The sequence below is a fragment of the Juglans microcarpa x Juglans regia genome, chromosome 3S (assembly GCF_004785595.1).
Source record: "Juglans microcarpa x Juglans regia isolate MS1-56 chromosome 3S, Jm3101_v1.0, whole genome shotgun sequence".
NCBI classification, from domain to species: domain Eukaryota; kingdom Viridiplantae; phylum Streptophyta; class Magnoliopsida; order Fagales; family Juglandaceae; genus Juglans; species Juglans microcarpa x Juglans regia.
Genome location: NC_054599.1, coordinates 22009151 through 22080280, shown reverse-complemented (window position 1 = coordinate 22080280; position 71130 = coordinate 22009151). Strand labels below are relative to the sequence as shown.

The 71130-nt window shown below is 34.7% G+C and overlaps 7 protein-coding genes across 9 annotated transcripts in view; 3 read left to right on the top strand and 4 right to left on the bottom strand.

Annotated features, from left to right (window-relative positions):
- Positions 1 to 4275, top strand: part of LOC121257413 (ADP-ribosylation factor GTPase-activating protein AGD3-like) — a 13746-nt gene extending 9471 nt beyond the window's left edge. For 2 of the 3 annotated variants that reach the window (XM_041158405.1, XM_041158404.1), the window contains 6 exons: positions 4 to 90; positions 175 to 513; positions 1772 to 1917; positions 2026 to 2119; positions 3094 to 3521; positions 3721 to 4275. In XM_041158405.1, the coding sequence (XP_041014339.1) occupies positions 4 to 90; positions 175 to 513; positions 1772 to 1917; positions 2026 to 2119; positions 3094 to 3521; positions 3721 to 3835 (1209 nt within the window). In that variant the 3' untranslated portion in view covers positions 3836 to 4275. The remainder of the gene's footprint in view (positions 1 to 3; positions 91 to 174; positions 514 to 1771; positions 1918 to 2025; positions 2120 to 3093; positions 3522 to 3720) is intronic. The other variant, XM_041158406.1, reaches the window with a different exon arrangement.
- Positions 4276 to 5296: 1021 nt separating this feature from the next.
- Positions 5297 to 9008, top strand: LOC121257415 (inactive leucine-rich repeat receptor-like protein kinase CORYNE). The gene is given in 5 exon segments (XM_041158407.1): positions 5297 to 7334; positions 7810 to 7988; positions 7991 to 8125; positions 8745 to 8775; positions 8826 to 9008. Coding segments are annotated over 3 exon segments (1179 nt in total). The 5' UTR covers positions 5297 to 6462; the 3' UTR covers positions 8119 to 8125; positions 8745 to 8775; positions 8826 to 9008.
- Positions 9009 to 20489: 11481 nt separating this feature from the next.
- Positions 20490 to 25958, top strand: LOC121257411 (auxin response factor 2B-like). Its single transcript, XM_041158402.1, has 15 exons — positions 20490 to 20856; positions 20985 to 21100; positions 21249 to 21344; positions 21482 to 21538; positions 21634 to 21792; positions 21914 to 21998; positions 22176 to 22266; positions 22447 to 22611; positions 23322 to 23441; positions 23553 to 23628; positions 23701 to 23869; positions 23991 to 24850; positions 24934 to 25124; positions 25269 to 25443; positions 25690 to 25958. The coding sequence occupies exons 1-14, from the start codon at positions 20829 to 20831 to the stop codon at positions 25399 to 25401; spliced, it is 2346 nt and encodes a 781-aa protein (XP_041014336.1). The 5' UTR covers positions 20490 to 20828; the 3' UTR covers positions 25402 to 25443; positions 25690 to 25958.
- A 115-nt stretch (positions 25959 to 26073) lies between these two features.
- LOC121257412 (aspartokinase 2, chloroplastic-like) lies at positions 26074 to 30100 on the bottom strand. Its single transcript, XM_041158403.1, has 13 exons — positions 29561 to 30100; positions 29384 to 29466; positions 29222 to 29262; positions 28918 to 29072; positions 28674 to 28823; positions 28477 to 28572; positions 28189 to 28305; positions 27661 to 27780; positions 27482 to 27574; positions 27258 to 27380; positions 26999 to 27115; positions 26792 to 26854; positions 26074 to 26709 (listed from the first exon to the last, which is right to left on the bottom strand). Exons 1-13 carry the CDS (start codon positions 29951 to 29953, stop codon positions 26548 to 26550), a joined length of 1713 nt encoding a protein of 570 aa, XP_041014337.1. The 5' UTR covers positions 29954 to 30100; the 3' UTR covers positions 26074 to 26547.
- Positions 30101 to 32321: 2221 nt separating this feature from the next.
- On the bottom strand, positions 32322 to 35425 carry LOC121257410 (serine carboxypeptidase-like 45). The gene is made up of 10 exons (XM_041158401.1): positions 35145 to 35425; positions 34937 to 35038; positions 34745 to 34840; positions 34189 to 34281; positions 34005 to 34078; positions 33546 to 33827; positions 33302 to 33426; positions 33018 to 33110; positions 32757 to 32874; positions 32322 to 32658 (listed from the first exon to the last, which is right to left on the bottom strand). Exons 1-10 carry the CDS (start codon positions 35395 to 35397, stop codon positions 32509 to 32511), a joined length of 1386 nt encoding a protein of 461 aa, XP_041014335.1. The 5' UTR covers positions 35398 to 35425; the 3' UTR covers positions 32322 to 32508.
- Positions 35426 to 44165: 8740 nt separating this feature from the next.
- Positions 44166 to 51568, bottom strand: LOC121257409 (coiled-coil domain-containing protein SCD2-like). Its single transcript, XM_041158400.1, has 17 exons — positions 51037 to 51568; positions 50420 to 50589; positions 49725 to 49800; positions 49526 to 49567; positions 49368 to 49430; positions 48669 to 48718; positions 48561 to 48588; positions 48216 to 48290; positions 47974 to 48084; positions 47838 to 47898; positions 47266 to 47382; positions 47018 to 47136; positions 46752 to 46821; positions 45555 to 45596; positions 45153 to 45193; positions 44593 to 44719; positions 44166 to 44507 (listed from the first exon to the last, which is right to left on the bottom strand). The coding sequence occupies exons 1-17, from the start codon at positions 51397 to 51399 to the stop codon at positions 44389 to 44391; spliced, it is 1674 nt and encodes a 557-aa protein (XP_041014334.1). The 5' UTR covers positions 51400 to 51568; the 3' UTR covers positions 44166 to 44388.
- A 9008-nt stretch (positions 51569 to 60576) lies between these two features.
- LOC121257408 (RNA polymerase II C-terminal domain phosphatase-like 3) lies at positions 60577 to 68331 on the bottom strand. The gene is given in 13 exon segments (XM_041158399.1): positions 60577 to 62108; positions 62233 to 62279; positions 62530 to 62787; positions 62872 to 62983; positions 63090 to 63358; positions 63451 to 63597; positions 63696 to 63787; positions 63790 to 64288; positions 65172 to 66602; positions 66712 to 66772; positions 66868 to 66923; positions 67070 to 67202; positions 67338 to 68331. Coding segments are annotated over 13 exon segments (3849 nt in total). The 5' UTR covers positions 68018 to 68331; the 3' UTR covers positions 60577 to 62044.
- Positions 68332 to 71130: the final 2799 nt, after the last annotated feature.

Genomic DNA, 71130 nt, shown 5'->3' with positions numbered 1-71130 from the left:
CAGGCAGAGAGTGCCCTGGATCAAAAGGACTGGATTGAAAAGATCACAGGGGTCATTGCTTCATTACTTAGTTCTCAAGCTCCTGAGATGGTATTTTTTTTTTTTAGAAAAATCACAGTTGTGCCAATTATATTCGTCACTGTTTAGATGACTGAAGGTTCTGCCATATTGCAGTGTCCGTCTGCTGGTCCAATGGGAATTAGTCATCATCGGTCTGCAAGTGAGAGTAGTTCGTTCGAAAGTTCTGACTTTGATCACTGCACAGTTGAAGAATATACATCAGAGAGGAGCCTTGCTACTTCACATCATGAACGCCCAATAAGAAATATGCAACCACAACGATCCTGCATAAAAAGTGAGAAGCTAACTGATGTATTGCGAAGAGTTTGCGGAAATGATAAATGTGCTGATTGTGGTGCCCCTGAACCAGATTGGGCATCATTAAATCTTGGTGTTCTTGTTTGTATTGAATGTTCTGGTGTTCACCGTAATCTTGGGGTGCATATATCGAAGGTAAATTCTATTTGGCCTTGTTTCTGGGGCAAACAATGCGCTACTGACTGAAATTTCTATAGCTTTGCAGAATCTTTTATCTGGATGCTCAACGATGAACATACCCATAGAAGTTTCACATGAGTTTACATATTATCAGATACCGGTTAATCTTCAAAATAAGTTTCTATGCAAGAGTTCTAGTGGTCATCTTTAGACTTGTAGTAGTGTTCTGTGACTTGAGTGCTGGAATTGCATGTAAGTAGGACTGCTTCAAGATATTTATATGCTTGTCCCAAACTAAGGTCCAACTTCTATTATCATCTTACTAGAGAAGGTTATGGAGCTCATACAATTGAGACAACAGGGGCCGTAGATTTACTGTTGCGTCGCTGAAAACAAGTTTGCTCTTTTCTTATTTTTTGCATCCCAGCCCTTTTGCCTTCTATCCATGTACATCCCTCCAAACATATTGTTAGTGTTAGTGTTAGGTGCAGTTTGGATAGTGAGATGAGATGAGATGAGATGGTTTTAGATGAAAGTTAAAAGTTAAATAAAATATTATTAGAATATTATTTTTTAATATTATTATTATTTTGTGATTTGAAAAGGTTGAATTGTTTATTATATTTTGTGTGAAAATTTAAAAAAGTTGTAATGATGAGATGAGATACGATGAGGAAACACTTTCACTATCCAAACGGGGCCAGTGTTCTTGTTTTTTTTTTTTTCTGCATTGACAGTCTCAGATTCTTAGGAGGTAGATCTTTTGATTTGAAAATTTTAAACGATATCAGTATTATTAATTTTTATATGTATATCAAACTATTAACTCTTCAATTAGATGATTAATTATACTCCCAAATTTCTCTGTTAAAAGAATAATGTATAGGTCCCGCTTTTGTATATGTCCCATGTACTTAGGCTCTTGCTTATTCTTATTTTTGATAATTTTTTTAACTGATATAAAAAGAAAAAGAAGCTGGGAAACCTTCCCCCTGTGCAATTGATGGACTCTGTTTTAGACGTAATGATATGTGGGCATGTATTATCCCACGTCTGGTTAAATGGAGAATCAAAGAGAATATTGAGTAGCAAATTTAGCGGGAGTTTTTTTTTTTTTTTTTTTTTTTACCTTCTAAGATTGGGCTGCACTCATATTTATTTGAATTGTTGTGATGAGTATCGTTACAGTTGGATAAGCTTCTGTTTGGTGGATGTTTTTTGATGGTGTGCTCATTTGTGCACCTGTTGCTCTTTGTGTGGACTGCTATTGCAGGTAAGATCTCTTACACTAGATGTCAAAGTGTGGGATACTTCGGTTATAAGTTTGTTTCAGTCTCTGGGCAATACATTTGCGAACTCTGTCTGGGAGGAACTATTGCAATCAAGAAGTGGCTTCCAGCTTGATCTCGTCCCCGTGGGGTGAGGAATCTACTTTATGCATTGAAATAGGATTGTTTAAGCTCCACAGAAATATATTATTTTTCTTAGGTATACTAACATTGACGTTTTTTTGTTCTGTTGTTGAAGCTTATACAAGTCCGATAAATCACAGTTGATTTTTCTCTGTAAACCTAGTCACACTGATTCTATATCAGTGAAAGAAAAGTTCATCCATGCAAAGGTGCGACAATCAGGTCTTCTATTTTGTATTTTCATTTGAGTCGCTCTCTTTTAACCAAAGATAATTGCCCGTGGCTTGTGTAAATGAAATATTTGCAGTGATGTTAATGCCTTTCCCATGAACGTCATAATTACATCTTAATCATGTTGTAGGTGACAATTTTCCACTATAAATAAAAACAAGTACATGACCGGATTTATATATTTTGATCTATTTTAACATTCTCTTTTGTCGTTAGCATTGCTTATTTTAAGTGTATGTGATATTTTTTATTAGGCTTTTTATGTTTTTCTTTAGAGGTTTTGCTAGACAACTCATTAGTTTTAAGAAATCAGCTCAGCCAACTGTTGATATCTTAGAACTGGAAAGATAAGGAAATAGTTAGGATATGTTTGATTCACTTGTAACTTGTTTTTAAGGCTCTTAGAATGTATTTAGGCGTTCTTCTATATACTTCCTGTGTACACGGGCTATGCTTATTTCATTCATATCAATAATATTTATCTCTTACTTATATATAAAAAAAAAAAAAAAAAAAAAAACTCTTGTTTTTAAGAGTAGCATAATGCTATGGAACCCACTTCAGCTTGTTTTTGGTTTCTAAATGACCATTTTTTTGAGATGAAAATGATCTATATGAAGTAATAGCTTTAGATAGTACTGAATTGCATAAGTAAATCAGTTGGTTTTCATCTTAGTTTGTTATTAGTTCAGTAAATTGAGGGCCATGGATGTTATTTTTTTCTTGTGACTTTCAAGGTGAGAGAGAGAGAGAGTGGTCAGACTGCATATTGCATGCTGTTTCTCTCTGGAAATCTCTTAGTTGTCTTGGAGATGCAATAATGATATTTGAAAATTCTCAAATGTCTGTTTTTTGTGTGCATTATTAATCTTATGCACCCTATGCTACTTGCAAAGTTTTTTAGACTGCTGTATAAATGTTTTAAGTGGCGGATGTTTTCTTTTGATCACAGTATGCAGAAAAGCTTTTTGTTCGCAAGTCAAAAGACAAGCAATATCCTCATTTAGTTGCACAACAAATCTGGGAGGGTGTGCGTGCTAATGACAAGAAAGCTGTATACCGTCACATTGTTAATTCTGAAGCTGATGTGAATTTTGCATACAAGCAAACATCTTGTGAGTCCTCTTTAGCAGGGGATTCAATGGAGAGGTCCTTCACTAGCTCTACAAATTTGGCAGGTACAAGTGAAGCCCTAAGCCTGGAGGATCTAGATGGATGCACCCTGCTTCACCTAGCTTGTGAAACTGCAGACATAGGCATGATAGAACTCCTCCTACAGTATGGTGCAAACATAAATGCAACTGATTGCAGAGGCCAAACGCCACTCCACCACTGCATTCACAGAGGCAGGACCACATATGTGAAGTTGCTTCTTACAAGGTGAGTTTATCATTATTGCTTCTGTGAATTTGTATGCATTCATAGAAGTCGTTCTTCTACCTCCTATGGGTCTGGCCTTTTTTTTTTTCTTTTTTTTTTTGGTGTTTCATTTTGTTTTATTTTATTTCAATCCATTTAATTTTTTTTTACTCCACACTACTTATAGAATACCACTAAAGGGTTTCCAATGTATTTGCAGGGGAGCTGATCCCCGAGCTGTAAATTGCAAAGGTATAAACCCTTTTGAGCTAGCAGTAGAGTCGAACTTCAGTGATAGTGAAGTACTTGCTTTATTAGCTTACTCAAATGGATAAGATTCTTTTGAACAAGAAATTACTGAAGGCCAATTACATTAAATATGGGTAATCTAAGAGAGAAAGATACGATTGTATTGAATTTTGTGTAATTATATGACATAGTATTTACATTGAGGATATTCCACTATTGTTTTTTGAGGATTTAGAGTGGTAGGTCGGCATGTCTACTCCCACTGAATTCACTGCAAATCAGTCCCCGGATATGTAATTTAAGACAGGTGCCTTTGGCCGGAGTATAGCACTGGCAGACTTTCAGCCTAGGGCTTTGTAAGGTCATGTGATTTTTGTTCATTCAGTTTGTTTGCTCCCTCTTTGGTGAAAGCTGTGATGATTTACTTTTTTATTTTTATTATTATAAAAAGTAGTTATGATGAAATGGTTCAAGGAATCGTGTATTTGTACATTGGTTTGTTTTAGTGAGGCTTAAGCTTTGTTGTGGCCGCAAGTCTTTCTTTGGATGCACAAATGTCTCTTTGTACGTGGTTTGGTATGTCGTGCTGAAATAGGTATGTTCTTTTGTTCGTTCTTTATGGGTAAAATTTTTTAGAAGATCCCGTCTCAGGAGTCCCTCGTTTTATTATCTTTATATAAGTAACAATTAATAAATAGGGACAATCGAACTCCAGTCTCCAATGACCAGTATATGTCATTTATAATTTTATAGCATTTGTCTATCTAACTTTTTATTTAAAATAATTAATCGAAAGTCATTTTATTTATTTTAGCAATGCCATTTACAATGCCATTCTAGAAACATACAAGCAATATTTCAACCATTTGGAAGAAAATTTGCAAAATAGTTGGAGTCTATTGAAAATTTGTTTAGGAATAAATTATTTTGGATATTTTTTTAAAGTTCTGTGAGAGTTATTTTAATTTTTTTCTTTGATGTGGGGAACCATCCCATGGCAGAACCCTTTGGGCTCATCCATGGAACCTAAACCCCGGGTAAGATTAGCACAACACCGTCATGACCTCCTACATAAGTTGTAATTTTATTTCAAAGAAATCAAACCTGTGATATGGAGGGACCATCCACAGATGGATAAAAAGAAAAAAGTTATTTTAATCTTAATTTATATTAGAAATCGATGAAGATGTTTTGATAATTAAAATATATTGAAATAGGCAATATTCTCATATTGTTATTACATAATTTATAATTGAGTAATGTTAAAAATTGTTATAGGATATGTAAGTTTTGCTCACAATCTTTGAAAAAAAAAAAAAAATTGAAGTTCATCACAAAAAAGTTGATTTTTTCTTAATGAAAATATGAGAAATTTGTATATTCTAAAAATATATACAGTTAATAGGGTGTGCAGAAGAACATTACGAAGGTTTTACTATTAAAAAAAAAATAATATTATATATATTTATAGGATGTGGAAGGTTACACAATCACTTTTAGGGTACATATTAAAGAATTAGGTTTTATTTTTGTTAGATATTGTATAAAATAGAGAATGCAAAAGCAATTATTCGATGAAAGTTAAAGAAAAAGAGAAACTTTATTTAATCTAATCTCCGCGACAAGACAGTGGCATTTGTATAAGCATAAGCACAAATTCCAGTGGCTTCCCTATCAACGATCCTGATCATATCTTAACTAAGCCAACGGTCAAGATCCTCGAACCTACCCTCGTTTCTTCCTGTACACAGCTCGATGTCTCTTCTCCTCCCTATGGACGCCAGCAATGCTTCATCCGACGTGGAACTGGAATCCTACACGTCGTACAGTATCTCTCCGAAAGGCGGGACGACGGGAACCAAGTTTTGTCCGCATAGAAATAGCCAGGCATATACACTATAACAGAGAGAGGGAGAGACCGAGGCGAGGCAAGGCGAGGCAAGGCGAGGCAAGGCAAATTTTTCATTCGGGGTTTTGTTTGTATTTCGAGTTTTCTAGGACGATTATGGTCGTCGTAGTTGTTGGCGGAGGTGGCGAATCGCGAGTCCTCATGCTTTTGCTAGTTTAAAGTTAAAAAAAAAAAAAAAAGAAACAAAAAAAGAAGGTTCCTGGGTGCCCTGTTGCTAATCAATCTTTATCTTTAACGGAGAAAAGAAAGTATTTTTGGGGGCCTTCAACTCGGAGCTAATCAAGCAACCACACCTCCTTGATGGTGAATCTTTATGGTATTTTGTAAAGAGTGCAATTTTAGAGGTGTAGATTTGCAGATTCACCTTCGAGGTCAGATTGGTATAAAAGGCCGTTTCTTCATGTGAGAGAGAAGTAAAGATGGGGGGACTCCATGAAGAAATGATTCTTTGCGATTTTCCTGTGAAGATTTTTGGGTCAAAGTCCATTTTTTTTGCCTTTTGATCTGATATACGTTCCAGTCTTGAGCACTATGAGCTTCTTTTATGGGATTGAACATTTGAAGCGCTTCGAGGACTCGGTTGAAGGTGCCATTTTTTATCAGATTTCCCTGCAAACTTAATTAGAGGAGAGGCCCGAAAAGGGAATTTTGTAAGCGTGTTGTGATTCCCATTTTGATATTCAGGCACCTGGAATGCTCAAAAGTAAAAATAAAAAAACAAATGAAATAACACCGGGACATATTCTAGCTTAAAAGAACTCTCTCTCTCTCGGTTCTGAGCTTTTTGGCTTGGCACGAAAGAAAATGGAGAAAAGAGGAAAATACACCCCCTCCTTTAACAACGACAGGTTCTTTCCTCTTCTTTTGTTGTTGGTCTCGTTCTGCTTTCACCACGCCGCTGCGTACTGCCGAGAGAAAACGACTAAGCACATCTCCTCTCAGCCTCCACCACCCAAATTCCAAAATGGGCTTCAAAGTATTCTTCTCAGCATTGCATTAGGAGCACTAACCGGTTTCCTTGGTGCGCTTCTGTTCGCTCTGATAGTCCGCAGCGTCATCCGGTACCTCAACCGGACCCCACTTCTCAAAGGCCCCATCATATTCTCCCCCAAAATCACTCCCATGACGCTCCAAGCTGCTCTCGCCAATGAAAACCATTTGTTGGGATCAAGCTCTAATGGGAAATACTACCGGACTGTGCTCGACAACGGGCTTGTCATCGCGGTGAAGAGGCTCGAACAGTTTCCGACCGGTTCCCCGGAGAAGTGCGTGAAGAGAATGATACAGCAGGAGCTGGAAATGCTTGCCAGTTTGAGACACCAAAATTTGATGAGCCTAAGGGCTTATGTTCGCGAATCCGGTGGTGGGCTTTCTTTGCTTTATGACTATTTCCCGACTGGGAGTCTCGAGGATGCAATGCATAGAGTTAGAGATAATCAGTTGCGGCTTGGGTGGGAGCTGCGCCTGAGGATTGCGGTTGGGGTTGTTAAAGGGCTTCAGTATCTTCATTTCGATTGTGACTCTCATTTTCTGCACTATAACTTGAAGCCTACAAATGTGATGTTAGACGCAGATTTTGAACCCAGGTTGGCGGATTGTGGGTTGGCTAAGCTCATGCCCAGTTTGGATAGAGTAACTTCGGGCTACAGTGCTCCGGAGTGTTTCCAAAATTGCAGGTGATAATATATAGACTTTCAGAGTTGAGAGATTTTAAAGCATATCCCTATATACAAGATTTTTACGTGAAGCGTATTCATTTCCTTGCTATTGGTTTTCTTGTTTCTTTAAACACTTATACCTCAGTGGGTTATGTACTGTCTCTTACGCTATTGAAATTACCAATTTAGATTCTGATAACTACATTGAAATTAAACTTGGCAGAAAAATTTTAACTCGTCCTGCACTTCCAATTAACTAGTGGTATTTTAGAGGCATGCTTGGTTTGTATAGTCAATTGATGCTGTCAGGGTTTTGGGATTGTACTTGGAGAATTTACATTCTCCCCTCTATGTTGTCTTACAATTGGGGTTGAGGACCTGTTGTTATCCATGGTCCCCTTTTTCTGGTTGCAACTGAGCATGAGATTTTAGGTTGTTTTGTTTTATCAAACATGTACCAATGCATGATGGTGGATATTTTGATTTGAAACAGGTACACTGATAAGAGTGACGTTTTCAGTTTTGGGATGATATTGGGTGTTTTGTTAACTGGTAGAGACCCTACTGACAAATTCTTTGGAGAGCCGGCTAGTGGGGGGAGTTTGGGACAGTGGCTTAGGCATTTGCAGCAAGCAGGGGAGGCACGAGAAGTGCTAGATACGAGTATTCTAGGGAAGAAGTGGAGGAAGATGAGATGCTGATGGCAATGAGAATAGCTGTCAAATGCCTATCAGACATTCCTGCAGACAGGCCTTCCAGTGATGAGCTTGTTCACATGCTAACCCAACTACACAGTTTTTGAAGGAATTGTAAGTAAACTACTGATCACCAGTTTTCTGTAGATTTTTGGAAATTGGAACATTGGGATTTTATGCTTGAAGGGATCATGCCTACAAGCCATGTGTAGCAATCTCTTTTACAAACTGCAAAATGATCCCGGTGTTGTGGCTGTGATTGCTGCATTTTGTATTGTTTAGCTTCTTGCCTCTTTTCAAATCTGTATGATTATTCTTATCTTAGCATCTAGAGGTCTGTACATAACTGATATTTGATAGTGAGGAAATTGGTATGCGAGAAAATGTTTTAACCAAGAGGATGAGTCTTTGCTCAGTTAATTATGCCGAGACATTTGCATTATTATGTTTTACATTCTTGGTGATGGTGGGGTTTGGTTGGGTGTCTTTATTGGACAATACTTTTTTGGAATCACGGATCCTTTTTTAACTTGACATTAGGCAATCCTCTTTATATCTTCCTTTTGCTTTAACGCATTGACTTTAGGACAAACTCAACAAGGAATCTCCTTGTGCCTTCTTGCTATGTAGCATTCAAACCATGAAAACGACAAATGAAACTCCTCTCAACTTCGTTGTATTAAACAGATAACAGCATTTAGAAGTTCTCGCCTTTGTGTCCTTCGCATTTCAAGCTTAACAACCCAGTCATGGAAACTGTGGAAAGCTGTGAACGTGATCGTTCACCTCACCTGAACTCAGTCATGGAAACTGTGGAAGGGAGCGTTGAACTGACTCGTGGGGGGTAGAGATAATGGAGTCCTTTTTCTTGTTCTTCGAAACAGAACAGACTCCGTTCAGTTTAAGGAGTTAAACTTCAATGGGGAGTTTTATAATTATAACTTCTTTCAGGTCCAAAACTCCAAATGCATGCACACGAGTTTGCTGAGTGTTAAAGCCAGTAAGAAACCGAGTGTAGCAGAGGTGTTTGAAAGAATGCATCAAAGAGATTTTGTATTGAACAATTACATTTATGGTATGTTGAATATATCCCTCAATACAGTAGCACTCATATTTATAGAAGAAATGAATAGTTACAAGAGAATCATTCTAGAAGAGTCTACAATATTCCATATTGAACAGGGTTGGTTTTGGCATTCTATTGAGAATAAGCAACGGATGCAATGGAGGTGGCATTCTGTTGAGAACATGCAGCAGATACAGTGGACGTGGCTTGTGAGGTGTTATCCTCTAAGGTAGGTACACATGCTCTAATATCCCCCTGCGATTCAAGTGGCATCGATAGGATGGTGAGGCTTGAACGTAGGAGAGCAAATCGTGCCGAGGAGAGCGGCTTAGTAAAAATATCTGCAATTTGTTCTTTACTTGAAACAAATGAGACAGTGAGAGTTTCGTTAGCAACATGATCACGTACAAAATGATAATCAAGATTCACATGTTTAGTCCGTGAGTGTAAAATAGGATTAGCCGAAAGATAAGTGACACCAATATTATCACATAACAAGTGTGGTGCTTTAGAAATAAAAACTTCCAATTCTTTTAACAATGCTTGTATCTTCAGAGGTTCACAAGCAGTATTTGCAATTGATTTTTATTATGCTTCAGTTGAGGATTTAGCTAGTGTCAGTTGTTTCTTGGAACTCCAAGACACTAAGTGAGACCCAAAATAGACACAAAAACCACCTGTCGATTTCCAATCATCCGAGTAATTAGCCCAATCAACATCTGAAAATACTATCAGTTTAAAGGGAGAGACAGAAGAGAAAAATAAACCAAGGGAGGTGGTGAGTTTGAGATAACGCAGTATGCGTTTCATAGCTTGTCAATGAGAGTTACGGGGACAATGCATATACTGGCAGACTTTACTGATTGCAAACGAGATATCTGGACGAGTGAAGGAAAGGTACTGGAGACTACCAACGACACTTCGGTAAATATGAGGATCCTCAAAGGAAGACCCATCAAAGGCTAAAAGTTTATTAGATGTAGATATAGGTGTTTACACGGTTTTTGACTCATGCATATTAGTCTTCTTCAATAGGTCAGAGATGTAACAAGACTGAGATAAAAATAAGCCTTTAGCCGTGCGATAGACATGAATTCCCAAGAAGAAATAAAGTGAACCTAGTTCTTTGACTGGGAAAGATATGGATAGAGAGGATATAAAATTAGTAAAGAGAGAAGAATCTGAGGCAATAACTACTATGTCATCGACGTAAATTAGAACATACATAGAAGCAGTAGCAAATGTAATATAAAAATGGATGAATTAGAAATGGAAGTATGAAAATCGAGTGCTAATAATTTCGAACTAAGCTTTGCAAACCAAGCCCTAGGGCCTTGTTTCAAACTATAGATAGATTTTTTTTAATTTAGAAACAAAATGAGGAAAATCGGAATGAACAAACCCAGTTGATTACTACATAAAGACATCTTCTTCCAAGTCCCTGTGCAAGAATGCGTTTTGTATATTCAACTGATGAAGATGCCACTTTTGAGACATTGCAATGGAGATCAAGAGGCGTATGGTAACTGGCTTAAACGCTGGGCTAAAGGTCTCTGAGTAGTCAAGCCCGACTTGTTGATGGAACCCTTTAGCAACAAGGCGAGCCTTGCGCCGCTCAATGGTCCCATCGGCAAGCCGTTTGGTCTTAAGGACCCACTTCGAAGCAAGAAGATTTGGACAAGGATGAGGAGGAACGAGAGTCTATGTCTCGTTTCGAAGGAGAGCTTCAAACTCACTGGCCATGGCAGCACGCCATGCAGGAAATTTGGAAGCCTCCGTGTAGGAGGTAGGCTCGTCGAGGATGGAAGAATACACGGTGAGAGAGGCATTGTGTTTCGGTAGTGGCCATGGAATGGTGTCATCTTGTCGATGAAAGGGACGGGTGATGAGGGCTTTGGACCAGTAGTCATGGGATGAATGTTTGTGCAAGAAGAGATGGAGGAAGGAGCAACAGGATGTAGATGAGAGTTAGGGTTTGAAGGAGACGGCGCAATATAAGTGCTTTTGAGAGGATGAGGAGATTATGAAGGTTTGATAAGGTTTGTGATGATGGGCTCATGGGTTGGATTATTAGAAATGAGAGTGAGTGAGGGAGCCATGGAGGGAGACAGAGAGATTGGTTCGGCTGGGTTGGGTTGGGAGGAAGTTTGATTGTTGGGAAAGAATGCCTGAATTTGTAGGGAAGGAAGAAAAGAATTAGTTGAAGTCGGCGTTGGTGCAATAGGGGCTGAAGAGGGGGCCTGTGTAGATAAATTTTGAGAAGGTGCAAATGGGAATAGAGTTTCACAAAACATACGTCACGTGAAATATAAATCCTTCCAGATGGAATATGCAAGCAATTATACCCTTTGTGATCAAGGATATATCCTAAAAGGACACAAAGCTGAGATCGTATGTCTAATTTGTGATGATTAAAAGGACGAAGGTTGGGCCAACAGGCTAAGCCAAAAACACGTAAAAAATTATAATCAGTTGGAGAATTAAAAAGTGTCTGAAAGGGAGAAATATGATGAAGGATGGTGTGGGCATTCTATTTATAAGAAAAACGGTTGTTTGGAAAGTATCAACCCAATATTTGGTAGGGGCTGAAGATTGGGCTAAAAGAGAGAGCTCAATTTCAACAATATGGCAATGATGCCGTTCAATGCTGCCATTTTGTACATGAGAATATGGACAAGTGATTCTATGGGAAATGCCAACATTTTGCAAAATAGCATGAAAGGGGCAGAACTCACCGCCCCAATCAGATTGAATAACGATAATATTTTTAGAAAAAAGTATTACGTACATATTTAATGAAGGTTAGAAAAAGTGGAGAAACATCAGATTTTGCACGTAAAGGAAAAAACCAAACATACTTTGTAAAGTCTTTAACAATAGAAAATTAAAATCTAAAACCACTGGAAGATAGCATAGGCGTAGGTCCCCAAACATCTAAAAATAACAACAGAAAAGGAAAATTAGATCGAGAATGTAAGAATGGGTGAGGGAGAGTGTGTGATTTGGCTTGAAGACATGCTGGGCAGGGAGACGAAGTGGATGTGGAAGTGATTGGAAGATTGTGATGTCGTATGGTAAAGAAAGTGATCCGAGGATAGGGGTGACCAAGATGAGCATGCCATGTGTTTGGTGAGGTACAACCATTCTTAACGTAGCCCTGAAGAAGTACCTCCTGTTAATGTAAATCCTTCACAAAAAAATCAAATGAATTAAATTCAAAGAAAACTGAATTATCCAAACAAAATTTTCTAACAGATAATAAATTTTGAGAAATTAAAGGAACATGAAGTAATTGACAGAGAAGAAAATTGCCAAAAGGTGTCAGAAGTAAGCAAGAGCCAGAATTTTGAATAGCAAGGGATGATTCATCTCCAATAGTTACTTGGCCTGGCCCCTGATAGGGAGTGGACTCCAGATTAAGTTTAGAAAAATTAGAAGTGAAGTGGGTAGAAGCAGTGGTATCTAGAAACCAATTAGTAGATGCAATGGACATATTCGGAAAATTAGTGAAATTAGCTGAAAGAGATGGGGGAGGAGGATACTGATATGCATGATCAAACCGATGATAACAAGACATGACCGTGTGACCAATGTGATTACAGAGCTGGCAGGTGGGTCGATTAGCCTGAGAAGAAGAAAAGAAATTAGAAGGAGACGAAGCAAAATTACGACCACCCTGTCCATGCCGAAAGCCACGACCACGGCCTCGGTTAGGAGGAGTAAATGAACCTTGTGTAGTGGTGGAGTTAGCAGTGAAGGAATTGCTTGAGAGGAGAGATAGGGTTTGATGTGCAAGACGTGATTTGTGATTTACAAGAAAACTATAGACCTGAGAAATGGAGAGAGGATCAGGACAAGTAGTGATGGAAGACACTATGGACTCGAAATCAAATCTTAAACCAGTCAAAAAATAGATGATGAACTCAGAATCAGGGATAGGATGGCCTGCGGCATTGAGATATGCAAACAAGGCCTTGGCTTTGTGAAAATTGGTAGAGATTGAATTAGACCCTTTTTTAAGAGTTGCAAGTTGAAATTTCGTAAGCATGAGATGGGTTATGGTCTGAGTAGAGTAAAGATTGTGAAGTGTTTTCCAGATTTGCTAGGAAGTGGAGCAATCAAGAACATGGGAGAGAACAATATTGGTGAGGGAGGAATAGATTGCAGATATTATGAGTTGATCTCAAAGAAGCCAAGAGGTATAGTTTGGGTTGGGTGCATCGTTGATGGTGGTGGGAGGCATGAGAATGGATCCGTCGACATATCCAAAGAGTTGGTTGCCACGGAGGAACGTGGTAATTGGGGCGTGCTAGAGTAGATAATTATATGTAGAAAGTTTGATGGTGATGAGATGTGCGATTGAATTGGTGATGAAGGGATTCAAAGAAGTGGGTTTGGGTGTTGTCATGATGATCGGAGAAGGAAAGAGTGGGCGTTGGCCCTATCGGGCTCTCGATACCGTGTTGAAGCCAGTAAGAAATTGAGTGCAACAAAGGTGTTTGAAAGAATGCATTAAAGAGATTTTGTATTGAACAAATACATTTCTGGTATGTTGAATATATCCCTCAATACAGTAGCACTCATATTTATAGAAGAAATGAATAGTTACAAGAGAATCATTCTAGAAGAGTCTACAATATTCCATATTGAGCATAGTTGGTTTTGGCATTTTGTTGAGAATAAGCAGCGGATGCAATGGAGGTGGCATTTTGTTGAGAACATGCAGCGGATGCAGTGGAGCTTGTGAGGTGTTATCCTTTAAGGCAGGTACACATGCTCTAATACTGAGATTTCCAGATCACCTCCTTGTATTTATTTTCTTTTCTGTTTTTCTTTCTTTTGTTTTATCCCTTCCAAAGCAGGTCTCAAAAAAAGGTTTGGGGTCGACAAGCTAGAGCTAGGGATGGATAGTTTTCAAAATAGGGTAGTGCTAGTGTGCCGCCGAGTTTTGACCGCTGGGCGTGCCCACCAGTACAAATTTCACTTTTTATTTTTTATTTTATTTTTATATATATTTTTAACATATTTAAATACTTTTAAATATATATATATATATACCAATATATTAATAATTACTTCTTTAATCAGTAAGTCAGAAAAAAATTAAAACAAAATTAAATATTATAAATGATCAAAATGAATGAATAAAATGAGGCAGTATAATGAGCTTATTCTTCAAAATAATGGGTAGCTCCAAAAACCTTTGAGACTCATCTCTTCAAGTCAATGTCAAAGCAGAAGGGAATCAAGTTCATCCAATGCATCCAATGAAAAAATCTTTTCTCATTTATAAAAGAATGGTCAAAGTAGTAATTACATTTTATATAAATTGATGTGGTAAGCGTCTACGTAAACAATGTACTAATAAACATATTTGCAAATAGATTTATTTAGCCTAACAAAAAATAATAAAAAAGAATAAACAGCAACTCAGGAATTTTAATTTGCGTTTGTAGAGAAAAATGAATAGAAATTTAGGCAATGATGTAGTATCTTATATTGAAGGTTGGCACAAAGTCTATATGATATTTCAAGAGTTATATGCGTCTCAAGATGTCATTTAATTTTTTAGTAGTTTAAGATTTTAAAATAAAAAAGTAATTTTCTTTATTTTATCTTTTGAATTACTAATGATGATGCCCTTAACTATGAAATTAGTCCTGATTTGTATTCATAAAACATCTCATCTCATCATTATAATTTTTTTAAATTTTCATATAAAATATAATAAATAATTCAATTTTTTTAAATTTTAAAATAAAAATAATATTTTATTTTTTTATTTAATTTTTAACAAAATATTTTATTTCATCTCATATCAACAATAATTAAATGAGTGAACTTTGTTTCCACAGTATTATAAAATCATGAAGTTTGGGCTTACGATGCAATTTCAAGGAATTAGATACGTGCACGTTAAAATTTGAATGAGACGTGTGCAACGGCCCAAGTTCTTCCATACGATTACGAACACCCAATCAATCCCTTTGCTAATAAGATAAAATGGAATAAGATGTTTTGTTAAAAATTTAATAAAATATTATTATAATATAATTTTTATTTTAAAATTTAAAAAAATTAAATTATTTATTATATTTTGTGTAAAAGTTTAAAAAAGTTATAATGAATTATTAATGATTATATGAGATGAGATGATATAATTTGATTTTATATAACCAAATCAACCTTGAATTTAGAATTACTGTTCACCATCTTCGATGATCCATTATAAAAAAAAAATAATGATATACATCATATTTTTATTTTATTTTTATCTTACTATATAAAATGTGACACTTTTATCACTTTTAGATAATTTCTTATTTTTCCAAAAAATAAATTTAAAAATTGATGGACAATGATACTTTGTTATAATGTAACGAAAGTGTAATGTAAGGCTGTGTTTGGATATTGAGCGGAGCTCAACTAAGTTAAGTTTTTTATGAATAGTAATGAGTTGAGTAGTGAATAAAGTTATGTGAGACTCATCTAAACTGAGTTTAAAATATATTTAGATGTTAAGATGAGTTTAGTACTTTTTATAGAAAATTAAAAAAAGTTATGGGTCTCATGTATAAAGATGTTTTAAGTTAAAAAAAGTTATAGGTCTCACGTGTAAGAAGGTTTTGAATTGGAATAAATTTAATAATTTGAGAATTTAATATTTAAATATTAGATTCAATTTAAAATTAGACTGAAGTCACTTAAGCTTAACTAAGTTCAATAACCAGACGGAGCGTGTGATGATTAGATACCGCAGGGGAGCTGGAAAAATGCATGATCTGTCTAGCTCGCTCGGAAGAATCCCCCCACCATATACGACAGCAGTCCGCTAGAAATACGCAATTAGAAATGATTAAGAGACAATTAGTAAACAACTTTTGCACAATTAATGAATAAAGTATTAATTTTTTTTATAAAAAGTTTCATATGTTTGAATTTAAAAATTATTATTTTATTATATAATTTAAAATAATTATGAAACGGTTGTATTGTGTCATTTACTCACTAGCAATATATAGCAACCATGCATACGGATGTTTGATTTGCCCATATATATATACATATAATTAAATCACGACTTGGTAAAGCTTTAAATTAATAAAAATATACAGATTTTATTATTTATTTTATATTTTAACAATTTTTCTTACGTGTGGGTCAGAGACCTCTATTTTGATACCGTATTAAATCGTTACTTAAATCATAAGTTTAAACTAATAAGAATAAGTATATTTTATTACTTATTTTATATATCAAGATATATGTGTAGGTGTAAGTATTTTCAATAAGTAAATTCTAGGCCTATATAGTTCCTCGGAGCCCATGCAAGTTTAATAAAAGAAAATATTTGTAAGTTTGCTTATAATTGATATACTTACGAAAAGCTTTTCATATTAATATATATATATATATATATATATATATACATATTAGTTAGCTAAAAAAATATTGGTGTTTTATTATTATTATTTTATAATTGAGTCCTACAAATAATTAGTATTTTTAAACACAAATTTGTAAGTAACATAATTTTTTGTAATTTTGTAAGGGGATGGGGTGTTGGACTTGATTTTTGAACATTAAGTTGTGGTTGGGATAATGAATTGAGATGAGATGAAAGTTAAAAATTGAATAAAATATTATTAGAATATTATTTTTTAATATTATTATTGTTTTGAGATTTGAAAAAGTTGAATTGTTTATTATATTTTGTGTGAGAATTTAAAAAAGTTATAATGATAAGATGAAATACTTCTTATATACAAACATGACCTAATTCTTTAAGAGAGGAAAGAAAATGCCATCGGGCTACAAGTTTTTTTTTTTTTTTTTGGCTGATCATCTAACATTTTCACCACCTTAATAACTTTACGATCTCTCTGTAAATTAAGTTTACCATTGGAGGAGATAAAGTATTCAAGGCAGATTCAATGACTCGGTGTTCATTACATTAGCCTGTCTCCTAATTCCTTGTCAAACAAGTTGTTGAACTATATATTATGATAACATTATAAACAATGATAAAGAAGGTCGACAGGGAGACATGAAAAACTAATCACGACAATCTTTTAAAGTTCCCTATCTATATTATATATTTGAGATTATCTTTCTACGTGGAAGAAGCTAGCCAATGTCTAGATGCACAAGACATTATATTAAGGTCTAATTTGGGTAATGAGGATATGAGAATACATCATTATTATTTATTATTTTATTATTACTTTTTACTACTATTCAATATTATATCGTTATTTTTTTATTATTATTCACATAATACTTTAAAATACCTTACTATTCAAATGCAACCTAAATCTACTCAAAAGTCTTATTGAGTTATATCTGATTCATCTTCCAAGCTTCTCGAATCTTAACCAATCAAGTAGTACTGTTGTGTAGAATCCAATTCATCCCTCGGCGCAAACTAGAGATAGACATATGACATGGGTAATGTAGTATATATTCAGTACTATTTAATATTGTCTGAAAAATTTCCTCAATTAGTTATAATCCGCGTGTATAATCCACACAAGATATTTATGTTTTTTTCACTCTACTTCTTAAGATTTAAGTATAAAATCTAGATATATTGACTACGTGTCATATATTCTCCTCTCAATTTACCAAAAATATTCTACTTGAGTCGAAATTCATGTCGTGCACGAGTCATGAACTCACTTTAGTCCTCTCCTTTATATTAGAACGTATGAGAATGAACATTAATGCATGGTTCAATCCAAATTAAAATATATACAAGAAGATAAGAATCGTCCCATGCATTGAGGGAGGGAAAAACCAACATATAGTATGCCAAGTGGGAATTAAAAATATAATATTATAAAAAACACTCTCCCAGTTGATTGTATATTCCATTCCATGCTTAGTCCACCCACCGGCTTGCTTACGAGTCATGGTCATTTAAGATTGGTTTGGTTACACAAAATCAAACTTTCTCGTCTCATCTTATTTTATATAATCATTATAATTTTTTTAAACTCATACATAAAACATAATAAATAATTAACTTTTTTAAATTTTAAAACAAAAATTATATTAAAAAATTATATTATAACAATATTGTATTCAACTTTTAACAAAATATCTCACCTCATCTAAATTACTTAACCAAACGAGGCTTTAATATTTACATCCTTATCCATTTTTTTTGTTTTTTTTGCCTATGTATTTGCTTTGTCGATGCATGTGGCTAATTTAGAGAAATATTATATATATAAAGAGATTATATAAAAGTAAACTTATTAACTGACGTGACTTCATATGATATGTTAGATTTATTTTATGATAAAATGAACTTTACAATATAACGTACCATATTAAACCACGTCACTATGTGAATTTATTTTTATGTAATACCTTTATAACTAAAGATTATATTAAATATGCCTGTATTTTTTTCTTTTCTCTTTGTATCATTCAATTATTTTTTAAAAAATAAAACACATATAATTAAGAAATTAATTACACCAAACCCGACCCTACGAGTACTGACTTCATAATGTTTTGAATAATTCTTATCCATACCCATGATCCCAAAAGAGAAATGTCAAAAAATGGGAGTGCCCGTAGTGTGGATTTCATGTCTTAGAATAGGCAGGCAGAGATCAAAATTATTTGAAAAAACTAGTGGCCTGAAAACATATGATCCTCCTCACATGTAACCCTAAATATGCATGAACCAAGAATAAAAAGTGAAGCAAGTGATGAAAAGATATGTGACTGAAACAGATACTCTTTGCAGTGCTTTACACAAACTAAGGCGCGCAAATGGTGGATAGAATCATGGTATGTTTTAGAAATCTAAGATTCCTCAATCCTCTGCCTTGATCATGATCGGACCCCCCCATCTAACAATAATAAATCAACCATCCATATATATGTATATATCCTAAGTGTTGTCTGAATAATGCATGCATGGTTCTGTAACGCCACGCTTATCCTCCTACTCAGCACCCAAGTTTGTTCGTATTAGCGTGAGAAAGAGACCGATCCTCCTCCAATCTTAAAGTGTGGTTAAAGTAAACAAGAAAATGTAATTTAATTATTTATATTTTATTTTAATATTTTATTTGAGCTAAACTCGAATCATCTTATGATATAATGTAATTATTTATATTAAAAAAATGTATTAATTTTAAAGAGATTTTATAAAAATAAACTTATAATTTAACATATTTTAATTTGATAGGTTAGATTATAAAAATATTTTTATTATAAAATATAACATATCCTATAAAATTTTACTGTACCATTGTATTATTACAATGGCAACAAGTTCAACTAGTAAAATCATTTTTTTATTATTATTTGTTGAAATAAGTTCTTAACGCAATCTAATCTTGATATTTTTTTAGGGGTTTAATATTCTTTGAGCGGTCCAGGTCCTACTCTGGCGGCCGCCCATTTATACCGCTTGTTATTTTTTGTGTGTTTTTTTTATAAATTTTTTTAATATATTTAAATATTTTTAAAAAATAAAAATATATATTATTACACTTAAAATTAATTTTTTAATCACCAAATAAAAAAAAAAAAAATCAAAACGGTGTACTATAGCGGTCAACTGTGGCGGCAGACAAAAAAAAAAAAAAAAAAAAAAAAAAAAAAAAGATGAATAGAGCCAAAAAAAAAAATTACAAAAAGTTACGAAAAGTATCTATCGGTGAAAGTGAGCGGTCTTCGACTCTTTCTCATATTCTTTTACGAAGAGATTACACACCTTTATCTTCTCCTCTGTGGCTCTGTTACTCTGCAGTCGAGAGCAAGGAAAAAAAAACAGAGAAATCGCTGGAGAAGAATGCAAAAAGCGTAATTTCCGGATACGTGTCTTTCTCCCAATGGTCACTTTCACAAAGCCGTGTTATCAGCTGGGTCGTAGGCTTTAAGTCAACATACATGAAGTCCCTGATCTGATCACCTTGGAAAGGACAGAAAATCGAAGCGACAGGCAATCTTCACACTTATTTTCCACGCAAGAACCGAGAATTTTATTGGCGGGTGATCTACCAACCAGGTGACCTTATAAAATACTCTCTCTTCTTTATTAAAATCCCCAACCCATTCTCTTCCGTCTCCCTCTAATCCTGCCTGTTAATAACAGGACAAACCCTCTTCCCGAAATCCGCATTTACTCAAAGACAGACGCCCAATTGAAGCTCGAAACGTGCCCCGTAAAGCTAACGACGTTACGGTGAGCACTGAATGGTCATGTTTACCATCCCCGTTTGCCTGTTGATTAGAGGACAAAGAGATCAGTATAGTACAGTAACCGGTTGCCCAAGGTAGGACAATAATTCGGTTCCGTTTCTAAAAGTAGTTGGAAAATTAATTTTTTTATATAAAAAATAAAAAATATTAAAGGAAAAATATAAGGGAGAGAGTCAGTCACAAACTCGCTAAGAGAAAACTAAAAGAGCGTGAATAAAGGTGTGGTGCTCTCTGCAGACGTACGAATAGTAATGGCAGCGGCAGTGATGCAGCAGTCTGCAGAAACGGTCTCAGAGAAAAAGGACATAGTCGGCGACAGGCCAAAGAGATGGCAGAAAGTGGCTCTTGAATCGAGGAGATGATGCGGTTTCTCTTGTTCTTAAGTATCTAAATATAGAATTACAGTTACTTTTTTAATTGTTGCCGCTGTTGTTGTGTTCCGAGGTTATTTTGATTGTTCGGACGGTGATGATCGTCAATCGGCTGCGGATTGGTAGAGGTCTGTGTTGAGAATTTATCTGAGAGATGGCGTCTTCGAGTGTCCCGGTGGCTGGTAAAGTTTAATCAATTCCAGGGGCTTTGAATTGCGTTTTTTTGTTGATGATTACCCTGTTTGTTATATGTAGCAATCGGGAGTTTTAGAATCGCTGCTCTTTGTTTTTCTGGTGGTGGATGGTGTAGATTCGGAGGAGGATGCGCTATACAAGGAGCTGTGGCATGCATGTGCGGGACCTCTGGTCACGGTGCCTCTCCAGGGGGAGCTAGTTTTCTATTTTCCTCAGGGTCACATCGAGCAGGTACTATATAAATCTCTTCGGATTTTGTTCAATTTCTTCTGCACTTTTCCGATTCTTGATATGGAGGTGCAAATCTGCAATGCGTTTCGTTGAACTAATTTTGTTTCTATGTCTATATGTTTATGTAAATGTACGGATGCATGTATAGGTGGAGGCTTCGATGAATCAAGTGGCTGAGCAGCAGATGCCAGCTTATGATCTTCCAGAGAAAATTCTCTGTCGCGTTCTCAATGTTCAATTGAAGGTAAGAGCTTGCCGTCACTTAAAAATTTTGGAGGCGCACTTTTTTGTTTACTGCGGTGCTCCCATTCACGCTCTCAATTGAGTTTTTTCCCCCCCTTTTCTTGGTACTGAACTGAAATTTAAACTTGATCGAGGAAGGCTGAACCAGACACCGATGAAGTGTATGCTCAAGTGACTTTGGTTCCTGAACTCCAAGTACGTGATTCTGAAAGTGATCGTTTATGGAATTCCGGACGTGAATTTAAAATATGGAAATAATAAAGTATGAATCTTATGTTTGTTCTGAACAGCAAGGCGAGAACTCGGTGGAGGAGAAGGGTACTTCGGCTTCTTCCCATCCTCGGCCTCGTGTATATTCCTTTTGTAAGACGCTTACGGCCTCCGATACAAGCACTCATGGTGGTTTCTCGGTGTTGAGACGCCATGCCGATGAATGCCTACCTCCACTGGTTGGTTTGGCTATTCATCTTGTGTCTTTTTAGTGGCTCGCTTCTTTTATTCTGTAATTACATCATACCTTGGTCTTCATTTGAGTTCTGAGAAGCATTGAAATTGCTCCTTTTTTTGCAGGACATGTCCAAGCAACCTCCGACTCAGGAGTTGGTTACCACGGATTTGCATGGAAATGAATGGCGTTTTCGTCATATTTTTCGAGGTAATATCAAGTACCTTCAGTGACTTTTGTTTAAATCTTGACCTAGCAATTATTTGATTCCTTGGTCCAATATACGTTTGCAAAGTATCCGTTGTAAAATTTGATTGAAGCATGAAACTTGTCCATACATTGTATTCATTAAAATGAGAAATCGTGAATTGTAAATGTGAATGTCAGGTCAACCAAGGAGGCATCTTCTTCAGAGTGGATGGAGTCTTTTCGTCAGCTCCAAAAAGCTTGCTGCTGGGGATGCTTTTATCTTCTTGAGGTTTGTCTCTTTATTTTCAAACCAGTTTCTATGATTGTGATCCCAGTTTCAGCTTTTCATTGGTTCACTAATGACTACAGATTGTACCATGTTGCAACCATATGAAATGTGGCATGTAAAATAGTTATGTGGTGGTAGAACATTTTTGTCTGATCAGTTTCTAGATCCTTTTGCTCTCAGAGGTGAAACTGGGGAACTTCGTGTGGGGGTAAGAAGAGCAATGAGGCACGGAAGTAATATTCCGTCTTCTGTCATATCTAGTCACAGTATGCATATTGGTGTCCTTGCAACAGCGTGGCACGCTGTTAATACGAGTACCATGTTCACTGTCTACTACAAGCCAAGGTGTGTAATTTTTTCGTTACCTTCCTATCATCGAGTGACAATTTCTTATATACCACATAGAAAAAATCTACACAACCTCCTACTTTTCACACAATCTCTGCACACCACACTTTTTTTTAATTTTTATTATTTTTTTCTTTTATCAAAGATTTAATATATGAATAATGAATAAAAGAATTGAATTAGTTTAAAAAAAATAAACTCAAAAAATAAAAAATTAAATTAAATTTTAAATTTTAAAATTATATGGTGTGTGTAGGTTTGGGAGGTTGTGTAATATTGCTAGAAAGAAAAAGAAAAAAAATCACTTTCAACCTTGTTAATAGGAGGTCGTGTCTAGAGAGAGTTGCTGCCAATTTCAGAGTGCCTAAAAACAAAAAAAAAAAAACAATTTCAGAGTGTCTAAAGTAGAGAATGAGAATATTGTTGATTACAGGAATATTGTCTAAACAATACATTTCAACTGAAGTAATTGTCAGTCTGTGTCATGTTACAGTGCATGGTTTTTTTCGTGTGCTCTGATCTCCTGATATTGTCTAAAGTATATTCATTCATGGAATAAATTATGCCTAGTATTGAGCTTTATACATATTTTTTAATGCAGTAATGTCATGCAAACTGAGTGTGTATGGTGTAATCCTGTTTATTTTTTTAATCCTTGGCATACTGCTTTTCCAATCTATGAATTTCTTATACATGATATGTTATAGGACTAGCCCAGCTGCATTTATTGTACCCTTTGATAAATATATGGACTCTGTCAAGAACAACTGTGCTATAGGGATGAAGTTCAAGATGAGGTTTGAGGGTGAAGACGCTCCAGAACAGAGGTATGATCTTTTATTGAACCCTGCTTATCATTTTTCAAACTTTATGAAAAGAGGAGGAAAAATGAAAAGAGAATTTGGTTGATTTGTGGAACTTTTGCCTCCATGGACTAGATTCTCTGGCACGGTGATTGGAACCGAGGATGCCGATTCTGTAAGGTGGCCGGGATCAAAATGGAGATGCCTGAAGGTACTAACTTACAGTGCATAAGTCCTTGAATTTCATAATCCTTTACATGCTAAACCTTGTGTTCTTTTGCAGGTTCGATGGGATGAAACTTCTCCCATCCATCGTCCAGAAAGAGTTTCCCCTTGGAATATAGAACTTGCTTTGACTCCTACTCTGGATGCCCATCCAGTGTGCCGATCAAAGAGGCCTCGTGGGAACATGGTATCGTCATCTACTGATTCCTTTGTTCCTACAAGGGAAGGTATAGAACAACTGGTGGACACATGCTTCATAACTGTTTATTGTTTCACCTCTGTCACTGTTATGCTGCGATTGCAGTTTATTTAGACACTGTTGTTAAGCTCCATCATTTACATGATCAGGTTTGCCTAAATTTAGTGTTGACCTTTCACCAGAGAAAGGGTTATTAAAGACCCTGCAAGATCAGGCAATATCAACCATGGGATTGGGAGGTGGTGTCTGTGCTGAGAATAATGAGTCAGACACTACACAAAACCCCCCTTTATGGACTCAGACACAGGGTAAGAATCAAACTGAATCGAGTTTTGGTGAAAGAGTGGGGCCAGATGACAGTGCCCCTAAAATGATGCATGAGATGAACTATAGAAGTCCAGTATCACGCTCTCTGACTCCTTACGGGTTCCATTGGCCCTTTATTGATCAAAATTCTGATAATGCGGATCGATTGAAGAAGCGTGTTTTAGATCAGAATCAAAAATCAAATTTATTTACATTTTCCCAGTCCATGTTGCATCCCTCATTTAATATGACGGAATGTGGCATACAACATCCTGCACCAGCAGTTGAGCAGCATCCGGTTAATAGGTTGTTACCTCTGCTGCCACCTACAAGTATCGAGGATTCTCCCTGTACATCACTGATGAAACAACAGCCTCTGTTTTTGCAAAAAGAAGAAATGAAATCCAAGGGAGATGGCAGTTGCAAACTCTTTGGTATATCACTCATTAGTAGTCATTTGGCCACAGAACCAGCCACACCACATGAAAATTTCATGCATAGGACAGAAGGGCAAATTGCTTCTCCATCAGATCAGCTGCAAGATTTGGTGTCGGACCCAGGGTCGCAGAAAGCTGTGTGCCGAATTTCTTCAGAGATATCAATTAAAGATGATGAACGAATGAGGTCTTTTCAAGCCTCTGAGCGGCTTTCTAGAAATGTCCAGGACAGGCTTCAGAGCAGTTCAACCGGATCTTTTATCAAGGTTTTCTCCTCTTAGACAACTGAATATAAAGTCTAACCTGTGTTTCCATCTAGAATTCATCGTCTTATATCTGTTGAAAACAGGTTCACAAGCTGGGGGTTCCTGTTGGGCAGTCTGTGGACCTCACCAAGTTTGATGACTACAATGGATTGATGGCTGAGTTGGATCATATGTTTGAGTTGAACGGTGAATTAATTGCTCCCAATAAGAGGTGGATGGTGGTTTTTACTGATAATGAGGGTGATATGATGCTTGTTGGAGATGATCCCTGGCAGTAAGTACTCAAGTTCTGCCTTTCTCTGTTCTTTATTCCTCTCCTTTCTTTCTATCCTTCAACCAAGACCGTGTTTCTCTACTTAATTTCTTATATGTTCACATCATCATGTTTTAATTCCAATCACGTTTCCATATAATGCAGAGAGTTCTGTAGCATGGTCCGTGAGATCTTTATCTATACTCGAGAGGAGGTTCAGAAGATGCGACCACAACCCTTGAATCCCAAAGTCAATCAGATCTCACCAGTTGCACGCCGAAAGATGGGTTCAAAATAATGAATGATTTGACACTACTTCAGGTGTGAGTCCCAAAAACAGGTTTGGTATCTACGACTTTACATGGTTGTTAATAAGTTTGGAATGCATTAACTCTGATTTTATGGGTAAACCTTAAAGATTGTTGTACTTCCTAGTAACCGATTGGACATTAGTTTAATGTAACTCAGAATATTTCTGCCTTAATTGGGAGACGAAAGAAGGGAGATTTTGCTGTGCATTCTTAACTCAGATGGCTGATTAACTAGGAATTTAGAAGTCATTTTTATTCTCATCGTGTTTGTTCAGGTTGTGGAGCTGGCAAGTCTACGTTTTAGGGTGTGCGGGGTAACTGGCCTTTGAAGGGAAGCCCTTATCTTTTGCGGTCGATGCTTAACAGTATAAACTGTCTACTACATGCAGTTTTGGTTCAATTGCAAATCACTGTAGTATATAGTGTTTTGTTTTTTCTATTTTTGGTGGGTTGGATAAGAAAAATTGCTGTATCAAATGTACAGATAATTTGCTTATAATGTTCGAGTAATAGTATATGCCAAGAGCTAGAAAGTATTTAAGACCCTTGTAAATTGTCATGATCTTTTACTTTACGATTAATGCTAAATACAATCGTGGAGTGTGCAACTGTTGTGCAATCATTTTGAAAAAGAGTGAGAGATCCACTATTAAAAAAAAATAGATCCTGTATTTATTCACTTTTTTTAAAGGGATTGTGCGATGTTAGCACACTCACGATTACAAATATTATCTCTCTCTCTTAATTCTGTTATGTTGTTTATTTGAGACTTGGCTTTCTTAGTGACTTCTTGAAAATTGTTAATTTTAATTTCTGTTTATAAGCTAATTATGTTTTCTTTTCCAATGTGGAATTATTTGATTACTAACTCTAATAAATTAGATAAAAAAAAAATACAAACATTTCCTCACTTTTGAATTTGAATTTCAATTGTCTAACTCATTGTAAAGGGTACTAAAGGACCCAACATTTCTTATTCCCCATCAATCATTAGGTTAATTATTAATGACAAATTTAATGATACTAAGATAGGTAGATAAGAGTACAATTGAGAATGTAATATGCAGTATTTTTTTTTTCTATCCATTAAAATAGACCGTTGCGTATGAAGAAAACAGAAAAAGAATGATGGGTCAATGCTTTTCTACCCGCAATGGTAGAGCCGAGCCATTCCTGTGTTCACCATCCAATAATCGGTTCAGATGCACAGCACCATCGCTCTCGAAAAAGTAGCGGTGAAGGGCCTTCACACATTGTTCAGCTTCACTATCATTTACTATCAATGAAATATTCACCTGATTGATACCAACGATATGTATTTAGTTTTTTTTTTTTGAAAAAATGCCACAGTATTTACAGGAATTATGATGGAAATACCTTTGACGCCCCTTGTGATATCATCTGAACATTAACTCCATTGCTTTGTAGAACACGAAATACCTGCCAAAAAGGAAGAGGTTTTATCCTATGAAAAAGATGGAAAGAGAATCTGTTGTGCTAATGACACAAAACTAGGATTCAATTAAATATTGAAATGAATATAGCTCAAGATAATCTCCACAAAGTTTTATGAGGGAATAACACCTTCTCAAGCATCAACGAGGAACGCTGAGCATTGCCAACGAGAGAGATGATTGATCTATATTGCAGGAGATTCACCTCTGCAACTTTCTCAAGCTCTTCCACTACACGTTCAAGTTCCTGATCAGATGAAAAATGGGAGCAAATGGATTTAATACACCAATTGAGAGAGGTTTTAGCATTAAATATCCACACAGCCACAAATTCACGAGCGGGAGTCCTTGCAAGCAAATTGGAGTAAGAAAATAAATAATGTTCATAGACTTGCCTGCTGGATCAGTTCTCTGCTCCAAAGTTTAGAAGGATCTAATGTCAAAGATACACTAACTTCACTAGTAGCCACAGCGTCCACAGATATGCCCAAACCTTCGAATATTGAGAACACCTACTGGGAGAAATATATAGAGCAAATAACATTACCACTAGCATAAGCCATGAAGGCAACTGGTGGAAGAACAAATTCAAGTTAAAGAAACATTTTCTAACCTTTGCAAGGAACCCGACTTGACCGAGCATGCGGGTACTGACGATATCCACCATGGTAACATTCTGCTTTAAAACTATGCTGGTCAGCTCAGCCTGTAATTGCATTTACGTGAAGAAAAATGTCAGTACTGTTGAATTCCTCCACACATTAGGATGAAAAATTTTCACCTGCAACGAACCTTGCTCATATCTCTTGTTTTAGTAATGAGGGTGCCGGGAGCTTGAGGGTTGTATGAATTCTTGACCCTAACAGGGATATCACCCTCTCTGGCTGGTCTCATGGATTGTGGGTGTAGTACCTGCATACAGGGCATAATATGAAAATTAAATTTCCCTTGTGCCCTTGTCTTCACCAAAAATCAAAGTGCAACAGCCCAACCTTATCTCTCAGATATTAACATGCTAGCCGAATCCCAATAATTTATTTTATCACAATTACAGATATGTGCAACAGTGCAAATAAAAGTACAACATGGATATTACTAACAGCTATGAACAAACTCCAAAAACACGCTTTGGTTACTTGGTACTTAAGCTCCTCTGTCTCTCTAAATCCCAACTTCTGTCTGGTATACATAGTACTGGGCATTCTCTAATCTCTAAAAGCTGTGACACCCTCTCCCTCTCTTTTTAGATCCCAACTTCTGCCCGATATGAATACTGGGCATTCTCCAAACTGCAAGAAGCAAGATAATGATAAAACTAACCTGAGCACCAAAGCATGCAAGCTCCTCTGCCTCGTCAAATGTCAAATAAGGTACAGGTTCAGCACGTGGATAAATGGTAGGGTCACAGGTCAAGACGCCATCAACATCTTTCCACACCTGTTAAAATTCTGTTAATATCTATCAAAAGAGGATTCACATAAATTTCTCCACTAAAATTTCTATACTAGAACTAGTTCCAGATAGAAAGTGTTTATGAATACATGCATGAGACTGCCCATTTGCACATTTGAGTTCCTCCAGTAAGTGAATTCAGGTTCTGATTCTGACCTGAATTTCCTGCAAGCCTAAAGCTTTGCCAATGGTTGTAGCTGTCAAATCACTACCGCCCCTACCCAAGGTGGTAACCGCACAAGATTTCCAGCCCTACAGTAAGAGAAAGCACATTGCAAAATCTTGCTAATATACTAAAAGATTAAGAGTAACTCCTCAGCAGTGAAATGGATGCAACTGCAGTTCAGTAAGACCTTCCCAAGGAAGCCGGTAACAACGGGAATTGCAGGATCCTTAACCCAATCACCATGTAATCTCTTGGCAACAGCTGGGTAAGTTGCTTCCAAGATGTCTGCATTCGTGAAATCGTCTGTGGTTATAAAACCAACATCAAATGCGTCGTACTGCAAAATTCACATAGCAACAAACTGTAAGTTGCTGCTGAAATCAATGGTTGGAAAACAAAAGAGTACACGAATGATGAAGAATAATACATACTTGGCGTGCTTTAATACCGATTTTATTCAGATGAGCAGCAAAGATTCTCGTGGACATGCACTCGCCAAATGAAACCAAGTAGTCTTTCGTGCGAGGTGTTAACTCCTTCATCATAGCTATTCCTTTCAGAAGTTGCTCTAGTTCTTCCAAGAGAGCTGTAAAATATCACGCGTGCGAGCACAAAAAATAAACCCTTATTACCCACCTCAAGATCAGACAATTCTGTAGCACATTCAGAATAAGTAACTGATTTCCACAAACGAAAAGAAAGACTCTTTCAGCGCTTAAATTAAAGAATCCTAACCAGAGACCACAGAGCGATCAACACCAAGTTCTTCTACCGTCCTGAAAATGATAAAAAAACACCATACTTTCTCATCATGGAAAAATGGCTATAGAGCGCTATTTCTCTAGCAGTAATTAAAACACTTCAAAATAGAAAGAAATTATTATATAACCGTCAAACCTAAGATGCAGCTCCTTTACAGATCCCAATTCCTCGATTTCCGAAGCATTAGAGACTCCACAACTGACAGCCTTCTCTCCGGCCTTCATTACAAGCATTCAACTTCATAATTATCGCTCTCAATACGACATGATAAAAATTCTAAATTTCTTTGTCTTTTGTTCGTGTGTAAATTACCACAAGCAGTTTGTTAGTAGTTTTTCCTATAGCAGAGAGAACAACGACGGGCCGTTCCTCTGGAAAACTGAGAATAAGAGTGGCGATCTCTTTCATCCTCTCCGCCGACGCCACGGACGATCCACCGAACTTCATCACACACGTGAAACCCTCCGCATTTCCACCAAAAAATTGATTCCCTATCACGTTTTCTTTAAGCACAGCCTGCACTCCTCCTCCATTCTTGGCACCGACTTTTACTAGCTTCATCGTGGCCGCTCTCCTCCTAGAAGAATCACCAATTTTCTCACAGAACAATCTAGAACGCGAAGCAACGGAATTCGAGAATCCGAGCCGGTTCATGAATCTGTGACTCGAAAATTTGAGACCGTGTGCGTGCAACGAAGCCGCCATTGTTGCAGAGAGTGGATATACTCAGATGTTGTATCGGCGAATTACGTGGTCTTGGATTTCCTCAATTCGGAGAGCACATGAAAGTCGAAAGCAAAAATGCAGGAGAGGTTTTTTATGCGTCCGTTATGATTGTTAAGACTTTGGATATCGGAGCTGAGGGAGGGTGGTGAGGAGGGAAAGTCGTAATGAAAAATAGATATCGTGCGCTGCAGCGGGAAGCCGTTTCTTTCGCTGTAAGTTTAGTTGACTCACTCGCTGTTATTCGTCTATATTAATTTATAGAAAAAATTATTTACCTACAATATTTATTATATTTTCAATGAGATTTTTTTTTATAAAATAAAATTTTAAAAATAACATCAATTTATAAAAATACTTTCATATTAAAACACTGTTATGAAATATATTGTAAAATATGATGTGTGTAACATTAATATTCCAAAATTCAAATTCAAAACTACTTCTTTTCAGTATGAAATCATCGGTTATCCCAAAAAATTAAATTTATAAAATAAATATATTTTATTATTTATGTTCACATCTTATCAATAAGCATATATAGTATATACCCCTGTTACAAAGTTAAAACTACATATTTACATTTTAAATAATAATAATTAATAATAATAAGGAAATATTCCACAATTCATATTTTTAATATTTTTTTGTTATTTTCTTATGGGTAAATGGTAAGAAGTACTTTCATTTGTTATTTCATACCATTCATTTATATTATTAGTTGGCTAAATTTCAGTAAGAACATTTTGAGATAATTCATTTAAAAAATATATGGTTCAGTTGTTGGTTTTGATAGTTTGAGATCTAATTTGGAAATTGAGTTGTATTTTGGGGTACTAAATAAAATTTTGCTTAATTTTTATCCTGATGTATTGAAGTGACATGCATCACCATGGCCATTGTAAATGGAAACATCAAATCTCTCTAGTCTCTACCATAATGTTTATGTAATAAGAGACATTGATCCCTCGGCATTGTTTGCTGAGATGTTGAAGGAAGGCATTCAAATGGATGAGTTTTTGTTCTCCATATATAATTCTCCATCAGCGATTATGGTGCAAAAGGTGGATTGGATTATGAGGCTTTCAGTAGTAAATAGGATATGTTTGGGTGTCAAACTCATCTCAACTTATTTCAAATCAATCATTGATAGAATCCACTACTTTTTCAACTTTTTATAAAAAGTTAAACATATATCAACCTACGTCAAACATTCAAATACATTTCAATAGGATTTACAAAACACTATTATTCAAAGATCAACTCAAATTATCTGATATCACTTTAGTACCCAAATGCAGCCTTACTGTTGATTTTTATTTACCTCAAGTGTGAGAGTTTCAACTTTCATGTTAAATAATGGTACACGTACACCCATTTTACAACCATGTTTCAAATTGAAGGTATTTCTATAAAATGATATTACTTTTATATATTATTTTACAAAAATATCATTAATTTAAAATAAGCTTGTATGAAAGGTTGTGAAAATGATTGTCCTTTCATATTTTCTAGCCAAACATCAAAGATCAGGATGAGTGGGCTTGTAGAGAGATATATTCAGAGGACTATTCCGACATGAACCTCAAGAGGAACTCTTGTGTGGGCTTCTAGTTGCTCCCTCGTGCTAGCAAGGTTTAGTAGGTGGGCAGAAGTTAAACGATCATTATGTTTGGAATTGTTGACAGCTAAAAACTTCTGTGGTGTGAAATTGCAGTGGCCGTATCCCAAGTTCCCAACCTACTCAAAGTACTCTCGCCAGATCAAGTGCAGGTTTTTTTATTTTCTCTCTTTCCTTGGGCCTCCAAATTACTTACTTTTTCTTCTGCCCAAGCATCACCAAGGACTCTACATATAGGGTGTGAGCAGTGCAGACAGCAGTAGCATCAGGGTCTATTCCCATACTCTGATAGAGAGTGTTATTCAGAACAAATTAGAAGCAATTCCTTCGACTCTACAGCTAAGGACCACAGAGGATGGATAAAATCTCAGCATGTCTGTGTTGTTGTCAAAACCCATATTGGCTTTGAAGTTCAGTTGTTTGAAAATGCAGGTAGAAGCTCCCACTGTAGTTTCCCCTTGCCCTATGAATTCTTGGGAGCATTACTTACTGCAGAAATTCTTTTCTCATGCTGTAGTGCTGTGAACGAATCTTTTATTGCATCCAGGTATTATTTTCAAATGCTCTTTGCATACTAGGAATTTGACAATGGCTGAAGTAATATTGATAAGAATCACCTTCATAACAGAGAAGTTCTCAGCATTTAAGCTAAATCTCACATTCTCTTGAAACGGCCATTAAGTTTTGAATTATTAATTTATTTAAATCTGTAATAAGAACAAATAGCACTAAAAAGAACCAAAGAAACACTTATTTTCCCTTTCACTTGAGATCTTTACAAAATTCTTTTACATTCACAGAATGGACAAATCCAAGGAGCCAACAAACAAACAAATGCAGTTTGATTAATCTTTTTGCAATCAAACTTTACATACAAACTTGATCGAGTATCTGGTACAATATCCGATCAGTAAGATCAGAATGCTTCTGGAAGTGGCCGGCCTACTAAGAAGGACTTGAACAGCATAAGTGATCGCTCCGGCTGCGAGAATGGAGCTTCATGGGATGCCCCTCTAATGGTGGCAAATGAAAGAATGTTACCATAAACTTGAGTCCAGCCACCAACCTGAAGGTAAGGCATTGAAAATCTATTTAGAACAACAAACTTCTCAGTAATAACACCTAGTAATTATTAAGACCTGAGTATTTTTCAACTAGATTCACCTGTTGCCCTTCAAACCAGACTCTGTACGGCACAGTAGTTTTCAGTCCTAATTCCTCTGCTAGTCTACGAACTAATGTTCTTGTTCCAGTCAAAGGGATGACAGAATCTTGGTCTCCACTGTAATTTGGAAATCAATATGTAGTCAATAACAATGATCTTCAGGATACAAGTTTTTTTTATTTTTTTATTTTTTGCATTCATTTATTCAACTAATATTGGTAACCTTAAAACATGAAAGAGTAAAGGCCATATGCATTTACCTGTAAACCAAGACTGGGATTCCTGCCTTGATGAGTTTTCCAACGATTGAGATTGTTGGAATCTCCAAGTCAAGTAGCTCATAGTTGAGGATACTGCAATAAACATGGCAGAGAATAAGTTTTTTAAGAACTTAATGAAACAAAATCACCCCCAAACGACCAAAGATTTAAAAGAAGAGGAATGTGCAAAACTTCATTTTTCTTTCAAGCGTAAAGCCTTGCAAACTTGTATATTTCATGTCTTTCAAGACGTATTAATCTGATTTATGTTAGAAGAGAAGTACTTGCTACAAACAGCCCATCGACGTACTCCTACAAGACGTGCATGAAGAGCCATCTGCACATCTCTCCTGTTTAGATAATTTACTATTTCATCTTCCACGCAGACATCTATTGTCTCACCAACTTGCTGTTGGACAAAGAAAACCAGAATTACTGAGTTGTTTATATTTGATTCATAAAGGCAATTTAAATATGGAATCCAGTTTGGAGTGGATGGAAATGCCAGCAAATGATGTAAGTACTCACCTTAGGACTCAGGACTTTGGATTGTGAGAACACAGACGATATACAGACATCAAGGGTAACATCATACTTGTCCACAAATCTACTGGTTTCTCTATTCACTTGGCTCATCACCTTTAAACAAATCAGAGAAACACTATCTCTGTAATATTCACTCACATATCGTGAATAGTTACAAACAGAAGTGAACAATTTGTATGTAGAATCCGATATCAATCCATGCGCCCAGAAGAACTCAGCCCTTGAATTGAAGTCCGTGGAAAACTCTAAGACAGGATTACCCAACTGCAACCGGAGGAGAAACGCATCTTAGAACAAGAATTTACGGGCAAATTGAAAGTCTCAGAAATATTGGGTTTGAATTAGTTATCTGTTCATCGAATTATATTGCAAATAAGTTAACATCCAGTGTATATGAGCGGTTTTTAAGTGAGTAGATGGAAATTTTGGGAAAATACTAACAGCAATGCCTTTCAAGTTGAACAACTCCTTCTTCATTTGAAGCATGAGTTCTGCTAGTTGGGGAACATAATGACCTGGATATGAGCAGTAAAAAGAAAAGAAAAGCTACTCAGTCTCTATTCCTGTTTATCTTATTTGACTGAAGGAAGGCATACGATCGTGTTGAAACAACAAAAGAATATACCAGCATAGCTCTCCCCCGTAATGAACAAACTTCTGTTCCTATATAGTGGGAATCTCTCAAACCATCTTTGCAAGAACACCAGATTGTCCCTGGCTATAAACGACAAATATAAAGGTTAAAAGTGTCAGAAACCAAAGGTAGCCTTCTGCAAAGGTCAGGTCCTTATAACTGTAAAGTGAAAGATTAATAGTGCTACACCAAATGACATATTGAGCTTTTGTAGAAAAGAATTTTTGGCCAACTCCTCTTTGTGTAGAAAGAAATCAAAAGCTTTCCTATGGAGAACAAAGGATCACCTCAAAAATATAAATATAAATAATAATAAAAAAGGAAGAAAAAGAAAAAGAAAAAGGAAAAAGAAGTTGACTCGGATTTTCGGTGTAGAAATTTTGTTTCTTCTTCAGTCATGAATTTATTCCTGAACAAAAATAGGCTTATCTTTCTTTGCTTACAAGACTTGTACAAGGAAATTTGGGAAGGAAAATCAAGAAATTTTAGAAAAGAAAAGAAGTTTGGTGGAGAGTAAGTATTGAACAATGAAATTGGTGAAGCATGCCTGTGATCTTGTCATTTACAGCCTCATCAGAGGAGAAATCAGTTGCATAAGAAAACCCAACTCCAACTGGTGACTCCAAGTACAACATATTTGCTTCTGCAAATTTGAGAGCATACAAGTAAAGATCAGAATCGCCCTTTACCCATGAAACCAAACAACAAACTCAGAAACAAATGGATAAACTTTTCATACCTCTATTCCAGCTATATTGGTTCCTGACAAGTACCTCCCCACTTGGCCTAAATGGCCCATTTTCAGAAAATGCCCCAACTCCTAATGAAGAACAACCAGGACCTGCAAGAAAATTTCCAGACATTCAAAATTTAAATAAGCCCATTGGCTCTCTTTTTAATTAAAGGGGAAAACAAAAAAAAGTCAAATCGTAAACGAGTAATTGGACCTCCATTTAGCCAGAGAACAAGAGGCTTTGAAGCTGGATCCACCTCAGCTTCAGCAAAGTAGTAAAACAAAGCTCTCTGTTTTTTAGCATCAACGGTCACATAACCTGAATACTGCCCGAACCCGACTTGGGGTTGACCCGGCAACCTGTCAATTCTATCAACCTGAGAAGGAGAAGATACTGCTGCTGTAAAAAAATGTAGCAGAAGCAAAGCTACAGCCATTGCCTTGGTTTTCAATGGTAGAGAAAGCATGATCCAACCCCAAAAGAAAAGCACCTGGAGAGAGTTTTAAGGAGAGAATGAGGAGCAGCTCAGATGTTGCCCAGTGGGGGGCATTATAAATAGGGCTGGAGTTCTTCTATTTTGTAATTAGCATTATTTGAACTTTTGTCCCTTTTGAAGGACTAGGAGCTGAATCCTGAAAGTGATGTAAGAGACTCAGATCACAGATGACAGTGTGAGCTTGGTCTCCCCCCCCCCCCCTTCCTTTATATCTCTCTGTCTGCTGACTCAGCTGAGGGTGTGGATTCTGGAATGCTTCTTAAAATGGACAGAATGTGCTTTAAAGTCCTGAAGTTTTTGTTTCTTTTTTGAGCAACTTTAAAGTCCTGAAATTATTAACGGAAGTTGGAGGATTCACTGTTTTGGTTTTTGTTTTTGTGTTGGACCAAATTGTCAGCAGGAAATTTCTCACTGTCTTCTGCTTTGAAACTGTAAAAGTTTATTTTTTTTTAAGAAAATAGAAGACTGTAACAGGTTATGGAGTACTCTGCTTTTTCTCATCAAATGGGTGAACGTGACAATGAGTGCATCTCTAAGGAAATTAGTCAGAAAAGTGATTATATTTAAGGAAAAGTATGCCAGAAGATTATGAACTTATGAGGCTAATGTCAGTGAAAAGAAGCAAAGCCTCAAAATAACAAGTACAAATACAAAAACTCAGGGACAAAAGAAATACAAATCCGAAATTCTGAATCCAAATCTTTTTCTTTCTCAGTACTTTTAACTTTCTTTCTTGAATCCCCTCCTGCGCACACAGTGAATGATTATACGTACATATGTATAATGCTACATATGTAAAAGCATGAGAATCCAACAAAAACAAATTTGAAAAAAAAAAAAATAAATAATACTACATACAATTATAGATTATGTAAGTAATATATACTCTTTTAAAAAAATATATAATTTATTATTAAAAAATTAGTTTTTTTATGTAGATCTTATCTTTATTTACTTTTTTTTTTTAAATATATTATAATTATAAACATCATTTCTATTAAAGAGAAGAGTGGTAAAGAAAAAAGAATATTTTGCAAATATGCCACTAATTTTATGGTACCATATTGGTTAGAATTTTGGTGGGGGAAAGCAAAATGATGTTGTACCCTGTGAAAAATTCAAGAATATCTTAATTACTATTTACTGTCCTCGGACCTCGACCTGTCGATATAGGCTTTTTTATCCCCTCTCCCACTTCTGAAGATTTCAATATCTATCTCTGTGTCTGCGCACTGTGAGATTGTGAATGGGGGGTCCTCTCGGTCACGGAACCTGAGAAATAATGACGAGGGAAGTGGACAGGCAGCAGAAGCATTTTTAGGGAAAAGCTTGCTTCTTTATTTTCCTCTCACTTTTATTAGAGCATCTTCGTTAGCTTAATTAAATATACCTTTAAAATTTAGTTAATATTATATTTTTTTACATTTATTTATTCTATTTAAATTTAATTTCTACGTTAAATTAGTTATTCACTCTTTATATAATAATAAAAGATTATTAAATTAATAATTTTTTATTTAATTTATTTGTATCACATTTTATAATTCTACCAATTTAATATTAATAATAATTATATTTTAATTAAATTAAGATTAAAAAAATCATATTTTTAAAAGTCATTTAATGCTAATAACAAAAAATATTTTATTAAACTCATCTAAATTTCTATCTAAATTTCTTAATTACAAACTAAATAATATTTTTACTTGGAGTGAAAAATTAATATTTTAATATTTGATAAATCAATTGTAGTTCTTCATCTTTAACCAACCACTGTAACAGAAATATAGTTTATTTTAAATTTGATCAATCCAATGTAGAGTGTTTTTTATATTAATTATGTAAATTTTAATTAATCTTCTATTTAGTCAAACCAATGTGAGTGCTCTTATCTGATGTGAATATTCACACACAAAGAAGAGTGTTAGGTCTATAAATAAATTCTTTAAAAATAAAAAAACAATTTTATTGCCTGAAGTCATATAAATTGACAATTATAACAAGATGTGTTACGTTAAATCACTTTAATTTATAAGATAAAATTTTTATAATTTGATTTTGTAAATTGAGAGAGAAAATAACTGTAAAGTTGGATAAGTAATATTAAGGTCTTGTTTGGATGTTAAATTTATCTGAATCTAACTCAGTTCAATCTAATTTTAAATTAAGTCTAATATCGAAACACTTAACTCTTAAATAACAAAACTTTTCTAAATTCAAAACATCTTTACATGTGGAACTCACAACCTTTTTCAATTCAATACTTTTTTACACTTGGGACTTATAACTTTTTCAACTTCTCATAAATATATCTAAACTCATCTTAATATTCAAACATATTTAAATATTAAGCCCTAAGAAATCTATAGATCCTTGTTTGATTCTACTCCTCATATCATGATCAAATCCAATCCCTTTACATTCTTTTACATTTTTTTTCTTTTCTGCAAAATTGCACTTTTTGGACGGCTGGTTGCTTGAGTTGATTAAAAAAAGTCAATTTTATAAATTAAGGAGCATTTCCCTCCAATCACTATTACATTTATTAATGCGTGGGCCTCATCTCAGCTGCCAGATTGTCCCAAAGGCTTCCCCCCACTCATAATTTTTTCTGCTACATACGACAAGTTATAATGATCTGTTATTGCATGTTTTGTTTTCTTACGCAACAAGGTAAGGTCTTGATACTATTTCAATAGTAAAATATTATTCAAATATTTTAAAATTTGAATCTAATTTTTATTACAAATTATATTAGTTAGATGTGAAATACGTGTTTCATAATAGAATAAAATGAATGCATTTTTCTAAAATTAGACCCCTTATATAGAAATATTACGGTGACAAATAAATTCATAAATTAATATAACATTATGTTATATATTAAATTTATTTTACAATAAAAATAATTTTATAATTTAATGTACCACGTTAAATTACGTCAATTTATAAATTTATTTTTATGAAATTCTTTTGTATCTAAACATTTCTCTTATATATTAGTCACACACCTTTTGGTTTTTCCTTCAAAATATTTAAAGAGTTAAAATTGTAGTTTGCATTGTACCCGAACAAAAATGCTTATACTTAAAAGAAAAAATATATTCATCATCTTAATTTCTATCATCCTCCTATCGTCTCATGATGTGGCATTAAATTATAGGTTTATAAGTGAATTGTAATAAATAATTTTCAATCACCTAATACCACATTATAGAATGATGAAAGTTAAGATGATGAGGAGTATTACTCTTCACCTCTCTTTTTGCAACTTTTCCCCCCTCTACTCAAAGAGCCTTTTTTTTTATGATTATGTTTTTATTTGTATAGAAGAATAAAGTTAGCTGACTTTTTTTTTTCTTAAATAATTAGTAATATACGATTTCAATTCCTATATTTGGCCTACCAGCTAGACTAAACAACTATATATATATATATATATATATATATATATATATATATATATAAGAGCATGGTAATTCAATCCATGTTGGTATGATTGAGCCTTCCTCTTTTTCTACCAAAATTTATGTGAATTTATAAATCAATCCATAATAAGAATATAAATGTTTTAATCACAAACTGATCATAGAAAAATAATCCAACCAATTGATGTGACTTGATATGATAAATTAAATTATAACGTTACTTTTAGAGGTGTAATCGGTCTTGGAGGAGAATTTCCTACCGGACCGATTTCTTCGATCTACCAAAAATCTAGACCAAACTAATTGGTTTGTTCGTTCCGATCAATCTTATCGAAATGTTATGGTTTGAGTCATTTTTTTTCAAGCTTTTGACAAAAAATTAATAAAATTATAAAAAAGATATTAAGTGAATTATATAGCTAAGTTGTCTAACTAAATATATAATTAGCTAATTAAGTATAATAAATTAATAATGTCAATAGTATGCATACTATCAATAATTAATAGTTAATACCTTGTCTTAAAATTCTTAATCTTTAATTTTTATATAATCTAATTATAAATAAGTAGGTTAGAAGAGAATTAAATAATTACTTGTAATTAGTTAGAAAAAAAAATCACATAATTACTTGCTTTTAATTTATATAATTACTTAAAATAATTATAAAATATGACATAAAAAACTATTTAAAACTTATATCTATTAAATTCAGTCAGTCTAATCTGGTCTGAGGTGAAAAAATCCTACTCCACGACTGACCGAAAACTTAGTTTCTTTACTTTCTTGGACTAAGACCGACCGATTCCTTAATTGATCTGGCAGTTTTCTCAATTTGAAGGAAAAATCTTACATCCTACTTTTATTGTAAAGTATATATAATATACCATATAAAATCATGTTAATTTATAATTTTTTTTGTAAAATTTCTTTATGACGAGTAGTGATAAATATACAACACTTTACACAATACTTTTTACAACACATGTTATAAAATAAGTATATTTTTGTAAAATGATGTTAGTTTTATAAGATATTTTACAAAAATATCTCTTATTTAAAAATATTATTGTATAAAGTATTGTACGTTTATCATTTTTCATTCTAGTATAATAGAAAGAAATTGGACAAATTAAAAAAAAATGAAGAACACTATTTATAAGAAGATGTAAATATTTATGGATTGGAATTTGGAGCGAGCTAAAAAGACTCTCTTTCTCTTTGTATGTGATAGAGTTAAAATTTTTAAGAGAAATATTTTGGGTCTTGAAAATAGGTCTCGAATTTGGGTCTTTTTTTATTTATTTAGTGATTAAAAAAATATTTTTTAATGATATTGTAAATTTTTTATTTTTTAAAAAAATATTTATAGTAATTAAAAAAATATATGAAAAAATAAATAAATAAAATATACTGTTCAAAATCTTTATTCGAAACCATTTTCGGTGAACGTAATAATGCTAAATTGTTAAACGATGGGGTCAAGAGGGAATGATTTCCACTTGAGGATGTTGGAGGGCATTTTGAATCGTGCCTGACAAGACAGACTAATCCTACGTGAAACATTTCTTTTATTTTACCAATTAATCTGCACCAACCATCTTGTAGTTGTAGAGACAAAAGACCTACGCAGTACCCACTCCCCAAAAAATAAAAGAAAAAAAAAATCCCCCACAGCACAAACACCCACCCGACTTTTTTATATCGAAAACTACTCCGGCGAGCACATTGCCTTTCCCACCTTTCTGTTGCCCATCTCAACTAACTTCCACACAAACAAACTCGCAACTGGAAGAAGACGTCAAAGCATTATATACATATTTTGAAGATTAAAATGAGTTTTTGAAGCGGATCACACGATGATTAAAAAGAAATGTGCTTATATTTTAAATTTATTTATTTTTATGTTATAAAATAAATTTCACAACAAACGATATATTAGCATATATATATATATATATATATATATATATATCAATGTTATGGATGTTTTTGACAGTTTCACACCTACGATCACCTGTAACCAAAGAGTTATTTGGTTTGGGGGTTTTGGAGAACGTCTCTAATGCTTAAGTCAGTGATCAATAAGAATATCATTTTCTAGACAGATGAATCAAATTTCATTCACATACCTGGGTGATATGTATATATAGAGCCCATGAAATAGCGGGCTTATCTGTTATTTAAAATTCAAGTCTCGGGATGGAAAGCTTAGCCAAATCCAAATGATCGAATAGTTTTTATTGTCCAGGAGACTCTCAATTGGTTATTCTTTCAATGGTTGAGATGGATTGAGTTCTCAGGGGATTGGGTTATTGGCTTGGGTTGTAGCCCAAGCCCGTGAAGCACCCCATAGGCCTCGGAGTGGTATTAAGCTCATTCCAATTATCCCACGAAGTCTCATCACGCGTAGTGTGATGGGACTTGTAATCATAATGTCGCTTCGTTATTTGAGTTTTTCGTCATTTGTGCCCCTTTGTCAGAATATCATTTTGCCTTCACGCCCTTTCGCACATTTCCCTTTAACCATCACAGGTATTTATAGTCTTTAGACGCTCTCTTTCCCACTTCTCCTTTTTCGATTCTCTTATTTCTTCTTTTGAGTGCTCTGTTTTATTCTCTCTCTCTCTCTCTCACTCACAACTTCCACTGCTAATCTATGGCTTCCTCTAAGAGCAATCATATGACTTCCTCCAGTGGGGTTGGTTCTTCACAACTCTGTGATTCCCCTGTTTGTCCTGAAGGTGCCGTTACTAACCCTATCAGAGAAAGGGAAAATGCTCATCGCTCGATTTTTTAAGGTTATTGATGGTCTTCAACCATTTCCAGTCGTGAACTAGACGCTGTGAGGGACAACTTCAACATCCCAGATTCGGTGGCTTTAGGACTGCTTGACCAACGCCTCGGAGCTGTTGATGTGAGAGGTATGTCCATTTATGTTGCCCTGTACATTGCCATGTTTGTGATGGGAGCTTTGTTTGCCTTTTGTACGACCTGTATATGACATGTTAGACATCTTGAGACTTGCTCCAACCCAACTAGTGCCTAATGTCTGGAGGATTTTAATGGCTTGTTGCGTTCTTTGGCAGTGAGTGTTGGAGCCTACGAATGATGAATATCCCGATCTCATGGCTCGTGAGTTCCTTTCTCTTCATGAATTTAGACGCTTGGATGAGAATCTTTGTAGTTTTAGGTCTCACAATAAAATAATCCAGTTATAGTGAAAATATTCCCACGCCAAGGTTTGGCAGAGTAAATTTCTCTTCGTCGCGGGTGATGGTTGGGAATTCCCTGTGGATAAGGTCTCATATCAGGAATTCCCTATTAGGGCTTCATGGTCTCCGGTTCTCGAGGAGCGTGGATTCGAGGTTTTCCTTTCTACCCGAGAGGAAGTTTGTATTCAATTGGTGCAGTCTAGGTTAGAACAAAATGTTAGCTCTACCTAGTCGAATGTCATTTTGACTCCTAATATTGATAAATTTTTATTGGTGCCTAGTCAAGTGCACGTTTTTGGGCACTAATTTCTAGGTGCCCTGACGTCGACAAGTGGTTTAAAAAAGGGGCCACAATCCACTGCAGGGGGAGGAAGGAAATGAAAGTTCATACAGTTGTGGCACCTTCAGATAAATCTAGATCAACAAAGGGTGAGCCCTTGCCACCACCTTTGGCAAATGGCTGGAAAAAATCAAATCCTCCCCCAATACCTTCAACCAATTTCCTTGACGAGATTATGGTTTAAGCCGAGGTCGATTTCAACTCGATGATAGCGACTAATGCTGCCTTGTCACTTGATATAGCAGGCTTTTAAATCAATATTAATATGTTATGATAGATAAGCTTAAAAAATGAAATAAATAAAAGCTTAATTATCTTGGTACCCTAGTTTCAAGATGGTTTGCCTCACATGAAGTAGAATCATTCATCTAATCTGGATTAAGATAATGAGAGTATGAACAAGCTGTGTGTACATATCAATATGGCCCATCCCATTGTACACAAAGTGAATATATGTTAGAGAAGTGGATTAGGTCAAAAACAACTTTAGAATTTGCCGTGTCTTTCCTTTCTTTCCCATGCTTTTTTTTTTTTTTTTTGGGTCCTTGTGGTGTCTACCGAGAAGGAAAGGCTCAGTCTTGTATTCGAGTGCACACGAGATAATTGAAAAGTTAAAAACCCTAATTTCTGGGCAACTTTTGTGGTAATTAGGGTAATGGGACTTTGTAATACGAGTACTTTGAATAAAGTGTTGAGCCGTGTAAGTGTCACATTTTTTTAAAAAAAAGTAAGATATATTATTGAAAAAATTAATTTTTTATATAAATTTTATATTTATTTATTTTTTAAAATAATATGCGACCATCCCTTCAAATATAATTTCTCATATCATATTTTGGTAAAGAGCGGTGCTACTTTGTCGCATGAATAGCATCACCTGAATAGCATCGCTCATTGTCACTGCTTGTTGTTTTTGTAATTTTTTTTATTTTTCTATTCATATTTTTTTAATATATTTAAATATTTTTAAAAAATAAAAAAAATACTAATACACTTAAAATTATTTCTTTAATCATTAAGTAAAAAAAAAAAAATTGATCATAATCAACTTGTGCGGTCAAATATAGGCGGCAAAGAAGTTTTTTCCCTTTGGTAAAGTAGTGAGAACAGACGCTGCAGCGCGTGCTAAGTGCCCATATAGATGGCGTGAAAGAGACCAGACGCGAGAGGATAGATATTATAGGGACCTCATTCTCAAAAGAGAAAAGGGCATCTTCAATATTCCCTGCTTCCAACGTCCAATTTACAAAGTTCCATCAGAGAGGTGACAAAACGAATTTTCAGACTTTTGCACTTTCATTTCTTTATTTTTATTTTTTTTCTCCTCTCTCTCTCTCACTCTCTAAATAGCCGTTTATGGATGGCTGTATGTATAGACTTTTATTTTTAGATTTTTGGCTTGTTATTGGCTATGTCAAGCGATATTATCCTCTTTCCTATCAACCTTTGCTCTTCCCTCGATCTCTAATATGGTATAATTGATAATTGTACATAGGAGAATCTGTACAACGTTGTTTATTTATTTGTTTTTCTTTATTTCCCAGTACCATGCCCAGCTTCTTGTAAAACAGAAATAAAATTCAATACAACTTTTACAAATTTAAAAACAAAAATAATATTAAAAAAATACTTTTAACTTAATTCTTCACTTTCATAAATTTCAATATAATACTTATTTTAAAATAAATTTTTATTCAATTTTTTTTCTAATTTTTCAAAACCTAATAAAACATATTCACTCAAACCCTGTTTACATATGGGTACGCAACCATACATGTATAATTAATGCCTTCGATCGGCAAAGACAAATTTGGGGGATCCGGTTAGTATTCCCCTCATCAGATACGGGTCATACAAAAATGCTCACAAACTAGAATACCCAACAAAAATGAATATAAATATATTTATATATGTTTGTATGCATGCATGCATGTATATATGGGAAAAAAAAGACCCGGACATCTAAAGCACACTCTTCAATTATGCAGCAGCTTTCCGTTCAATCAAAGTGGAAGAATCTTGTTCAATCTCTTTCCGAGATGCTTCCCAGAGTCGATGCTCGATCCCCAATTTCCTGAGTTCCATCACCCCTTGCTCGACTGAAATGAAAAACATCAGATCATGCTCTACTGAAATGAAAAACATGATCAGATGACTGCTAAAAAAGATTGAAGTAGAAATTACCATCAACGGAATCATGTGAAGTTGGCGAATGCCCACTGCGACTAATCCAAAACTGAAGGCGTTCTTTTGCAATGTTCTCCTCTATACCATGAGTTTTGGCTCTCCTCCAAAAATATGTAAGCCATGCCTGTGCAAATTGTATGCGGTAAATATCAGACTCGGTGTTTTAAAACGTCATCCATATCCGTAAATCTATCCACAAAAGTAACACCAAAAACTACTAAGCACAAAGACTAATTGTGTGCAGACCAGTTAAATCCTTACACCGGCTAAGTGATCCAAAATACCTTTAACAAGTGGGTGAAAAAGATCAAAAGAAAGAAGACAAAAAAGCCAGAGTCAATGACCCAACAAAGTCGATTCTTTTTTTTTTTTTTTGATAATTACCCAACAAAGTCGATTCTAAAAGCAGTTGAGCAAAGGTTGACAAAAAGAAAGCCCAAAAGTTCCAAATGTAGGCACCAAAAGCTAGGATAAATTGCAATAGAGATGTCGAGTCAATGGAACATGAAGGAGATTACACACAGTTAATTAAGGGAATTGAAACAATAAATCCAGACCTCCTTGAATAGAACATCCTCTGACTCTTCTGGGCTTAGTTCTGCAACAAAACATTGACACCAATATCATGGGCTCGTTGTAACAAAATTCATTTTCAATACTTCATTAAATTGGTCAGTTGTGATATATTTTGATGGATTGAAGATCCATGATTTTCTTGTATTGGCTATCAATTTTATTGCTTTCATCAATAAAATTCTTGATTACTTATTAAAATAAAAGTATTTTGGTCCTCTAGCAAAGACCAATTGATGGTTAGTATTATGCAATAAATTATTGTGAATATGGATCGAGTCTACCATCTTCAACTGATGACAGTGGTAGTTTTTTTCCTCAAATCCAGCAGATGGTGGCCGAACATTCTGAAGCAAAATGTAAGGGAATTGACAAATATGACTTACCAAATGCCTCCATAAACTTCGGATCACTCGGTGATTTAATATCTGAAAACATTAGAGGTGAAAAGAAAGCACATGTTAGTAAACAAAATTTAGGTTTACTGAATCAGGACTGGCTAACTCCAATAACAGAATGCTTGTAAGATGTCATGCAATCATCACAAATCTTTGAAATAGAAGGGACATAATTTACAATAAAAATAAAAATAAGACTCCCATGAATTGTGGTAAGAAGAAAAACTATCGATAAACAAACATCACGTAGTTGATTGAAAAGATAAGACAAAAGTAGATATAAATGCACAGAAAAGGTGAAATTTAAACAAGAATGCAAAACAAGTGAGATGGTTGCCCCGCATAGGCTAACCACTAATGCACAAATGAGGCTAAAGGTTGACAAGTTGGCCTGAGATTAAAAGAACCCATGGTTCCAAATATCAGCCAGCAGAATAAGAAAAATAAATTTTTCAAAAGAGGACAAGCAACCAGGAAAAAAAAGTTTAGAATATAACACAATAAAAAACCTTTATTGACTCAACAATTGCATTGACTAAAAGCCTCACGGAAAGTAACTACAAAACATATAATGTCCAATATATTGCTGTCCCGGTATCCAGGTATTCCACAATATGTATATATACCTCCTACATTCAACTTTTGCTAGCTTCATCAGAAGTTTCCATTCTTTGCTCTAATGTCAGAAAAAATTAGCAGTGACTATAACTCAAAAAGTTTCATACTCACACAGGTGTCCATTACAAAGAATAGTGAATTTATCACCCAAGATATGTTGCATCCGAACAAAAAATTATGGGCTCAGCCCCACAATGATAATATATAATTATAATCCTGCAGACAATAAAAAAAGGAGCTTAAATGTCTATAACCCAATTAATTTATCACTGCCCTCTCCACCGTATAGCATATACATAAGTGGTGGAGAAACAATTGGCCCTGATGCAAAAGTGTACAAAGGAGATAACATATGAACTAGTGATGTGAATAGCTATTATCCACAGCTAGGTAAGTTTAAGCTTATCCTTCTAATGGCTTCTTATAGAAAGGCCAACTATTGGCAGCTCATCATCCATAACAGGAAAATCTAATGACCACATGAAAGACGAAAAAAGAAAAAAAAATGTATTGAACAGGGAAATCCACTAATTAGGGCAGGAATCAGAAGGAATATACAAAGCACACCTGAAATAGATAGTCGAGCAGAATTTGGACGACGCTGTTGGGCCAGTGAGATCACAATGGCCTCCTCGACCTTGAAAATGGTAATCATTAAATATCTTAGTTCATGTAGCAGGAGTTTTTTTTTTTTTAGGTAGTTCATGTAGCAGCAGTTAACCGAGAAAGAAACACCCAAGCATGTAAACTCAATCAGTTTTAAAGAAGAAAAATGCCAATTGATCTCGTTACTTTAGTTTTAAAGTAACAAGAGTAATTGATTAGAAGAGAACCTTCAAGGAAGCAAGCTCTTTCAATCCCATTTCAACAGAAAGCATACTCTCGATATTTCCCTCTCCAGTTAAATCATTGAAGTCCTGAACTTTGCTCCTCTTCTCAGGATCACCATCACCTGCTAAACAAAATGAAACAACTGTGAGAAGATTTCATTGTCACCAACACAATCAAAACAGCCACAGCTATCATCACACCATCAAAGGAAAAACAAATTTACTGCAAGGACTGGTTGGGGATTACTAGCCTTTTTCCCAACCTTCCTCCTTGGCCTTTTGTCCTGCAGAAAGGACAATCTCAAATGGAAGAGGTGCCAAGGATGACCAGTGTTCGTACTTTGACATTGCAATATCTGCACAGATACCTACAAATCATGAAATATATTATGTTAAGGAGTCAGATATGATAATGAAATGCAATCGTCCACTTGTTCAAGCAACAAATATAAAGCAAAACCAGATGATGAGAATGCATGCATTACCAGAGATAGGCACCCAACATCAAGCGCAACTAATTGGAAGGAAAAGGGATGGGGAGATGGAGGAAGGAAGGGGGGGGGGGTCGGCATAGAAAACTGAAAGAGTAAAGAATGGACATGCCAATAACACTAAAGTTCAAGAGTTCATGATACATCCTAAAAGAAGTGTAGGGGTAAAAAGAAAAAGGGTTCTAGATTCTATAGGGTTTCTAGAGCTGAATTGCATACCTATACTTGTCCACATGACTACGAGTCATCAAACTACGTTATAAAAGAATACTAAAACAACAAGAGGTTTCTTTTCCACCCTGATGAATGAAGACAGCTTATTCAATGATTACCATATTTAGCAGCCAAACCCCAGTAACGAGCAAGCCAACACCTCTTAAGAACAACTTCTTCCTGAAAATTGAAATGCTAGATAATCAATCTCCAAATGAAAACAAAAAGGCTCCTTATAACCGTGAGAGTATATACCATCTCTTTCTGTGTCAGTATCATTCTTTGTGTCATAGATTGAAGAGATTTTACTTCAGATTCAGCTCCAAGGAGCTGCTGCGCAGCAGCTGCAGCCTCATCTTTTGCATTCTAATTCAAGCAAGAAATAAAAGATAAATATGGGATATTCAGTGGTAACAGCAGTAGAAAATATCCTCAGAACTTTGCATATAAAACATCCCCTACTAGGGAACGTCTGAAAGGCATGCTAGCATACTTACCGCAACTTCAGATCGAAGGAAAATAATTTCCTTATCTTCTCCAGTATTAGCTTTTTTTGCATCTTTAAGTGCAGCCTGTCAAGTAAAAATGTCTCATCAGCAGGAGTTTTCCCTTAAGGAGGGAAATATTTTAAGCATCCTCTACTATCTGATGCAATAACAGTCCATTCTGTTTACAGTCCAAACTCCTGAGATAGAAAGTTATACTCATGCAGGGCCATTGAACAAGTCTATGTTGGTACAGCTAAAACCAAGGTAGAAGAACACTGCTGGCCTAGAAAATTTTACCCAACACAAACCATTTACATACCCAAAATAAAGTACATTTCCAGTTTCTCTTATTACCTCTCTTTGACGCAGTGCAGCTTCCTTTCTGCAGATAAATAAAGGTATGTTATCACGATTACATAAAGAAGAAAAGGACGCATGAAGATTGTTGTGACTTCTGTTCACCTGCTCAAGAGTTTAGCTTCCAGAGATACACCTTCTCCAAGAGCCGCAACCTGGAGACTTGTAATCAAGCAGTAAGGTTTACATACTGAGTTTGCAACATACATCATGTCTTCAAATATGAAATCGCAAAAAGATTGTTTTAATTCAAATCACTAAACCCTCCAATGTTTAAAAAATTTAAAGGTCCAGATCGTCCAATGATCTTTAGTAGGTAAATTTATTCAGCAAGGCAACTTAGCATACGCTCTAAGCATGAATGACTGTCAATTGGTTATCCCTGATGGTTTATTTTATTATCAATTAACAATAGATCCTAAACAAATAGAGTCATCAACATTTCAGGTTTAACAGCAATGGAAAGCACTTACACTTTACACTGTAGGGAAGGGGTGAATGGGTGGAGAGTCAAAGGATGAATTGTGCAAGTCTTGAATAAAATGTTAATTGGCCTTCAATTGAAAATTACACCTATATGCCAAAACCCAATAATCTTAACATTAAATGATATAACTCTTCACACTCTTCTGATATATGATACAAAATTTCGGCAAACTCTGCATCTAAGATCTGTCAGGATAACACAGTACCTAAGCCTTACCCACACAACGGCAACAATTAATGAGAAGTTCTGTGGCCACCTATAAGAAACAAAATGCAACCTGGAGATTGTGCCATACAGCATGAAGACAAAGCAAGTACCTGTTTCTCAAGCTCCTTCACTCGAGCCTCTGCTTCCTGACATCTCTCTTCCTCAAGTCTAAGCTGTACATTGAATTCCAAACTATGGGTAACTACAAATGAAATATAATGTACATAACAAAAAAATACTTTCTTAGGGAGAGAGAAGAAGAAAACACCTTCTCAAGCATATTTTCATTCTCTTCTTGTAGCATATCAAGCTGTAATGTGAGAAATTGTTAATTTCCAAGACAGACTCTTCAGGGCTAGCAAAACTATTTTTAGGTATACAAATAAAATTCTCACAACACAAGTTCAGTTTTATATGTAACAAGCACGCATGTTACAGATAAATCTAAATTCATGTACTTCACATACTTCATCACGAAGTGCAGAAGCCTCTTGCTGATCTCCCGAATCTTTAGATTTAAAATGTCCCGTATCTGATGAGAATCTGCAAAACAAGCCATTGACCATCTTCCAATTTACCACAATTTTTTTTTATAGGTATTTTCCACAAATTATATAGAGTTTACTGAACCCATCATATAATCTGAAACATACATTCTGTAATTCTACACTAGTAGCCCTCATATGCTGAGGATAGGATTATCTGAAGACCATGCACATCTAGATTCCAAAACATTAAGGTTTACATCGTTGATTTGATGGGGTGTGTTACACACAGAACAAACTGGAATAATAAGGAAGATAACTGCTTCCTAAAGCTGCAGGTACCTTTACAGATTAATTTTATTTTGCATGCTTGTGCATTTGTTATGGTACTTACAAATTTGATGAGTCCCATTCTATTAGCAATAAAAAAATAAAAGCTTAAAAAATGTATACAAACTAAAGGCCCGATATCTATGATGACTAAACAAATATGAATCATCATTATAGTAACAACTTTTTTTGCCAAATATACTTTTATTTTTTTGATCGGTAGTTAGTCCAAATATACTATCATCCTTTAACATATTTATGCATATGGAATTTGAGGCAGGAAACGATTTCCTTTTGTTTCTTCCTTTCTTGGTTATTTGAATATAATGATGTAGAAATTTATCCACCTTTTATTGATTTGCATAAATTCAGGAGGTTCTCCTGGTGGCAGAGAAACGGCAGTCCTCAATGGTGCTTTCGGTGGTACCAATGGCACCGCAGCACGAGTTGACATTGACGGCCTTCCCGTTGAAGTCGAGTGAACTGATGGAATTTCCTCTACCGAGTCCCGAGCCGACTAATTACAAAATATGAGAAAAATCCAATTAGTATTCTATTGCACTAAAGGTCAAAACTACCTTTCCCCCAAATACCATTTCCAAAATAGCAATATCTAAGCCAGCTAATGCACCCATGGCAAAGTTCAAGACTTCACCTAAAATCAGCTTGATATATGATCTTCATAAAACACAATTCTCATCTGCTCAAAAATATAATAATTGTAGTGTTTATATCTTCAAGCGAAACCCATTAGGACAATAAATGCAAGCTAAATCAGTAGAAAAGGTTCATATGAGCTAAAAAAGAAATAGAACGGAAAACGCGATGTAGCACCAAATCCGAAGCATTCAGGTCAAGTAGGATCGACATTGTTCAGCACCGAGCTCAGAATTACCTGATCTTATTGCACATCAACTACAAAGGAAAAAAACAGTAGAACATAGAATCTGGAGCTCGAAATTACCGCAGGTGAAGGAGATCTATTGGTCCTGAGAGACGGAACGACCTCGGGCTTTTTCGTAGTGGTGCTTGTAGTGTTAACGGTCCTCGAGAGAGAGAAAGGCGGGGGAGCACTGTAACGGAAATCTAGGTCATCGCCGTCTTCGTCGTCATCGTCGGTGGTCTGGGAGGCCATGACCTGAGCGAGGCGCTGAGCCGCGGCTTTGGCAGCGATGTTCTGGGTGCGCTTGACTGTGGAGAATGCGGTAAGGGACGAGGAGCGCGCGTGTGATGCACGCGAGGGAGAGGACTGGTTGGAGCCGGTGGTGCTGGACTCACTGCTCCATTGCCGGGCGTAGACCGGGCTGTCGGTCCGTCGCCGGTCCATGACGAATGCGCGCGCGAGCTTCTATTCTCGGAAAAGCGAAAGGAAAATGCCTAGATCCTCGCGCCACGTAGTAGTAACTACTGCAAGGAGAGTGATGGCAGTACTCGTCTCTGTCGGAAACATCGCCAAGACGGTACGAGATAGAGAGAGAGAGGGGATACAGAGATATTTTAAATTCATCTTATTTTATCTTATCTTATTATTATAACATATAATAATATATAATAAATATAATATTTATCATATAAAATATAATAAATAATTTAATTTTTAAAATTTTAAAATAATAATATTAATAAATATTATTGATTTTTTAGAATATTAAAAATTATTAATCTTGTAAATTTCTTTCTATATCTAATATACAAACTCTCCACTTTTTCTTCTAAATTATCATTACTTACAAATTATACGATTAAAACAATAGAGAAAACTATTAGTTTAAATAATGACTATGAATCACTACAACTATTAATAAAAGAAGTTATTAACCGTCATAAAAAAAAAAATTATTATTTCATTCATATTGGACTAGTACAAGAAGTTATAAAGCCACTCACTAGAAATAGATTAAACACATCAATATTGCTCTGCTTAATAGACGAGTTTATAATAAGAAACGAAAATATAAAAAAATCCTATAAAAAGATAAAAGACAAACAAATATATAATAAGTCACTAAAAAGTCCTAAAGAGACTAATAAAAAGAAAAAGAAGATTGTTTGTTATAAATGCAGAAAAGTGAGACATTATAAATCAAACTGTAAAATCAAACAACAAATTAATGAATTAGACATATCCGAAGCATTAAAAGACAAATTATTAGATATTTTTATAATGCATTGAAAAGGAAAATAGTTCTTCAGAAGAAGAAGAAATCTATCAATTAAAAGAATCAAGTCTTTTAGAACAATATTTCAATAGTGAATCAGAAGAAAATGAAGTACATATTTGTAATTGTCTAAATAAGGATAATTGTATATGTAACAAAACCATTAATATACTTTCAAAACAAGAAGACATTATATTAGAATTAATAGACAAAATCAACAACCTCTAAAAAAAAAGATTACTTAGAAAAACTAAAATATACATTTAATAATCAAAATACTACAGTAACGTCATCCTCAACACCTTACAATTTCTCAAAAATAATAGGAAGATTTAAAACTGATAAACAGAAAATTACGATTCAAGATATACAGCAAGAAATCAATGAGATAAAACAAGAAATTAGAGATTTAAAAACATCCAATCTTAAATTAGAAGTTTCAAATGAACAATTATTACAAGAAATTATATTATTAAAAATAGAGAAAAACGGAAAAAATATTCATGACAAAGAACATAAAACAGAGCAAGGAGAAAGTTCAACATTAGTTATAAAAGATGAAACAAACAATTTTATTAATATTCTTTATAAGAAAAATTTTCAAAAATGGTATGCTGAAATAACAGTTTCAATTAATCAAGAATTCTCTTTCACTACAATTACTCTATTAGATACAGGAGCAGACTTAAATTATTTTCAAGAGGGATTAATACCTTCTAAATATTTTGAAAAAACAAAAGAAATATTATCCTAAGCCAATGGAACAAAATTGAATATAAATTATAAATTATCCAATGCACATATCTGTAATAATGAAATTTGTTTTAAAACAACATTCATTTTAGTAAAAAATATTAATACTAAAGTAATACTAAGAAATTCCTTTCTTGCCCTGCTTTACCCTTTCTCTATAACTGAAGAATGAATTCTTACTAAAATACTTGGACAAGAAATTAAATTTAAATTCCTATTTCCCCCAATATCAAAAGAAATTAACTCTTTAAAGAAAGTCTCATTGACCAGAAAAATTAATATTTTAACAAAAAATAGAATTAGAAGAAAGGAAAACCAGATAAATTTCTTAAAACAAGAATTAAAATATAAAAGAATTTGAGAACAGTTAAAAGACCCATTATTAACCCAAAAAATTGATAATTTTAAGACTACAATTGAAAATGAAGTATGCTCTAACCTGCCCAATGCCTTCTGGAACAGAAAACAACACATAGTTGAATTACCATATGAAAAAGAGTTTTCTGAGAAAAATATTACAACTAAGGCTAGACCTATCCAAATGAGTAATGAATTATTAGAATACTGCAAAAAAGAAATTAATGATCTAAAAACAAAAGGATTAATAAGGAAAAGTAAATCAACATGGAGTTGTGCTGCCTTTTATGTCAAAAAACAAGCAGAATTAGAAAGATGAGTTCCTCATCTGGTAATAAATTATAAACCCTTAAATAAGGTATTACAATGGATTAGATATCCAATTCCTAATAAAAAAAATTTATTATCCCGATTATATGATGCTACAGTATTCTCAAAATTTGACATGAAAAGTGACTTTTGGCAAATCCAAATTGCTGAAAAGGACCGATATAAGACAGCCTTTACAGTCCCCTTTGGACATTTTGAATGGAATGTTATGCCTTTTGGATTAAAAAATGTCCCTAGTGAATTTCAAAATATTAAGAATGAAATATTTACTCATTTCACTCATTTTTCGATAGTTTATATAGATGATGTATTAATATTTTCCTCATCCATTTAACAACATTAGAAACATCTAAATACTTTTGTTCAAGTTATTAAACAAAATAGATTAGTCGTCTCATCATCAAAAATAAAATTATTTCAAGAAAAAATTAGATTTCTCAGACATGTAATCTATCAAATAACTATTACACCAATTAGTAGAGAAATAGAATTTGCTGATAAATTTCCAGATGAAATAAAAGATAAAAATCAATTACAAAGATTTCTAGGAAGTCTCAACTATGTTGCAGATTTTTATCAATCTCTCAGACCATTATGTAAACCATTATTTAAGAGATTAAAAAAGAATCCACCTCCTTGGACAAAAAAATACTAATATCATAAAACAAATTAAAGCCCATGTTAAAAAATTACCATGCTTAGGACTTCCATCTCCTCATACTTTTAAAATTGTTGAAACAGATGCCTCTGATATTGGATATGGAGGAATTATGAAACAAAAAGTATCATCTGATTTGGAACAAATCGTTCGATTCCATTCAGGATGTTGGAATCCTACGCAAAAGAATTATAATACTATTAAAAAAGAAATTTAGCTATTGTATTATGTATTTCCAAATTTCAAAATGATTTGTTGAATCAAAAATTTTTACTTAGAATAGATTGTAAATCAGCCAAGGAAGTTTTGATTAAAGATGTTAAAAACCTGGCTGCTAAGCAAATATTTGCCAGATGGCAAGCTATATTAAGTATTTTTTATTTTGATATCGAGCATATTAAAGGAGAATCTAATTCTCTTCCTAATTTTTTATCCTAAGAATTCTTACAGGAAAAATCATGTCATTTTCAAAGTCAAAAGTAAAGTCCAAATCCTCATTCGCGCGACCGCCATCACCTCCTTATCATTTACCTTATCATTCTGCAACTCCAAAACCTTATATGGTATTGGCGTCATTACCGCAAAACATTAGACCCTCTTACAATTCATTTTCACCATTAGTTTCTCTAAAATTACCAACATACTCCAAAGCTATTTCTCCCTCTTCCTCTTCTCATTCCCAAATTGTTAATCCTCCATTATTATCTCAGCCTTTTTTATCTCCTATTATCATCAAATCTCATTGGCATCCAGTCTTTCCTATTGAATCTGAAATTCAACATCTGTTTGACCCCCAGAAACTACTTGATGCCTTTCTTTTACCGGACTTGCATTATGTTCCACAAAACATTAAGAAAACCCAGCATTTTTATGAATTGATATTAGTAGATACCGACTCAATTATTCTCTCAGAAATTCATTGTTCTCTTCAAACCCAACCTTCTCCACCTGCATCTCCAATTATTACTTTTTATAAAGTCATCATTAAACAAGTTCTCACTCTAGAACAATGGGAAAAAAAAATCCATATTTAACAAGAAAATTATCTAATCCCTATAATCCTCCTTATTATGATTATTATGATTATCAGCAAGCATGGACAAAAATGTTTCTAAAATAAAATAAAAATTTGCGTCATTCATGGTTCCTTCATTTTGATAAACTACAAGAAATTAAAACACTATCGAAATGGTTCTCACTATGGTGGAAATATTATGGACCTGAATCTCTTCTCCTTCCTCTTCCCCTCGAAGAAAGTCTCTGAAATTTTACTTCACAAAATGATAGTCCACCAGCATTAAACCATTGTTCACCACTTATGCTCTTCTTTCTCAAAACAAAATTAAATTGGATTATGAAATGAGAATACGTTATCAAACCTCATTTCTCTCTCAAAACCATTATGTTCCTAGCCCGCCAAGTCTCCATCAAATTATGAAAAGTTACAATTATGATTATGTATTAAAAATGTTTTCAAAAGTTATAAAAACTCTGGAAGTTCTAGTCCAACAAAGCAGATTTCAAGTACAATTAGCATCCATTACAAATAAGAAAGATTTGAAAAAATTAGCCGAAGCAATGTCACAAGTATCAGATAGTGACGATGAAGAAGAAGCACAACTCAGATCATCTCCACTACAGCAACCCGCATTATCACCAGCTCATCAGGTCTCTCATTCCCAACAGGCCTCTCAATTTCAAGGTAACCAAGCTGCCTCTCATTCTCAAGATTATTCACTTTACCATCCGGTACATCTGATGGATTCTCAAGATCCGTTTGAACTGGAATTAGCAAATTATGATCCTCAGAATATGTGATTTATGTGATTTCAAAAGATTATTACTTTTCAATTAGCTAGCATGATAGACGGAAATTGTCAGGAATATTATTTCCCCAGAAGATTATTCATGATAGATTACTGTCCAGCAAAGCAACAAATGATTCTGTACATACAAGATTACGTGTTCTGTACTGTGTTTGTCTTTAGCGCCGGCTGATACTGTTCTTGTTTTTAATATCGGCAAGTACTGTTCATGTATTATTAGAGTTACTGTTTTAGTTTCTATATAAAGGGATTCACGAGATAAGAAGGGCATTCAGAATTCTGATATGAAATCCCTTCCTCTCTCGCCCAAACCTCTCCATTCTAGTCATGTTCTCCTCTCTTTATAAATCTTCCAATCATCATTCCCTCATGTCTTCAGCTTCCAACTCCTTTGAGAATTAGTCTCATTGTAAGTATTATATTTTTAATGAATAAGTTTATTTTATATCTCTTTTCTATATTATTTATTTCCTCATGCATATGGTCGGTTATACCGCATGTCCTATTTGCTATCATGCATATGTCCAGTTTTACCGCCTATTATTCTCATTAATATCTTGATATTATTATACCTGAGATATACACCTATGGTATCAGTAAATATAATATTTATCATATAAAATATAATAAATAATTTAATTTTTAAAATTTTAAAATAATAATATTAATAAATATTATTTTACTCATCTAAAATTATTCTATTTCATTTTAATAATATTATTTTAATAATATCTTATGTCACTATTAAACGAGACCTATCTAAAGGAGCCTTATCTGTTAGCGCTTACGTGAGGTCCACTCGTCCGGTTTTTGTGAACACGAAAACGTCTAAAATGGTGTGGAATCGTGCTTTTGTCAGTTTTGTGAACGGCATTCACGATGGTTAGTAGGATAGGGGAAATAAATAACTAGTATAACTAAAATCTTTTTTTTTTTTTTTAATTTTGATAATAGTTCATCATTCTATACACTATATATTATGTTATTATTTAATATCTTTTTATTTATCTTAAATATATATTTCAACTATTAATAATATTCTCATATCTTTTATAATATCTCATCGTATATAATATCATATAATTATGTTCTATTATAGACTAATCCAAATTTACAATCCAAACTAAAATAAAAAATATATTTATAGTTATAGAGTGCACAAGCGTCGCATATTCTTTTTAAAAAATATAAATAAATACGAGATTCACATAAAAAAATTAATTTTTTAATACTCACTCTTTTTCAAAATGAGTATGCGACGTTTACACAATACATGACTGTATCTAACATTATTCAACCAAAATTGACATTGATTCAAAATATAAAAAAAAAATAGAGAAAAAATTATATCCTATTTTAAATTACTTATAAAATAACAGAGAAAAAAATTTGAGAAACCCGATTCCAATTTTCAATTCCTTGGCATCCTAATAAATCTAGTTACATTTTTCAATACCCTTTGGTTGATTCTCAGCAGAAAAATGCAAATAAATTAGTAAATAAGATCATGGCTGCAAATTGCCAAATAAGACCATGACTGATGCCACACGGGCTGAAACAAAATTAGGATAAAGGGGAAAAATAATTTAGAGTAGAGAGAAACAATTAAAGATATTTTACATATGTGAACAGTAATGCAGTATCCTCTAGATCATGTAGCGGAATTATTGTAACTACTTGGAAAATAAAGACGATTTACAACATCTATTGGATCACTATTTTGATCAACATTCTTTATATTTTACATATAAATGTATTTTACAACATCTATTGAGAATGCTCTAAGGTCAGTTATGCAGAACTGTACTTTTGTAAACACTTTGTAAGGTGTTGTAAAATGTTCGTGGATTACGTTAGATAATAATCTTAGATAAATGCTATACGAAAGTCTTACATCATATATTTTTATCTAATCAATATGTGATTTGATATTTTTATCCTTTTATTTAAGCACACTCATTTAAGCATTAAGATAAAATAAGAAAAATGATAAATTGCGTATTGATTACGTGAATAAATTTATTTTTACATGGTATTTTATGATTATTACATTCCTCTTTAAAATGATAACTAAACAAAAATGTTTAGAATAATGATATATACAAATTTAAAATGAACCGATTTCGCACAAGTTTTTTAAAGACTTACGTAAGACCTCACTCAAATAATACTCTAATTTTTTATGCTAATTTAAAGTTGAAATGTAAAAATAAATAAATATTTAATTATAAATTCTACTGCTCGCAAAGTCGTCAAGGAGGAATGAATATGATATTCTAATTGTTTTTTTTTTAAGAGAAATTTATTTGGAAAAAATAAATAAAAAATAAAAAGGCTCACCGGCCCTTTCAGGGAACTTCAATTCAGAGTTTGAGAAATTCGGGCATGCTCAAGTAAAGCCAGATAGAGAGTCTCAGTGACTATAAAAACAGTACTATCCTCTTCAAAAACAACTGAGCAAGCTCAGTCTTTATACAGAAGATCAGGCTACCTTTCGAGCTCCCTCACTGTACGTTCTGATCTCTACGCGTCGACTTTCTCTTCCTCCTGGCCTTCAGATTTTCTTGCTCTCCTTGTCCTAAGATTTTTGCTGCTCTCTAGTCCAATAATATCGTCGTACGTACATCTGCTTCACCATTTGGTGGGTTTTTGATGCCGTGATGTTATCTGGCATTATTCAAGCTCGGTCAACTCCATCCAACATCCTCGCACCTCATCAAAATCTAAAAGATACGTTGCATGTATATTCTCTCCCTTCCAAGCCTCGTCTCCTGGCTCTCTCATCCACCCAACATGCCCATGTTTTTTTTCTTCTCGTGTTTGTTGCTCGCTAGCGATATCCGTTGTCCCAACAACCGAGCATTACAGAGTCAAACATTGTAGTGGATTGGATTTTGATTCCCACACCCCCAATAAAAAAACACACGTGATCTGTGCCAGGATTTACGTCCTCTTTCGTAGAATATAAGGATTTCTGTTCTCTTTCTTGTGCCTGCAGCCTGGTGCATAAAGCTTTAATTCCCTTCATGTTGATCTGCTGCGACTAATTGGGACTCTTTCTGCATGTGATATTTGTCAATCGGTGGGATTTCTTTAACTTCTGGACTTACCTTTGTTTTATGATCTCTTTTATATAAAGGGTTTTTCGAAGCTGGCTCTCCGTGCAAATCGAGATAAAGCAACAAAACCAAGACTATAGAAGTAGTGACTGGAATTACAAACGTTAAGTGCGCCATACTTATTTTTGAGCTTCACCAATTGCCCATCTGAAACCTATAAAATCTATTGGGGTATATGATCAAGGGAATTGTCATTTGCAACTGGAAGCCTACAGTTAACGTGAGAGAGGCATCATCTGTGACAGCAGGCAATGCAGTGGCCTAATAATAGACAAGCGAACCCGTAGGTGCGGCGTTTTGGATGGATTCCTAAATCTCGCGGTGGTCTCACAGTTTTGGATTGATGTATATATATGTTTGAAAAGTGATATAACTACGAAGAGATTCATTCCATGAAAGTTAACCTACAAACTAACATGGTTTCATATGATACGTCAAATATATTCTAAAATAAAAGTAAATTTATAATTTAGTATATTACATCAAATCACGTCAGTTTGTGATCTCTCCGTGGCTAAAAATTTCTCCATCTATGTACATCTTGTAGTCCCACGGTCGTCGTACATATTTGTGTGTGTATATATAAACATATATACGTATTAATACAGATATAATCAATTACTGCCATTAGGTTGAATATCTATAATAAGTCATGTAACAGTTCAAGGAATTGAAGAAGACTGTTAAAGATCCAACCATTGATCCAAAAGCCCTATAACTGTTAGATGCTAATTTGGTTAAATCTTTAACTCTCAAGATCATAACATTCCACCATGCTTCTGAATCTGACGTCCATGACAGTCCACTCTATCAACACTGACTCGATGGTAGGTATTTTCTTTTTAGTAGTTTCACTTATTTATCAATATTCAATGACTTAACACTATGTTCATATATAGTACAAAGACTTTTTAATTCAGCCTATAGATCGCCCTCTCCATGGTCCCTACTCTGATGTCAATTGTTAAAGACTCAACCATTTATCCAAAAGTCCTAAAACTCTTGGATACTAATTTAGTTAACTTTTAACACTCTTAATCATAACAAAAAAAGCACTCCCATTTGAATCCATCCTCTAAAAGGTGTAAATTCTATAAAGTTATCTTAGCACTATATTTTATTTTTTATTTAATTTTATTAACATATATAAACTCTTTATATGGTAAAAAGACATTTCATCGTATATAACAATAAATTTACTCAATTTTTTTTTTATATTAAGATTAAAAAGAAATTGGAGATGAAAGGTTTCCTGCAATTTATAATTACTAATTCAATAAAAAAAAAATTCATTTTAAAGTGGTTATTTATCTTCCATTTCATATTTCTTTGACTTTCCTACATTATAACTCTTCTATTATTTTATTATTAATTTTTTACTAAAACAATATACATCTTATTATAATTATTAATTCATATTTATTTCCCAATTTGACTTCTTCACCTCTGAACTCTTATGCTTTAATTAATTTCCCCGCATTGCATGGATCAATAACTAGTTATTCTGAAGAAGAAATTCACTGTGCTATCCCATTCCACAATCGTTCAATCTTCCCCTCTAAAAGATTCTCTGGTTAGGCCATTCCACCATAGATGTTACGACTCAAGTCCCTAATTGAGTTTCATTCTAGTATAACTCAAGAAAGGCTTAAGTCACGTACGAGCCCGTACTACAAATGAACTAACTAATTAATATTATAATTAAATTCTCTTAAAAATATTATAAAAGATAAAAACTTATCCGGTCATCTAATTAAACATCTAATCCGAATCAATGACCAATTTAAGTACGATCAACTGGGCAATCACTTGAGTATGACGAGAACATTTTGCCACAAGGCATTGCTATAGGTAATTTCAATCCTCATTATAACAGAATAAATCCTATTATTCTCTTCCTTTCTACATGGGTTTCAAGAGGCGAAGGTTTGAATTAAAAGTCATTCTTTATTCTTCTCTTTTTCATTTCATTTCAAAGTATGCTCTTAGATTCCCGAGACTATAACATTTTCTGTGTAGGAGAGGAGGGAGGCCCTCGTCCATTAAATTACGAATTGAAAACAAAATAATGAAGAAAGGTTGCTAACCAAAGAAACTAGGAAAAACAACCACCAGTCCACACTTAGGATCCTTTTGCGTGAACTGTTGCCTAATGCCAGTATCATCAGAGTCACACCCGTATACGCTGACAACAATTTCAGAACAAAAGTTGACGGAAGCCTCTCTCTCTCTCTCTCTCAATTTCTCTATGGACTTCCCACATTGAAGCATTTCAAAGCAGCTCCAGTGGGTCGGTACTCGGTGGCTCTTTCATATCGTTTCTTAACCATTTTAACTTCCGTTTCATATTTTCTGGATGTTCCTAGGAGGCCGATGCATTGATTCATGGGACTAGCCAAGGTCTCAACGGCAATCCATATTGTCCAAAACCTTGCCGCATTGGGAAATTTCAGTCACAGCCAAAACCCTCCCATTCATCTTTGGTCAACTATTTACCACTCGGCTCAAAATACTCTTTTCGCCTAAAATATGTAATCCACCCAAATATTGAAAAATCCTAGATCCCCAGTCTGTTCAAATCTTATGCATGCTTTCACTGAACTCTCCCCCAAGCTATAATGGATGGGAAACATGAATTGAAAACAATGCCTAGCATTCTCAGGTCTTGTCGATACTACCAAGCACGAACTCATGACCCCTCCGGAAGCATAGTGCGATTTTGGATTTTATGTTTGTTAGTTTCTAAGTTTACCAATGGGAGGGCATTGTTTTACGGTTTAATAGCAAAATCTCGCTCATTTGCCCTTCGGTAAAGCAACGCTGATGCTTCCACCCTGTTTTTACAGCAAAAAGAGAGGTTGAACCAGTTGAGGGGGAGAAGGCATGTCAATTCCATTAAAAATAAAAAAAGAGGAACTGGGGAAAAGACTATTCCATGATTCGGATAAAGTAACTTACCAGCCTGGATATACAACAAATCTTCCTGTAGAAAGAGCCCAATTCACCTGTTCACAACAATGGATAAGCAATTTTTTTCTTTAAACGCGCATCCAAAATAAATAAATAAATAATACTGTTTTGCTAAGCTAAGTCTCAGAGGGTAGGACCAAGCGTTTCTAAAAGAACTTCACACAGCGAGGATGGCTCCAGGCATCATGCAGATCCCAAAGCTTTTCTACGTTTAAATGACTTAAGTGAGCAAGGTTTCAACTAGGGTTCTAGTCTTCTAGATATCAGAGAAATTAGCAATAATACCTTATCAGTCCCAAGTGAATTGGCAACAACATGCGTCACCTGTTCATCAATTTGATTGGTGCACACCGCACCAAACTGTTCAGCTGTCTGCCACAATGGATGTAGATGAGGATTGGCTTCGCCAACTGGAAACACCCTGCTAAATACTATACTACAACCACCCAAAATCTTCCGCTGTTCCGTAGCCAGTATATTTCTGACATCAACTTCATCCAAGGATTGATGTGAGAAAAAGTTTTGATGTATTCTCTCAATAACCTGTTTGGGACATAAGACAAATGATTGGCAGGAGTGTGGTTAATCATTTGCAAAATCTCTATGCAAGTTGAACAATAGCCTCACCGCTGAAGAGGATGCCAAAGTTCCTTCTTCTGGTCTCTCATCATGGTCAATCTCAAGCAGAGAAGGACCTGGAAGCCCAAATTGGCGTCTACTGCAGGGGAAGTATGTATACCTGCAATAAATCAACGCATCAGTATTGCAATGAAAGAGTGAGGCTGCCTACCAAAGTAGAATCACTACACAAGTCACACATTCTACCTCAAACACGGGTAACTAACCTTTCTACAACTATCAAATTCAGTTTGTTATGCGGCCAAACCCTCACAGAATCATCTATAATTACAACAGCTGATTCCATACCCAGAACCCCTTCCAGATCCTTACTCTTTGGAACTCTCTCATCACCATCAAAAAGATCACCATCATCACCCCTAGAGATAACTCGTCCCGCAAACAGAACCCCTTTGGGATCAAGCACTTTTGCCATCTCTGTAGCATACAGTTTGTTCCCCATAGTGTATAGATGCAGCTCATAAAGCTTACTAGCCTAAATGCAAACAGGAAAACCAATGAGTGCCTCCAATTGAACTAAAACGCCCATTAATTATTTAAGCAACACGATCAATAAATCACAATTACCTTCTGCAAAAAATTCCAAATACCAGGTCGTAGTTTGGTCCACATTCCCATGTGAGGAAAGCGGAAGAGGTGCCTCTGCTGTTTTTCGCGATCCTGTTCCTCTTTTTTCCTCAATATCTCATCATGAATTGGATCTACTTCCCCAAACTGAAAGATGTGAGTCAAATTACAACAGATATTACAAAATAAACACTTTCTCCCAGGATTGGCCAAAAGGGCAAATAAAAAACTAAATAAGCTGTTACCTTAGCTGAATTGAGAAGTGTGTGATCTAAATCCAATACAAGGCAGAGCTTGTGTGCAGAAAACATTTTCTTCTGTTCTTCTATCCTCCTCGCCTCTCTCTCTGGATAGCAGCTTTTTGTTGGTCGTCATATCCTTCAAATAAATGCTCAACATCTCCCCACATGTTTTCTGGACGAGAGGCCATTGCTACACCTATCTCAGGTGCTGGACTTGTCCCAGAGCACTGGTACTCAGAATTTGAAGCTACAGTTTTCATATCTACTTTTTCTTGTTTACCTTGCACTGCTCCAGAAGATATGCTGTGAGAAATTATTGGTAGAGTTGTCGATGCTAGGGAAACAGACATAAAATCAGCAATATTTTTCAGATTCTTGGTGAACTGCCGAGCAATGTCGGGCTGTGTTACAGATTGAAAAGGTGTTGACTTTGTATCGACCTGACCCTCTTGCTTTTGGGTGCTTGACGCAAGGGGTACAATAATTTTGGGCTGCTCATATCCCAAGCTTGGATTCTTTTGAAGTGTATTATCATGGAGGATCCGGCGAGGGTCACGGGGTTTCATGCGAATTTTACCTAAGTCCTCCTGCAGGTGCTGTCATCATCAAGCATGCATCATGCTATATTCAAAAGAAGCAAGCATAGCAATAATTTATTATCATTTAAAATGTTTAATATTAGAATCAACTTTATTGTCTAATTTTACTTAATTCATTAGCAGGGAATGACAAACAAAACTTTATCTTACTTAACTGGGTAAGTGGAAAAAGTTCTCTTAAATTTGTATAACTCTTATTCAACTGCATTTGAGATATGAGAAATGTTTTAGCCACAAAAGGATTTCATAAAAATAAACTTACAAACTAACGTAGCTTCATGTCGTACGTCAGATTGTAAAGTAAAAATCTAACATATTACATGAAACCACGTCAGTTTGAGAGTTTACTTTTGTGAAATCTCTTGAGATATCTAATCACATAACCAACTAACATTACGGGAAACCAATTTAAAGATGGAAAAGTCTTCTTGCAAGCGATTCCGTGCACCAAACCACGCACCGATGTTAAATGTAAGGCATTCTTCTCTCAAAAATTTTTTTTTTCAATAAAAAAAAATTATGTGAGTATTGGTACGCGATTTGGTGCGCAAAACCGTTTGTACCTAGCAAACCTCTTTAAAGATTAAACAAACTAATTACTCAGAAAAAAAATAATAATAAAAGTGAATTAAAACGCCTTGTAAAAGTTTTCTGATAAATAAACCCCTTCTAAAAGTTACCGACCACATCGCAATTTAAATGCAACTAAAAGTAATGGGCAAAAGGAGCAGAGGAATGTTGAAGCTGCATTAAAACAATAAAAAAAATAAGCCACTAGGCCAGCAAAAAGAACAAACTCCGACTAAAAAAGGCACATACTTAATTCTTCATATAGTTTCTGCATTCAGAAAAGTGGGAAATAGATAAATGAACAGCTCACCATGGGAACAATTTGTGAAGGAACCTTAAGTGTTGCTGCCTGTTTCTGCAAAAGCCCCAAGACCTTTGATGGAGCAATATTCACCATGGGAGCTGTTCCCAGTATTGAGTTTGAGCTCGGAGGTTGTGTTGTACTTTTTGCAGGATCAGCAGACTTTTGCTGCACATCTGCTTCTAAACTCTGCTGTTGTCCCATCTTAAGTATATTTAGCAGCACAGTTGGATTCACAGCAATATCTTTCAATAACGCAGGCAAGGAAGCTGCGACACTGGTACCAGTCACAGACACCTGCTCATTTCCACTAATTGTTGCATTAGCGTTAGCACAACTAATGCCAGAACAACTTACAAGCTCAGCCATTTTCCTGGGATCAGTTTCTGCAGTCTCCATCAACTGGTTTCTGTTCATTAACTGAGACCCAACCGTTTTAGTGTCATCCAACCAGCCACCACTTCCAGACACATTTTTCATATCCCGGACAACCCCAGAATTTTCCAATCCATTCCTTTGCCTTTTCAGTGCGTGGCCTTCCAAGGTAGGCTCCTCAAGAGCTTTTTGCTTTCTTGAGCTTATCGTTCCAACGGGTTCCACTTTGGGTGTGTTATGCACCAATGATAAAGGGTGTTGGTTAAAATATAAAGCATTGGAATCATAATTGGCTAAGCGAAGCCTTGGGTCTCTGCTCTTTGCTGAAGCTTTCACTATGCTATTGGACCCAAAAGTTATAGGCGTGCTGTTTTTAGTAGTAATTGGTCCATCCATGCTAGAACTGTCCATGGAGGGAGTACCTGGTGGTCCCCACAAAAAGGGTGGATTAACATTTCTTATATTACCAATGGTAGAAGAACTAGAAACCTCCCCACTAGTGTCACCATCCCCATCATCAAATTCTTCTGAAGGGGTCGGGCTAGGGAGATCACTTGTAAACAAGGAATTTTGACCAAACTTTTGTTGATAGGTAGAAAAAGCTTTGAGTGCATCAGTTTCATAAATATGCAATTTTGAATCTTCTGTGTCATGCGCCACCTTAGCAGTGGGCAACACTGGTCTAGCCATCCCGTCTCCAATATCCATTATGTTGTGTACAGGGAAAGACGATGGTGCCTCCCGTGTGGGCGAGGGGAGACTGTCTATATCATGATCTTTGTGAAGGTCTAACAGTGGGAGCAGAATTGCTCTACTCTTAAAACTGAAAACTCCTGGTTTCAAAACTTCAGGTAGAATATTTGCGTTACTAAGAACCAAGGATCCAACAGCGATAGAATCTGAAGATAACTTGTTAGAAGTCAATTCGTGACCATCACTTGTGGCTGAAGCATCAAAATCCTTATTATTAGCCGCATCAATTGCCGCCATTTCTTTCCTTTTAACACCATCTATCGTACTCGATAAAAAATCAACAGAATCCACAGAGGACCTCATAACCTCTATCTGTGAAAAGGACACCAAGTTTTAGATTCGAGAACACCAACAATCTTCCTAAGCTAAAACAAAGGGGAGGCCAGAAAATCTTCTTTAACTAAGTTATAAAAAACCGCACCTCTTTCATCTGCTCAGAGGAGAAAAGAGGGGGATTACCGAACTTGACATCAGAAATGACCCTGTAACCAAAATGCAACAAATGAGATGACTGAAAAATCGATGGCATCAAATTTCAAATAAATTACAGAATTGAGAATCAAAGAATGATTAAAACCTCAACACATTTTCTTTATTCTGCTCCTTTCGGTTTTTGTTCATGGAAGAGAACACCTGCAATCAAACAACAATTGAAGCTCTCCCATGTTTAAAACCAAATCGTCGAATTCATTAAGATTACATAAGATACGCTATTTAAAGCAAATACCCAGGGATGATAACAATGTGGCAAGTTCAAAAACACTAGTGGGGTGCCTTACCGAATTGACTGCCTTAATCGCAGTGAACAACAATTGAACAAGAGCATCCTTTGTGGGAACACTACTTTCTGACAACACTTCTCGCAAGCTCTCCATAGTGCTGTGCACTCGGGAGCAAACTTCCCCAAATGATCTACAACAAAAAACCAGCCAAAAATATCAATTTCAAAAGAAACTATCCATCGCCAAAACACCCCAAGTAAGTGTCTCAATTAGGCAAGTTACCCATCGTACTCCAAATCCAATACCATTCAAATTGCGAACTTACGTCTCTGCCTCTGTCACAGTTGCACTCTCCAGAGTTTCCCGAATCCAAGTCACTCGCTTCTCCAAAACAATCTCCGAGTTCTCAACATTCACAATCTCTCTGCCCAAAACTGCTTCTTCTTTAATTTCCTCAGACTCGACCTCCTTTTCGATCGGCTCTGAATCCAAATCAATCTCACCTTCCTCCAATTCCCCTTCCTCTTTCCCCACATCCACAACTTTAGCATCCATCTCGTCCTTACTATCATTATCGAGCATAACTTCACCAACTTCCTTTGCGTTAGAATTTGGCGGAGCCGACGATCGCTTCGATTTCTCGTCCAGGTCAGCCTCCGCCTCCTTCACGAAAATATCATTCAGAGGCTTATTCTGCACGGCCTGTGCCCACGCCAGATTATACAAGCTCGAACCATAGCCACGAGAGACCTGGTATTTATACAGATCCTGCATCGTCCAAACCCTAGCTCCGGCTTTTGGGTTCGCCGAGACCTTCGTCGTCGCGGTAGCATTCTCCTGCTTTTTTAGATTTTCCTCGGTGATCTCCTCCACCGAAACTCCATCAGAAATTTCACCTTCTTCTACGTCTTCGACCTTAGTCTCATCCTTCCCCATCTCACCTAGGGTTTCCTCAATACCCTCACAATTATTTCCCTCAAACCAATTCGACCCAGCAACGACCATAAATTAAAATCTTATTCAAAATCCTATAATCACCAACAAATTCAACATCGACCTGATCTCCACCGGATCTTACAAATTACAGAAAATTAAGTTGGGGTTTTTTGTTCAATTGCTCAAAGATCGGATTGACAAAATAAATTATAACCGAGTTTAAGAGAGAAGAAAAGATTCAAAATCGTGATAGAATTTGACGTCAGATCTGATTTGAGATGCTTTGGAATGTTTGACTCTTAGCTCCTTTCCCTCGACTGGAGAAAGTAAAACTCGAAGTTATCGAGAGACGGAGGAGGTATAAACTACAAGAATGAAGAGATAGGACGAAGGAGGGGAGGTAAGATTCGCTCCGGTTTGATTTCACAATTTATCTTAATTTATTTCAATTTATTTTATTATTATTTATTATTATTTAATAATTTTAATTTATAAATTTTATTATTATTTACAACTTATTTCATTATTATTTACAATTTATTTCAATTCATCTTAATTTATTTTCAAATCTAAACGATATTCTAGAGTTTGAATTTGGATCGTACACGTCACCAGTACGGAATGGGTGATAGAGATGGAATATATATATATTTTTTAGCATCTACACGAACTTTACACATCATATTTTTAAAATTTTTTAATTTTTTTTAATTTATTTTTTAAAATTAATTTAATATTTTTATTTATATATTAAATATTTAATAAAAATTAAAAATATATGGTGTGTAGAGATTTTTTTTAAAGTGATGGAGACGGAATATTGACTGTACTGGTGTCCTCGTTTACAATTTTTTTTTTTTTATAGATATTTATTTAAACTTCTTCCGTGCATAAATCAGTGTCCAAATTATTTTTATAAAGTAGATCTTGTTACGCCAATTAAATTGAGGAAATATCTTTACACATTTACTGAAAAATAAACTTTTTATTGTCAAGGAAACAGCTACCAGTCCCGAAAAATGAATTTCGATATGGTTCACAAATTTATTTATTTATTTATTTTTATTTAGTAATTAAAAAAGTATTTTTAAATAATGTTGTGATTTTTTTTAAAATATATATATAGGTATAAAAAATGAATGAAAAAAATTAAAAAAATAAAATAAAAAGATCAAATGGTCTTACCGGAATCCATCCTCAGACTACATTCTCGGTGGGCGTAGCAGTCTCTATTGTCAAATTTCTAATAAAAGAGAGAGAATACATTGAGATATCTCTAAATCGACCAAAACTCAAATGTAGTTAAGATTGTGCTCATCTCATCTTATATTATTATTATAATTTTTTAAAATTTTCACATAGAATGTAATAATCAATTCAACTTTTTTAATTTTTAAAACAATAATAATATTAAAAAAATAATATTTTAATAATATTTTATTCAACTTCCATCTCAACTCACTATCCAAACGACCAGTGTCGGCCATAAGCATTTCAGTGCTAGTCCCAATCCCTGCATCAGCTCCTGAGCCACTTTGAGTGCGTCCCCTTCTACAATAATTTTCTTGAAACCCAAATCCCTGCAAAACAAAACTGCTTGAAGAGCTGTGAAGGATTCTGCATCAGGAAAAAGATCCATTTTCATCCTCAGAGTTGCCAGGATTACTCCTTACCATCTTGAATAACAGCGCCTATGCCAACCTTGCACTGGACTTTATCCACAACATCATCCCAGTTAAGTTTTAGATTTTGTTTGGTTACTAAATCAATTTTAATTCATTTCAATTCATTATTATAAATTTTTTAAATTTTAATACAAAATATAATAAACAATTTAATTTTTTTAAATCTTAAAATAATAATATTATTAAAAAATAATATTCTAATAATATTTTATCATTTCAATTCAACTCAACTTAACTCAGTTCAACGTCCAAACACAACCTTAGAATTTCTCAGTGGGGGTACCTCCCAAATTTCAGTTGCGGCCTCTTAACCTCTGCTAGATCTCCTGTTTGTATTTAGAAGCTCCAAAGATTGCTGCACAAGTTTAATTGGGTGTGCAAAAACATCCATGAAGATAAAATCATTTCTTCGTTTCCAAATTTTCAATTAGATAACTACAAACTCTTTCATCCCTTCCTTATCAAGCACTCCAAACATTGCCTCCACAACATCTTTAGGCCTGGTTTGTTTTCAACACTATATATTGAAAATCTCTTATTTTATCATTACAATTTTTTTAAATTTTTATATAAAATAAAATAAACAATTCAACTTTTTCAAGTTTTAAAATAAAAATAAAATCAAAGAATATATTCTAATAATATTTTATTCAACTTTTTAATTTTAATCTCAACTCAACTTATCTCATATTATTTCTTAAAACAAATGAGGCCTACAAGCCAGATTTTGAATCATGCTTTTTTGCAGGCTAATTGAACCTTGTCCCCATAAATCTGGGCAGAGGTGCCTTCCCAAATAGCATGCTCCACTGTCTTTGGCTCTTGATGGGTTCGTTTGTTTTTATAGATGAGATGAGTTGAGATAAAAATTAAAAGTTAAAAATTGAAAGTTAATTAAAATATTGTTATAATATATTTTATTAATATTATTTTTGTTTTGAAATTTGAAAAAGTTAAATTGTTTATTTTATTTTGTACGAGAATTTGAAAAAGTTATAATAATTAAACTGCGTTTGGATGTTGAACTGAATTGAATTGAGTTAAATTGAGACAATAAAATATTGTTAGAATATTATTTTTTAATATTATTATTATTTTAAGATTTAAAAAAGTTAAATTGTTTATTATATTTTATGTTAAAATTTGAAAAAATTATAATAATAAATTAAAATAAGTTTAAGATCTAAACGTATTTTAAATATGATGAGATGAATTGAAAAATTTTCTAAAAATAAACTATATATTAGGATCATCCAAACTTTTTTCCTGTGGTGGTTGGATCTGGTGGGGAAACCATTGATGGAGACTTGGAGTAATGTGGTCGGAGCAGTAGTCGTACAACGTTCGAATAAAAATATACACGTACGATATTTTCGCGATCTATAAAAAAAGGGAAAAAGAATTGTACATATATTATTATTCGAAAAAATATATATAAATAATTTTACTGTTTATATCCGGTTAATATGAATAATCCACAAATCAATGTTCCTACCT

Bases quoted from the DNA above. Each gene is read 5' to 3' on its own strand.
- LOC121257411 (XM_041158402.1), top strand. From the start codon at position 20,829: ATGGCGTCTTCGAGTGTCCCGGTGGCTG. The intron at 22,612-23,321 runs GTGTGTAATTTT...GATATGTTATAG, and splicing joins ACTGTCTACTACAAGCCAAG to GACTAGCCCAGCTGCATTTA. The intron at 23,442-23,552 runs GTATGATCTTTT...TCCATGGACTAG, and splicing joins GAAGACGCTCCAGAACAGAG to ATTCTCTGGCACGGTGATTG.
- LOC121257412 (XM_041158403.1), bottom strand. From the start codon at position 29,953: ATGGCGGCTTCGTTGCACGCACACGGTCTCAAATTTTCGAGTCACAGA. The intron at 29,263-29,383 runs GTTTGACGGTTA...TATCATTTTCAG, and splicing joins GTAAAGGAGCTGCATCTTAG to GACGGTAGAAGAACTTGGTG. The intron at 27,781-28,188 runs GTTAGTTTTATC...CCCTGTATGCAG, and splicing joins TTGCATGCTTTGGTGCTCAG to GTACTACACCCACAATCCAT.
- LOC121257410 (XM_041158401.1), bottom strand. From the start codon at position 35,397: ATGCTTTCTCTACCATTGAAAACCAAGGCAATGGCTGTAGCTTTGCTT. The intron at 34,079-34,188 runs GTATATTCTTTT...GCTCATATCCAG, and splicing joins TACGGGGGAGAGCTATGCTG to GTCATTATGTTCCCCAACTA. The intron at 32,875-33,017 runs GTAAATGCATAT...TCCAAATTACAG, and splicing joins ATCCCAGTCTTGGTTTACAG to TGGAGACCAAGATTCTGTCA.
- LOC121257409 (XM_041158400.1), bottom strand. From the start codon at position 51,399: ATGGACCGGCGACGGACCGACAGCCCGGTCTACGCCCGGCAATGGAGC. The intron at 47,383-47,837 runs GTAATCATTGAA...CATGATTTGTAG, and splicing joins GGGTTTGGCTGCTAAATATG to GTATCTGTGCAGATATTGCA. The intron at 45,597-46,751 runs GTGTGCTTTGTA...TAATGTTTTCAG, and splicing joins TGCTCGACTATCTATTTCAG to ATATTAAATCACCGAGTGAT.